Source organism: Dipteris shenzhenensis, chromosome 2 (genome assembly GCF_047967505.1).
Source record: "Dipteris shenzhenensis isolate YYH24624 ecotype China chromosome 2, Dip_SZ_1.0, whole genome shotgun sequence".
Lineage (NCBI taxonomy): Eukaryota > Viridiplantae > Streptophyta > Polypodiopsida > Gleicheniales > Dipteridaceae > Dipteris > Dipteris shenzhenensis.
Window position 1 is genome coordinate 25,190,091 of NC_141597.1, and position 72,089 is coordinate 25,262,179.

The 72,089-nt window shown below is 41.8% G+C and overlaps 1 protein-coding gene across 1 annotated transcript; it reads right to left on the reverse strand.

The window, feature by feature from the left end:
- Positions 1–3,842: 3,842 nt before the first annotated feature.
- LOC147904533 (putative serine/threonine-protein kinase At1g54610) lies at positions 3,843–55,741 on the reverse strand. The gene is made up of 7 exons (XM_087387083.1): positions 54,886–55,741; positions 44,767–45,051; positions 44,321–44,638; positions 25,930–26,157; positions 9,974–10,074; positions 9,763–9,883; positions 3,843–4,837 (listed from the first exon to the last, which is right to left on the reverse strand). The coding sequence occupies exons 1-7, from the start codon at positions 55,282–55,284 to the stop codon at positions 4,334–4,336; spliced, it is 1,956 nt and encodes a 651-aa protein (XP_087243209.1). The 5' UTR covers positions 55,285–55,741; the 3' UTR covers positions 3,843–4,333.
- Positions 55,742–72,089: the final 16,348 nt, after the last annotated feature.

A 72,089-nucleotide genomic window follows, 5' to 3' on the forward strand; every position in this document is an offset into this window, starting at 1 on the left:
AGCAAAAAGCTAGACCATACCCAACGGAATTACTCGGCATATGAGAAGGAACTCTATGCTATTAGAGTATGCTTTAAAGAAATGGAGGCACTATTTGTATGGTGCCAAATTTGAGATCATTTATCAAGAAAGCATTGAATTTGCAATCAACCAAAGTCTAAAGAAAGAAAAGCTAGATGGGCTGAAATAATGGAAGAGTTTGATATCCAATTGACATATCGGAAGGGGAAGTTTAATGTGGTAGCAGACTCCCTAAGCCTAATGCCAATTGTTAATGAATTGGGTTTTACTCAATTCCAAAATGAGTCCCTAAAAGGAAAATTGTAAGTTCGATTCTGTCTCTGAAATATAAAGAGCAATTAAGAGGAGGGATCCAACTAATCGAGGAGATTTCACTACGATTCACATGGAAATGGTAACACGACACAGATTGGTGATAAACGACTCAAATGAAAAAAATATACTATTAAAGCTGGCTACCTACTCTACAAGGGTAGAATATGCGTCGTAGATAATGACATTAGGCACCAAATTCTTTTTGGGGATCATTATAGTCTGAGTGCTAGACACACGAGAATTCAAAAGACATGCATTTCGAAAGAGGCAATTCTTTTGGCTTAAAATAAATAAGGACATCCAAGATTATGTATTGAAGTGCCAAAAATGCCAAGTCAATAAGGCTGAACGCCTTAAGGTAGGAGATCTCTTGCATCCACTTGAGATTCCATTTGGCAAATGGAAAAGCATCTCCATGGATTTTATTGTTGGATTACCTAGGACACAGATGGGACACGACTCTATTTGGGTAATTGTGAATCGATTGACCAAGATGGCTCACTTTATTTCAACAATGAAGAGATTAAAACTCCAAAAATTAGCGGAGCATATTTATATGGACTACCAACCGGTTTATTAGTAATCGGGATAGCAAATTTAACAACCATTTTTGGAGTATTGTGTGTATGAGGTTGAAAAATTCTTTGAATATGAGCATTGCAAATCGTCTATAGAGTGATGGTCAAAATAAAAGGATCAATCAAGTCATTGAGGATATGCTTCGAGCATATGTAAGTAAAGGGCAAACTAATTGAAAACAATACTTGTCCATATTAAAATTTGCATATAACAATGTCAATCACTCAACTACAAGTTTAGTCCGTTCATGATGATGTATGGATTTCAACCTAGAGCCCCAATGGCAATGAGACTCGAAAAAGAGAAGGTTAAAGCGACCAAAGACTTTCTTAAATATGTGAATCAAATACTTAAGCTAGCTAAAGCTAGCATCAAAAGAGCTCAGGATAAAGCCAACCCCCACTGTAGAAGGTTGGAGTTTGAAGTAAATGAGAAATTCTATCTGAGGGAACCTGAATCTTCAGAATCCCTAACAACATGTAAATGTCTAAAGTTGTCTCTTAGGTATTGTGGACCATTCACTATACTTCAGAGAATTGGAGAACTTGCTTACAAATTAACCTTTCCAGAGACGATGTAAAGTTCATCCAGTTTTTCATGTAAGTAGACTAAAAAGAAAGTTAGGAGATGATGATGAGATGGAGATGATGATAATCTCGTTGGGAATGAAGTCCTAGTTAAACTCATTGAACCTGCTGCTTTACCACATGAACCAAAAAGAATTGTAGAAAGACCGGAAAAAAGAACACGACATACAATATGGTAAGAATGTCTAGTTAAGTGAAAAGTTACACCTAAAGAGAGTTCAACATGAAAATGGAATCTCCAGAAGAGGTTTCCCATTTTTGTTTTCGAGGACATAAACGCTCTTAAGGGGAAGGGAATGTTACGTCAACCATAATCATAGAGCTAGAGGCTTGGTTATGGAGAGGCGGGAAACCAGAGGGCTCAACCGCACTTGCATTTTGATGTGGCTTTTAAGGGTTGGGTCTAGGTTCATACCTAGGCTTAGGAATTAAGGAGGAGTGCAAAGAGGAGTCCATGAGAGGGCTTAAAGGGTAAGGTCCCTTTATGACACATGGCATCAAATTAAGAGCCACTTGGCAAGCGTTGGTTTCACGAGAGGCTTCTAGGGGAAGAGCTCATCTTGGAAGAAAGTAGAGAGAGAAAGGAAACATGCGGGTTTTAAAGTAGATAACTAGAACAATTACACATCACAAAAGACACATAGGGACAGCCATTGACTTCATAATGGGCCTCATCATAGAGCTGCACTTTACAAGGGACGGAATATCATTTCTATGATGATTTTCAAGCGTATTAACCATACCACTTTACTCCACATTAGACCTAATTTTCACCATCTAAAGTTGCCAAGCAAGTCGTTGATAATATGCTTAAACACCTTGATTTTGCACAAGAGACTGCCTGCCAAATCATGCCAAGATTATGGGTGTGTTTTGTAGGAGAAAATTCTCTGTGCACTCCACACTTAAATTACCCAAAGTACAGCATATCACCAAAGATGGGCAGTCTGAGCTGACCATAACCCACAAGAGCTCTGGGATGAATGGCTTGGACCAAAAAAATATACCAGTAGCACCAAAAATATTTATCCATTGCGATAAGACTGTTTCACACTTCTGCACATACATAGCCATCAAAAGTCGGGGAAATCAAGAAATGACATGGTCTTTTGCAGGAGGCAGAAAAGATACGTAGAATTCCCAGCCTAGGAAAAGGAGTGAACATAGAAGGTACTTGGCATTTGAAAAGGGTAATATGAACAGATATGCCTCCTTGAAGGGAAACGCGCTATCCGAGGAGTATTACAACCTTACAAGAACATCTACACTTCACATATCAGCTAGAGCTATGCCTGACTGGCTTAATGTCTCTTTGCTCAAACCAGGAGGGAGAAAATGCATTAGATATCTAGGAGCTGCCACCTACAGAGGTTATCTCCTCTATAAACGTACACATATCATGAACTTGATGAGAAAATGCATTAGATATCTAGGAGCTGCCACCTACAGAGGTTATCTCCTCTATAAACGTACGCATATCATGAACTTAAAAGACAAACGTACGCATATCATGAACTTAAAAGACAAGTTCTACCTGTGTTCCTGCGTACTCCTTGTATCTAGATATCCTGACACAAGGGTACCCCCATCATTACCAATGACGCCCCCTTTGGTCAAATACCACTTCAAATTTTGAGAGCATGGGAAGGAATGGCTGTAATAAAGGGAAAAAATAGGTTTCGCTGGTAGACTTGGGAGCCTATTTGGTTGCTATAAAGTACAAACTTAACATCCTTCCAAGTTCACTGGCATTGCTGTCTTTGTTTCCCCCTCTTTCTTTAGTGTAGCAGTCTCTTCAAACCCATCTTCTCTTGAAGGGAATGAAGAAATCCAGAATTTGGTCCCAAAAGAAGAGGACACATCCACGTGAAATCCACTTCCATTACTCTCATAGCCTCAATGAAAGCGGGAGCTGTGCTGAATTTCATTCAATGCATCCAAAATGTATATTGGAAACAGCTTTAATTTAGGTTTCCTGGAGTCTACTGATAAGACGCATCTGCACCAAGAGCTAACTATACACTGTGCTTTATATATCTAGATGAATCAAGGAACATGCCCAAACTCATCCTCTAAAAACAGAGCATATAGTGCAGTTTCAATCTCATGATAGTCACTCACAAGGTTGAAAACCATAAACTCCATCACAATAAAACTTACATGAATGTCTCTAGTATAGCTTCTAAAACTACTTCTTGTTACTTTGGAAAGAGCCATCTGTTTTATAATGAACAGCAAAGATGAGAAGATTAAGAATGCAAATCCTTCTTTTCATGAAGCATTTATTAGCACATTATTTGGAATGTTATCTCAAGAACAGAATCAATCAAGGCTGTGCTAGTTAAAAAGGAACAGATTACTGCTCTTTCTATTTTATCTGTCCCTGCAATACATTTAAAACTCGCCTTTGTGAGTGGCAGAAACCAATACTCTGCCCTTTCCACTTCACACTTCAAAATCCAGACATTCAAATCTGCCCTTCAGAATCCCAAAAAAACAAACAATAAGCTCAACATTACAAAGGCAAGAGTAAAGATACCTTTTCTTTATAAATATCCAGCCAAGGACGTCATCAATATTATCTATCATTCCAAATACTGACAACTCATTGATGTGGCAGTTTGAAATCATGCAAATATAGGCCATTTAGCCTGCAAAACCAAATCCAAGCCTCGGAGTCATAGCACAGGCCGCTCTAAATGTCAGGATGTCAAAATATGACTTGACACTCACAGGCCATTTCAGTCATTCATCTAAGCTTAGTGTCTGCACAACAAACCTTGATTGGCAAGAATGAATCCATCTGGGGAGGCTGCCCAAAGACGTGCTAGCTAAGAGTCCCTTGCTGCAGGATCCTGGACTTGCTCTGTGGATAATTCATCTTTATTAACAGTGAAAGATTCATTATGTTTTCCATGCCCTGCCTGAGACCTTAGACCACTCACATTCTTCCGCAAAACCCTGCCAACATTGCTTCTAGAAGCTGCAAGATTAGACATGCTGGAAAAATCCCCACTCTGAGAGTAGATGTCGGAGACTGTTGTTGCCTTTAACGATCGAGCAGTGGGCCGAGGAGGAGCCATGCGAACATCTTCATTGATTCTCTTTTTCCTCCTTGTTCCTCCAACACCTGTACTACCCATAGGCCCCGATAGTGATGCTGCCATAGTAGGGATCACATGACGAAATGGAGGAAAAAGGGTACTCTGACTGTCACCGTATATCTGACCTTGCCGAGAAGGCTCTATTGGAAAGCCCACCACACCATCTTCATGAGGAGGTGGGAATTTTTCACTCTTGCTCAGCACATTTGATTGAACAAGTACACGTCGCTTCTGCTTTTGCAAACACCAACAATCACAGACAATAAGACCAGCTCAAAATAAAGTGATGAAGTAAAGCACAACATCCCCCCCCCCCCCCCCAAAAAAAAACAAGAACAAAAAACAAGCATATTTACTCTCTTCTTTGCGTGCACATACAAATGCCTTTTTCTATCTTTTTATAACTGCTTTTTATTAAAGCAATCAAGGGGTCAAATTGCATACGTCTTGATTTGCCCTGCTCACTGTGGCTCCTCACAGCTTACTCCCCTTCTCCAATCCTATTACTTATTTCACATCCCTGACATGAGTATCTATGTCCGCAAGTTTACACACAGACCTCCCTGTTAGAGTTCTGGGCTTTTCCTGTCTGTATTATAGGAAGTGAGGGCTTGCCTACTATGAGATCCGGGGACGATATCACTTACCTCTTTCAGGAGGAGCATGGCTTTGGTCCACTCCCACGAATGATCCACTCCCATGACCAGGTTTGCATTGGGCTCTATCTGATTGAGATGCGATGACACAGAGAGACGCTACTATGACAGACCAGACAGCAGCAAGCAGCGACAGAACGGGATGTGGAGGCAGACTGAGCATAGCGATATGTCACGGAACACTATGCATCCAAAAGCTCTAGTGTCTTTGTACATAAAGTCTTGAAAGTTAGGAACATCTGGTACAAATAAATCATCTATAAAACGCCTAACTTGACTAAGCTTATGTAAAATGATAGGGCAGGTATTGATAGAAATAAGACGTTGCATAAACTCAAATTCATAAGTGAAAAGATAAAAGTTTGCTAAAAAGACGGCACAATTAGTGCCCATGGGGATTCCTATAACTTGTTGAAACAAAGAATCACCTATTGTGATGTAAAGATTATCTAAAAGAAAATCTATCCAAGAGCAAACATCTTCTACACTTACTACCTTTGTGTATCTTTTCTTTTTAGAACCTATGTCATGATCTTTATTTTTTAGCCACAAAAAGTCAAAGCATAAGGCTGTTTTCTCAACTTTTAGCACTTTGCATCTATCTTTGTCAAATCTCAGCTTGAAAACTTCAGCCACTAGCTTTTTAATTCTAAACTTCAGGTCTTCCAGCTCAATCTTTGTGTAAAGCGTCATAAAATCATAGGTTTGAAGGAGAATAGGAGACTCTTTTTCCTGAATGCTTCGAGAGGAATTAAAAAATTTTACAACAAGAATCACTCCTACAGAGTCATTTAAAATCCAGCTTGAGTTCGAGGGGACATCTGCCTCTTTTAATAAGTCCCTCCAAAGTTCATGGACACTAGGCAACATGGCTTTGAAGCAGTAGCTTAGCCATTTAGAGATATTCGTCAAAGTAGTCTCACAAGCAGCTGCAATAAATCTTGGCTTTTTTGGAGTTTTGTGAAACTTCCAAGCAGCACAAAGAAAAGGTATGCTTGGATTGCAAACAAACCCAGAAGACTTGCAAAAACTCTGATGTTTTGAGATCAAATCTTTTTGAGAAACTAAGGCGGGGGCGTAAGTTTTGGCAGACGAGTTCACTTCTCTCAAAAGACATTCTAAGTAAAACTTTTTGCAAATAAAAACAAAGTTATTGGAACATTTGTCCACATAAGAAATGACAAAATTCCTATGGAATTTTCGAAGAAGAGTTTCATCTTCTTTCGGAAGATGGTTACTTTTCTTTGAGCAAATAACCGAAGGGACTTCTTCTAGTTTCAAAGCAACTTTCTTCAAAATCTTCCCTTTCCATTCTGATAAGATATTTTTAACTCCTAAACATTCTTCCAATTGCAAAACAAACTTTGAGATTCCCTTATCGATAGCTTTTAAAAGGCAAGACTCTTTAAAAGAGTACAATCGAAATTTTGTGCCTTTCATGAAAAGGTCTGTTAGGTTACTAGAAAGCAAAATTGAGGTATCAGTTGTGACTACATGTCCTAAATCAGCATCAATAAAGCTTTGGAATCTCTTACTTTTACAACAACAAGGTTCTTTAAGGATAGAAGATTTTGAATGCTCTGAAAGCCTTTTACCTATCTCTCCATAGTTGAAAGCCTTTTGTCCTAAAGTTTTTACATACTTCCAAGCTACTACTGGATGCTTCCAAATTCTTCTCACAAAATGAGGGAGAGAATCCATTACTTCAGGAGACTTCAAAATGGAGTTTAAGCCTATCTTGTCAAGGGAGGGAGAAGTAAAAATACAAATCAAGAGTTCCTTATTTAGATAGACTTCTTTGCTTTGAAATGAAGCTTTTACTTTTAAGAAGCGATCCAACGAAGTTTTAAGTTGTATATAATGGAGCTTATTTAGATTCAAATCCTCAAAAGAGAAGTTTTCCAAGGTGTATTGAAGTTTAAAAAGAACTTTGACATTATATTTTTCAAAAACTTTTATTGAAAAAAGACCCAGTGACATTAATCTATCTAGGTAGAGTAGTCTTCTTTTATAGTCTCGAGAAGCAAAATCTCTTGGAACTGAGGAAGTTAAAGGAACTAAAGGAGGAGGAAGTGGAGGAAGAGGAAGTGAGGGAGGCAACTCACGAACTACATGTGAGATTGCAGGAGAGCTAGGACAACCTCGTAACATAACTTTAGGTTTCCATACGATGTTAGGTGTATGACTATGTTGGTAATGATGAATGTTAAAGGGCTTGATATGAGTTCTCCACATCAAAGGGTTCTATTTAGAGGTTCTTTTATTTTTACGAAGAGTTGATTTTCCTTCTAAATTAAAACCTCTTGGGAAGAAAGTGTGTAAAGTTCTCATCCAAAACAATTCACGAGGACGAGCAGCCTTGTAAAAGTCCTTGGCATTATTAAAATGGCCCTCTATATGCTCAATGGGAAAGCAACGAAAAGATTCAAAACCAGACTTTGCCATTGCTGCATATAAGGGTTTTGAATTCTCAATTAAGGAATTCTTCCTATGAATTTTTCTAGCTTCCCTAACATGTTCTTGAAAACGAATAAAAGCTGTCCTATAGGTTTGTCCTACATAAAGCATATTACTACTATGTATGTTATAGACAACATAAATTACTTGCGTGGCATGAATAGGACTAATAGAAATAGAAGTCTTGAGATGCTTGTTTCTAAGACGTCTTAGTTTATTAAGAATTCTTATGTTATTATTAGTATAATGAGTGCTAACTAATAAAGCCTTAAAGTTAGACCAATTAATGTTACCTTCCCCAAAATCATGTAGATTATTCATGTTTGACCTAGCTAAAAAGTTATACCTTGCTCTATATATGTTTCTTCTAACTTTTTTGTTTTGATTTACAGTGCTAGACCCAACTAAATCACCTACCAAAGAGACAAGACCATCACTAGAATTTCCAATGTTGTTCGGTGAGGTCAAATTCCAACATTGGGGAACTTGCTTGCACTCTCCCTGCCCATCCCAAGGCAGTTTCTCCCTTGCTATATCCCCTAACTCTAGCAGGAGCGAGACTAGTATTTAGGGGGGGGCTTGCTTGCACAGTCGTTACTCGTCCCAAGATAACTCCTCCCTTACTACTACAAGGGAATGTCACAGGAGCCAGATGACATCCCAGGAGATCGCCCTGTTGGTTTTCAAAAGGTAGTCCAAAATCTCTTCATTCAAGCTACAACTGCTTGTGAAGTCTAAACATTTTCATTTTAGTCTCTCCCCAACGAGCATCTTATCCACACAAAAAAATATTTAAAAAATACTTCTGAGCTGCACCATACAAGCTTCAATTAACGGCAATGCAACTAAATAAATGGATTTGGAAGCTCTCCTACAAAACGACCTACATATAAGCAATGGAAGGGCACGCCTACCCACTCTTCTAAGCTAAAGACATTGAAAATTTAACCATTGGTGTTATCTCTATTGGGTATTGGTGATGTTCTATCTACGTATTAGGTTGGACCAAGGACCTATCCAAGAACTTTCAAAACGGACTAAAACTAGTGCACAATATTCTTAATGTTTTGTTGAGTTTTTTTCTTCATGAATGGCTATCTTATGTCTACTAAGTAGTTGCCCTGATCGACCTTGTCCACAACATGATTTATTATTTAGTGAGAGTTTTATGGTCACATTATATAACACACAAAAATTAGTGATTTATCTATTTGGAAGCGAGCTAGCACTATGCCTAGTTGCAACTCTAGCGAGCTAGTATACTGGATAGGCCACTACTGCTCAAAGCCAAGAAAGAATTCACTTTAGAAATGTCAGTCATATCTCACTGAATGTGCTTGTATATCTGTCCACATGAATCTAGGATCATGCCCAAGCTCATCCTCTAAAATAGTTAGTTACTAAACTATTGCGGTTTAAACCCTCATGGCAATCACCCACAAGGTTTAAAATCATAAATTCGTTCACATAGCAAGGACTAGCTATTGTAGCATCCACACCTACATCAAGGTGAATGTAGACCATAGTATAAATATATGCTCTCACACATACATATCCCCACACCCACAGTAGTTCAAGTAAAATTCCCTATTTTCGACTCTCAAAGCTCAAATGTCTGAAAGGGGAATCATGCTCTAGTTTTCGCCAAGGGCTCTGTTGCAAACATCGATGTGATCTCCAACAGCAAGGAGTTGAATTTATTTACTTTGCTTAATATCCAATACCATTATATCTTTCGGCACGGCCACCTCAGAAGCTTCAAAAATGTGTAAGTGACGGCAACCAATGGTGTGTGATACTGGAAAACCGCTGCCTAAGAAAGGCTATTTGTATTCTTTAAAATTTAAAAAAAAAAGGCCATTTGTGGCATGCGATACAGCTTAGTGAACATTCAATCTCTAGCCTCGACAGTCTGGTAGATTTCTAAACCTTAAATCTTAGCTAAAATGCACATACCTTCAATGCTTTGTCTGATTGCAGATTAGAAAACTTGATGGTGGAATTGTAGCTCCTAAAGTGCTTAAACAGAAATAAGAGAATTACCTGTAAATTAGCCTGCAGCTCTGCGTTTGCTTCTGGTGCAGGAACAGCTTTGCTCATGCGATCTCGGGTGCCTGCTCGCCTGGAAGTATCACCACGATTTCTTCCAGTTCCAGCCCTTTGTCTACAATATCAACAAAATTTGAGCACTCCGTTGGGAAGAACTTTACTAAGAAGCATACCCAGGTCCAAAAGTTTGAAAAAAAGGCTATACCTTCTGGCCTCTTCATCCCTCAGTTTTGCATCCATCTCTTTGCTTGGTGGATATTGGGGCAGACTTGAAGGCTCACAAGCATGCGGCTTACTGGTGAAGAACTGAACCACAAAATCCAATGGTCAAAGAAGCATATACCTAGATGAATCCAGGAACATTCCCAAACTCATCCTCTAAAAACACAACATAGTGCAGTTTCAATCTCATGATAGTCACTCACAAGGTTGAAAACCATAAACTCCATCATGCATAGCAGGGACTAGCTACTATGACATCCCCACTGACGTCATCAGCGCCCAACAGTGGGTGTAGACCATAGTATAAAAATATGCTCTCACACATACAAATCCACACACCCACACATACTTGAGCATCCATTTATACAAAGAAGCAGCATTATAATTTTGTAGTGGCTCAAAATCTTGTAAATATGCTCTCACAGAAATCAGCAACCCAACACACAATGGCCTACCACACAACATCCACACCCCCCCCCCCGCATATACACACGCGCATGCACGCACATATTCGGGACTTCAATGCTAGGACGAGGGCTATGCAAACAGAGATCCTGGATTTTCAAGAGGATGCCATCTTACTCCCACAGCTAGACTGACACTGATATAAATCAGGCAGATGCAGCTCAGAGCACGCATGCTAGGTCCACAGTCACAAAGTATGGGAAACATTGCTTGACCTGGGCACTACTCACGAGTCACAAGATCATCATATGTGACTGATTGCAGAGATGGCTAGAATTAGAGAATTACACGGGCAGCCCACAGTGAGGTGTCCACAATGTATAGGGATCCCTTGGCTTCATCTCACGAACTCCAATCACACAATCCACGCCCTTAAGCCAAGAGCCTACATTCACACGTAAACCTTTGACCTGAAGGATGACACTGCGCCAACCCATCCACACCACCTCACAGTCACTCCAACCATCTACTAACACTCAGCTTTGACTACTCACTAGATCACATCTATGGTAGCTACCTCTACATTACTGACAAACATAGACAACAAAGCCCACCTCCTCATATATCTAGATGAATCGATGAACATGCCCAAACTAATCCTCTAAAAACAAGATAGTGCAGTTTGAACCTCATGAAAGTAACCCACAAGGTTGAAAACCATAAACTCTATCATGCAAAGCGAGGACTAGCTACTATGACATCCCCATCGACGTCATGTCATCACTGCCCAACAATGGGTGGAGACCATAGTATAAACACCTCTGTTCTCACAAATACACATCCATGAACCCACAGACACTTGGCCATTCATTGAGAAAAAAATATTCATACTAAGTTTCTATCATCCCTCCAGAGGTCGAGAGAAGACTCGGCAATGACAAAGGCCAATACTAAAGGAGAAGGCTAAGTTTCTATCATCCCTCCAGAGGTTGACAGAAGACTCACCAATGACAAAGGTCAATACTAAAGGAGAAGGCTAATCAAAAGGTAGTCCACATTCTCTTGATCCAACATGGTCACGAAACCCTTGAACCTCCATGGGTTTCTTTTCGTAATGGATCTTTACTGATGATGACATAGATGTAATGAGTCCTCCAATCAGCAGGCTCATTACAACCACATGGTCCTAATTGCAAGAAGAGAGCCAATAGAGGTCCAAGGGCTTCATTGCGACCATATAGTCGTGATGCAGCCCTTGAACCTCTGTGGAAAGGATGTATTGCAAAAAAGAGGCCCATGGAGGTTCAAAAGCTTCTTGGTCTCCAAGGGCTTCACTACAACCATATAGTCGAGATCAAGCCCTTGAACCTCCAAAGGCTTGTTTGCAATAAGGATGTATCGCAAAAGAAAAGCCCATGGAGGTCCAAGGGCTTCATCAACCTCCATAGGCCTCTTTTTGTAATGGATCTTTATTCTCATGGGATTGTAATGAGTTCTCCAACTAGGCTCATTATGACCACATGGTCGTTGGTAAGGATGTATTGCAAAGGGAAAGCCGATAGAGGTCCTAGGTCTTAATTATGACCACATGGTTGTAATGAAGCTTTCGAATCTCCATAGGCTTTTTTGCAATCTACTAGCAAGGATGCATTGCAAACAAAAGCCCATGGAGGTTCAATGGCATCATTACAACCATGTGGTTGAGGTCCAAGGACTTCATTATGATCACGTGGTCATAATCATGCCCTTGACCCTCCATGGGCTTTTCTGCAATCCACTAGCAAGGATGCATTGCCAAAAAGAAGCCCCTAGAGGTTCAAGGGCTTCATTACAACCATTGGTTGTTATGAAGGCCTTGGACCTTCACGGGCTTCTTTTTGCAATGGATCTTTATTGATGACACACATTGTTGCAATGAATCCTCAAACCACATTCATTACAACCATGTGATTGTTCATAAGCATGTAATGCAAGAAAGAAGCCGGTGGAGGTCCAAGGGCATTCATTACAATCAGAAGGTCGGTCAACCGACCAACCTATATAAGGGGCTCTTTGCCCCTCATTTCAGCAGGCAGCTTCTAGTGCATTTCAGCCAACAGTTTCAACAGCATAGCTCCCTCTCCCTCAGTCGCAGTTAGGGGGAGTATTCAGCTCAGTTTTGTATGCTGATTTGGCAACCACGTACAACCGTAGTTAGGGCATTTATGCCATCAGTATGAATAAAGCAGTGTACTATAGATAGGAAGATCTCTAGTCTCTCTCATGCTTGAGTTCTCTTTCTACATTTCATCTATGTTTCCGCTCAGCTAGTCCCCGCATGGTACAATTTATTGCACAAAAAAAGGTCATAGATGTTCAAGCGCTTCATTACGAGCACGTGGTCGTAATCAAGGTCCTGTGTGATACATATATGTACATACATATACATAACACACACACACACACACACGCACGCACACCTTTTTTTTTTTTTTTGGGGGGGGGGGGGGTTGAAACTATTGATGCTTTATATTACACAAAGTACATCAGCTGCACAACACACACACACACATATCACTAGAATACCCCTTTGTACAACTACCATCCTCTCAATGAAGAAAGCATACATCATGGTCCCCACTGAAGGGCTAGGCTGACGCTACAAAGTTGACAGAGGCTAACTGTCAAGGCTATCGGGGAACTGATCCCATGACAAGATAGTGCATATTCACATTAGATCTGCTGTAACTGCCGCTGGCTGTACAGGCTGCTGCTGCTGCTGCTGTATGAGCTCCGAGGCTGCTCTGCGGATGCTGCTCTTAAAGATATGGCTGAGGGAGCTTGCTGTTGCTGCCAGCTGGAGCTGATGCTACAGTGCTACTGATGGAGATGGAGGACGAGCATTTTTCGAGCGAAATCTTCCGAGCATCCGAGCAAAGGAAAAAAAAAGCTTCCAACTATGCAAAAATATGGCAAAAGTAGATCGGAACGAAACATACTTTCACTTAGAAATATGCAAAGTATTATAGCAATGCCTATGGTGAGTAACATAATGGGATACATTGCCTATGGTGAGTAACATAATGGGATAACTTTTGAAGAAACCCAATGTAGAGTAGACTTCTCTATGAAAATTCCCTTATGATCCTTCTTACAATTTTTACTTTAATAGGGGGTGACATTGAAAACCCTCTCTCGACCTAGCCTCATGAAAGGGTTTATCCAAAGAAACCTCATTGAAGCAAGCCATCAAGGTAGTTTCACCAGAAAAACCCCTTTGAAGTAGGTCTTCCAAGGTAGTTTTGCTAGCGAAACTACCATGGACAACACTTTTAAAAGTGGCATAACTTTCACATCGAATGTCCAAGAAAACCCCATTTGAGCACATATATGGGTTTATATTTTGAAAAATATTACATGTATAGTATAAAATATTACATGTATTTTATGAGAGTGATATATAAGCCCAAGTTAATATATATTTAAACTTCTTTAGAAACATATCCATAAATATCTTGTTATTTATGCTATAAAAACACTAGAAAGCTCTTATCATATTGGTATAAATATGCTTGATAAGTAGTTATATATGTATAATATTATTACATTGAGAGTGATTATGAGGGATGTTTCTTAAAGGAATTATTTTTCAGCACTTTTTAAAGGTAATAATAGGGGTACAAAAGATGTATATGAAGAAGAAAATTTGTGTTATGTGGAATTGAATGAATGAGATTTTGTATATTTTTATGATAAAGGGATCTAGTTCTAGTGAAAATAAAACTGTAAAAACCATGTTTCATAAAGAAATACACTTTTTTACCTACTCATAGGTTTTTGCTCGTAAAATTGACACACCCCTGGAGATGTATGAGGGGAAGCCCATCCTTTTATAAGCCTGAACTTTGAAGACTCTTATAATTGCCCTGTCACAAACTGGTCTGTAATTGCCATTCACAAACTAGTCTGTAACTCCATTTTCACAAACTGGTTTGTGAGTTTATAGACTGGATCTGTCATTGTCTGAGTAGTGGTCGGTGCTTCTATAAATGTTATATATACCTTTGTAAGACTAGAATAAGTCCAATCATACAAATTTAGAAATTTTGTTGTTCTAAAGATCAAAAATCTACAAAGGAAAAAAAAAAAAAAAGAGAGAAAATGAAAGAGAAGAAAAAAGAGGTAAACAAAAACTTTTATGAAAAGCAAAAGGAAGACATACTAAGCAAGCCAAGCAACACTTATGTCGTCATCAGTGCCCAAGCATAAGCAGCTATACTAGGTTTCTAAAGACCCGCGGAGTCTCTTAGGCAAACCCAGTGCTTACTAAAATACGTCAAATAAACAATAGAGAATGAAAACAAGAAATAAAGAAGAAACGAAGCAGGTGACTTAAGCAAAAATAAACAAGCAAGTCAAGAAACAAAAACTTCCAAAAAACTAGAAACTCTCTCTCTCTCTCTCTCTCTCTCTCTTATTTAAAACATAAAAAGTTAAATGGCACTTTACACTTATGTCTCGTTTCTACAAAGAGGCAAAAGCACAAGTATACTCAAACAAACTCTCTTTAGAAACTAAAAGAAAAACGGGCTATTCAGCTCCCCGCTTTTTGCTTTCAGCTTATGTTCAATCATTCTAAACAAGCCTAAGGCCGAAACACCATAGAAAAAAGACTTCATATCTAAGAATGTGCGAACTTTTTTCATTATTTTCCTTGGATTATACCTCTTGTGTAATAGTAAAGTGATCAAATTACTACATTGAGTGATAAAAGCCTCCTTAGTTGTACAAACGCGGGAAAATCTATGGAATTGGGAAGAAATGACTCCATATTTTGCCAAATCAGAAATGTTTGAGTCAATGTGAGGCATTTTTATAATGTGTAAACCACTATATTCAGGTTGTTCACGTTTATCGTATATATCAACCTCTAATCCTATGGTAGATTGAGAAAGTCTAAGATCTAAGAAAATACAAGAATCCCCTCTTGAAGTGCAGTTCAGTTCACAAGAGTCACGAGGATAGATTCCTTCTCCAAAAGCTCTAGCGTCTTTGTACATAAAGTCTTGAAAGTTAGGAACATCTGATACAAATAAATCATCTATAAAACACCTAACTTGACTAAGCTTATGTAAAATGATAGGGCAGGTATTGATAGAAATAAGACGTTGCATAAACTCAAATTCGTAAGTGAAAAGATAAAAGTTTGCTAAAAAGACGGCACAATTAGTGCCCATGGGGATTCCTATAACTTGTTGAAACAAAGAATCACCTATTGTGATGTAAAGATTATCTAAAAGAAAATCTATCCAAGAGCAAACATCTTCTACACTTACTACCTTTGTGTATCTTTTCTTTTTAGAACCTGTGTCATGATCTTTATTTTTTAGCCACAAAAAGTCAAAGCATAAGGCTGTTTTCTCAACTTTTAGCACTTTGCATCTATCTTTGTCAAATCTCAGCTTGAAAACTTCAGCCACTAGCTTTTTAATTCTAAACTTCAGGTCTTCCAGCTCAATCTTTGTGTAAAGCGTCGTAAAATCATAGGTTTGAAGGAGAATAGGAGACTCTTTTTCCTGAATGCTTCGAGAGGAATTAAAAAATTTTACAACAGGAATCACTCCTACAGAGTCATTTAAAATCCAGCTTGAGTTCGAGGGGACATCTGCCTCTTTTAATAAGTTCCTCCAAAGTTCATGGACACTAGGCAACATGGCTTTGAAGCAGTAGCTTAGCCATTTAGAGACATTCGTCAAAGTAGTCTCACAAGCAGCTGCAATAAATCTTTGCTTTTTTGGAGTTTTGTGAAACTTCCAAGCAGCACAAAGAAAAGGTATGCTTGGATTGCAAACAAACCCAGAAGACTTGCAAAAACTCTGATGTTTTGAGATCAAATCCTTTTGAGAAACCAAGGCAGGGGCGTAAGTTTTGGCAGACGAGTTCACTTCTCTCAAAAGACATTCTAAGTAAAACTTTTTGCAAATAAAAACAAAGTTATTGGAACATTTGTCCACATAAGAAATGACAAAATTCCTATGGAATTTTCGAAGAAGAGTTTCATCTTCTTTAGAAAGATGGTTGCTTTTCTTTGAGCAAATAACCGAAGGCACTTCTTCTAGTTTCAAAGCAACTTTCTTCAAAATCTTCCCTTTCCATTCTGATAAGATATTTTTAACTCCTAAACATTCTTCTAATTGCAAAACAAACTTTGAGATTCCCTTATCGATAGCTTTTAAAAGGCAAGACTCTTTAAAAGAGTACAATCGAAATTTTGTGCCTTTCATGAAAAGATCTCTTAGGTTACTAGAAGGCCAAATTGAGGTATCAGTTGTGACTACATGTCCTAAATCAGCATCAATAAAGCTTTGGAATCTCTTACTTTTACAACAACAAGGTTCTTTAAGGATAGAAGATTTTGAATGCTCTGAAAGCCTTTTACCTATCTCTCCATAGTTGAAAGCCTTTTGTCCTAAGGTTTTTACATACTTCCAAGCTACTACTGGATGCTTCCAAATTCTTCTCACAAAATGAGGGAGAGAATCCATTACTTCAGGAGACTTCAAAATGGAGTTTAAGCCTATCTTGTCAAGTGAGGGAGAAGTAAAAATACAAATCAAGAGTTCCTTATTTAGATAGACTTCTTTGCTTTGAAATGAAGCTTTTACTTTTAAGAAGCGATCCAACGAAGTTTTAAGTTGTATATAATGGAGCTTATTTAGATTCAAATCCTCAAAAGAGAAGTTTTCCAAGGTGTATTGAAGTTTAAAAAGAACTTTGACATTATATTTTTCAAAAACTTTTATTGAAAAAAGACCCAGTGACATTAATCTATCTAGGTAGAGTAGTCTTCTTTTATAGTCTCGAGAAGCATAAACTCTTGGAACTGAGGAAGTTAAAGGAACTAAAGGAGGAGGAAGTGGAGGAAGAGGAAGTGAGGGAGGCAACTCACGAACTACATGTGAGATTGCAAGAGAGCTAGCACAACCTCGTAACATAACTTTAGGTTTCCATACAATGTTAGGTGTATGACTATGTTGGTAATGATGAATGTTAAAGGGCTTGATATGAGTTCTCTGAAGGAAATGGACAGAGTGAGAGCTAGAGAGAGTGAGAGCTAGAGAGAGTGAGAGAGTCGAAAGCTTAGAAGCTGTAGTTGCAAAATAGAGTGTAAAAGAGTACAACAGAAAGTAGAGTTGATAAGGTTTTGTCATAGTGACAAAACCTTAGTAGTCACTAACCATAGTTAGTGAACTAACTGCAGTTAGGGGGGAAAACCTCTAAATGAGGGAAAAGTGCCCCTAACTAACTTATTATATTACATTGGTCACTGCTGAATTATATCTATAATTCCAACACCCCCCTGCAGTGCCAATGTCATGTACAAGGCTGATCAATCACCAAACGGATATAAGTTCAGGGCACTGCGAAATGCCTCGAACTTCTCACGTGGTAGTGCTTTGGTGAAAATATCTGCAACGTTGTCATGTGTGGACACAAAGATCATACTGATCTCTCCTGCATGCAACTTCTCTCTGACGTAGTGATAGTGAACCTCAATGTGCTTCGTGCGAGCATGAAACACTGGATTCTTTGCCACTGCAATGGCACTCTGACTATCAGTGAGAATTGGAGAAGGACCCTCCAAAGACAGATGAAGATCAGCAAATAAACGTCTCAGCCAGACACATTCAACTGTTGAGTGAAAGCTGCCCTGTACTCAGCTTCACATGATGAGGTAGCCACTGTAGATTGTTTCTTGCTCAGCCATGAAATGCAAGATTTTCCCAAAAAGAAACAATTGCCACTAGTGGACTGCTTAGTGTCATAATCACCAGCCCAATCTGAATCACTGTAGGCATGCATCTGCAAGTCACCCCCCCTGGGAAATAGTAAGCCAAAAGACTTGGTGCCTTGCAAATAACGGAAGATGCGCTTAACTGCCTGCCAATGCATAGTTTTGGGGCTGTGCATGTACCTGCTCACCTGAGATACTGCAAACTGAATATCAGGCCTAGTATTGCAGAGATATATGAGGCATCCAACAGCTTGACTGTAAAGTGTGGCATCAACTGATTCTCCTGCATCATGCATTGTGAGTTTCAGCCCCGGTTCCATAGGAGTAGATATGGGCTTACACTCTTGCATGTTAAATCTGTCCAAAAGTTTCTGAACATACTTGGACTGAGACATAACAGTGCCACGTCTCTCATGAGAGAACTGGATCCCCAAATAAAAGTGAAGCAGCCCCAAATCTGACATATCAAAGTGGGTCTGTAAATCAGTTTTGAAATCTGCAATTTTGTCGTCATTGGACCCTGTGAGCAGTAAGTCATCAACATAAAGAAGGATGACTAATATTTCCCCCCCATCCGTCTTGATGTAGAGGGTGCTCTCAGTAGGACTATTGTGCAGCCCCTTGCTGGTCAAAAAGGCATGTATCTTGGCATACCATGCACGAGGGGCCTGTTTCAGCCCATATAAAGCTTTATTAAGCTTGCAGACTTGAAGTGTATTTGCTGTAATTCCAAAACCCGGAGGTGGTTTGACATACACCTCTTCCAGCAAGTCCCCATTTAAGAAGGCTGTTTTGATGTCCAACTGATGAACATTCCACTCAAAATGTGCAGCCATTGCAATTACTGATCGGATGGTAGTCATCCGGGATGTAGGAGCAAAAGTCTCCTCATAATCTATGCCCTTTTTCTGAGCATAGCCTTTAGCAACCAGCCTGGCTTTATATCTGTCAATGGAGCCATCTGGCTTCCGTTTGACTTTAAATACACATCGTGTGCCAATAGCATGTTTACCCTGTGGCAAGTCCACAACATCCCAAGTCTGATTTTTTGCAATGGACTGCAACTCATCGTGCATGGCATTCATCCAATGCACATTACCTTGTGCCTCTTCAAATGTGGCAGGCTCCTCTTCATCAAGGAGAGTACCTGCATATGCTGATTCCACTGAATTAGCACCTTCCATGTGCCTTGCTGCACTGCGAGTCCTGCCAGGTAACGGAGCATCAAGTTTACTCTCCCGGAGAGTCTGTAACAGCCAGTTTGGGACTGTTTTTGCTGCATGTATGTCTGCAATTTCTTGCTGTACCACTTGTTCCACTTCCTGTGGAGGAGGCATGACATCCCGTGGCGGAACTGAAGCATTTGAAGGTTGCTGTAAATTCTGATTTGGATCAGAAAAATCAGCAGGGGAACCCAAAGCAATGGGTAGCAACCCTTGAAAGACATCTTCTGAAGGTGAAGGCATTTGAAAATCAGCTTGAGTGTGAGCTGAATTTTCAGAAAATATCACATCTCTACTTACAATGATTTTGCGTGTAGCAGGATTGTAGAGACGATACCCCTTGCTTTCTGCACTGTATCCAACAAATATGCATTTGATGGCTTTATCTGACAATTTGTGCCTAAATTCAACTGGCACATGTGCATAGGCAAGGCATCCAAAGACTCGGAAGTGATCCACTGAAGGCTTCCTGTCATTCCAGACCTCAAAAGGAGTTTTTGTTTTTAAAGCCTTAGTGGGAGCCCTGTTCAAAATGTAATTGGCACACATCAAACCCTCTAACCAGAATTTATGAGGCATGTGTTTGCTTTTCAGCATACATCTGTCCATCTCCATGAGGGTTCTATTTTTCCTCTCAGCTTTGCCATTTTGCTGAGGGGTCAGCCTGACTGTGAGCTGATGCACAATACCCTTTTGTTTGAGGAAAGCATCAAATTCTGCAGATAGGTATTCCCCACCTCTATCCGTGCGTAATGTCTGTATCTTGAGCTCGGTTTCATTTTCAACCATGGCTGAAAAGTGTTTAAACACTGTGAACACTTCAGATTTCTTTTTCAGCCCATAAACCCAAGTAAAATTGGAGTAGTCATCAATAAATGTGACAAAGTAGAGATGACCACCCAATGACGGAGTCCTCATGGGACCACAGACATCACTGTGTATAAGCTGTAATTTGCGAACAGCTTTAACTGAACCATCCTTCTTGAAGGGAGATCTATGCATTTTACCTAAAATGCACCCTTCACAGGCATGTGGAGGAGGTATCTCAAGAGGTGGCAATGCATCAACCATTGAAAATTTCTGAAGTGTCATTAAGCTGTTGTAATGCATGTGGCCATATCTGGCATGCCATAATTCTGCATTTTGCATGGCAACTGTAGGGGTAGAAATTGCCAAAGCATGAGCTGCTCTTTTCTGAAAAATATCAAGCTGAAAAAGCCCACGCAGCAGAGTACCAGATAACATTAAGGCATAGTTAGCTTCCCTGTCCCGGACAGCACATTTGTCATCCTCAAAGATGACCTGAAATCCCCCTCTGTTAAGAGTGGACACTGAAAGGAGATTTTTGGTTATGCCAGGCACATATAAGACATCAGAAAGTCTGAAAATTGAGCCATCAATTGCAGTGAGCTCAACGTCTCCTGTGCCACGTACTGAATATGAGGAGTTGTTGGCACAAGTGACTTTCTTACCAACAGGAGGTGGATGCAAGGAAGTAAAGAGACACTTCCTCGAAGTGATGTGCTTGGATGCACCGCTGTCAAAATACCATGTGTTCAGTGTTTCATCAACACTGAAAGCAGATGCATCTGAAGGAGAGTCAAAACTGCAAGTCAAAAATGCATATGTATCATCACTGCAAGAAGCTGTACTATCATGAGCATCTGGAACAGCCAACCTAGAATCAGAAATGCAAGATAAAAAGGCATAATCTTGACCAACAAAGTTGGCTGCAGCATCCCCACTGTCAGATGCACAAGGGGCTGAATCTGAAACAGCCATTCCTGAGCTGTTTTTCTTTTCCTTTGCAATCCTTTTCCTGCATTCTGCTATGTGATGACCTGGCTTTTTGCAGTAGTGACAAAAACCCTTCTTTTTGGGCTTGCTTGCATCACTTTTAGCCTTTTGTGAAGGCTGTCCTGACCCACTGGAAGGCTGATTTGCTGCTGTTTTTGCCTGTCCCTTTGTTTTTTATTTGAATTTTGAGAGCATGGCTTGTTCACCTGCACGTGAAGCCAAATTTTTCCTGGTCTGCTCTTCCTGAAGCAGAAGTCCTATCAGCTCATGAAAAGAAAGAGGATTTGCACCCCCCCTCAATGATAAATTCAGCGAAGTGTGAAAGCTGAGATAAGACTCAGGAAGAGAGTTCAGAGTGGTTGTAATCATCTCTGAATCAGGAATAATTTCATCTATATTTAACAACTGCTCTCTGAGATCCTGTAGCTTAGTGAGGTGGGCTGACATGGAGTCACCCTCCTCCATATGTGTATTGCTCAACTCTCTTTTTAAAAAAGATACCCTGGCATCATTCCGTGCTGCATACATGCTTTCCAAAATATCCCACGCTGCCCTGGAGGTCTTACACGACCGGATATGCGGAATGATTGATCTTTTCACTGAAAGAGAGATGCATGACAAGGCTAAGGCATCCCGTGAATCCCATCTCTTTTGCTCAGGAGTATTGACTGTAGCTGCACCAACAACTTGTCCTGCAGCTGCAACTTGTGCACGACCTCTTCCACCTCCTTGCTGAGGAGGGGTAGCAGGTGCAATATCTGCTGGTCGGATTTCATCCCCATTGACATAATCCCATAAATTGCGAGAAATCAGAATATTACGTACCATGAAACTCCAGAGGGAGTAGTTGGTACCATCCAATTTGTCTTCCTGTGAAAGACCACCGAACTGGAACTCATTCTAATTTTGATGGGCCATATCTGAAAAAGAGATTGAAGCAGATACAAAGCTGAATTCCCTTACTGGGAATAAAATGCACAACTCCCAAAAACACAGCCAAGCACGGGCTGTATATGCAACTTAGATTTCTGCACTTGAGCTGTCAGAAATCTGTCCAAGCATAAAACACTCTCCAAAATCTGCCAAAAGTGTTCCAAACACTCCAAGAAAGGCAGTATGTACTGAATACTCCAAAAAATGCTCTCCAAACACAAAAGCCCCAATTTGTGGCTAGAAATTGCAGCCAGAAAAGGGGTAAAAATGCTAAAAGCCCCAAATCTGCAATTTTAATACAAAAGCCCCAAATTTCAGACTATATCTCCAATTTTTCTCCAGATGTAGCTCCAAAATTGCACAATGATTGCAATGTCTGCAATATGCAAAATGCCCCAAATATACTCGCAGGATACTTAGTCAAACAATGGCTGTCTGCAAAATTAGCCTGCCAAAGATCACCTGCTAGTTCTCTTGTACAAAACCAAGGAGGTACCTGCTGCTGTACTGAAGCAGATTCAGTACAGATTTACTGTACTGAATACAGTACGAAAATGCCGTACAGTTTGTACGGCACTGTACGGCTAGTACGACGACAGGTACGGAGACTGTACGGAAATGATAACCTGTACGAAAAACAGGTACAAATACGGTACGGCGTCGATGTACGGGAGTGGTACGGCGACGGTGTACGGTACTTCACGGAACTGTACGGCCCTCACGATGTACGGCGACGATGTACGGTGAACAAGTATGTACGACGGCGTACGGTGTACGGCACTTCACGGACGACGGTACGGATGTGGTACGTCGATGTACGGAAGCTCGGAGCTGTACGGCAGGCGAAATTGTACGGCGAAATTGTACGGCGTCAGAATTCCGTACAGTCGTACGGACTGTACGGACAGATTGGCGCAGGCTAAAAGTCGAGGCTGAGGTTGGAACTGAAGGGAGCAAGGAGCACCAGGCTCTTGGACCTGCTCTGATACCAAATGAAGGAAATGGACAGAGTGAGAGCTAGAGAGAGTGAGAGCTAGAGAGAGTGAGAGAGTGAAAGCTTAGAAGCTGTAGTTGCAAAATAGAGTGTACAAGAGTACAAGACAAAGTAGAGTTGATAAGGTTTTGTCATAGTGACAAAACCTTAGTAGTCACTAACCATAGTTAGTGAACTAACTGCAGTTAGGGGGAAAAACCTCTAAATGAGGGAAAAGTGCCCCTAACTAACTTATTATATTACATTGGTCACTGCTGAATTATATCTATAATTCCAACATTCTCCACATCAAAGGGTTCTTTTTGGAGGTTCTTTTATTTTTACGAAGAGTTGATTTTCCTTCCAAATTAAAACCTCTTGGGAAGAAAGTGTGTAAAGTTCTCATCCAAAACAATTCACGAGGACGAGCAGCCTCGTAAAAGTCCTTGGCATTATTAAAATGGCCCTCTATGTGCTCAATGGGAAAGCAACGAAAAGATTCAAAACCAGACTTTGCCATTGCTGCATATAAGGGTTTTGAATTCTCAATTAAGGAATTCTTCCTATAAACTTTTCTAGCTTCCCTAACATGTTCTTGAAAACGAATAAAAGCTGTCCTATAGGTTTGTCCTACATAAAGCATATTACTAGTATGTATGTTATAGACAACATAAATTACTTGCGTGGCATGAATAGGTAAATGTTGCCCAAGGTTGGCAGACAGAAAAGCCAAGATGGCTTGGTTACAGCAAAGGGTGACCCCTCCAGCAATGCCACAAAACTTTGAAGTTAAGACTGCAGGCAGGCCTACCAGCACACTAAACACACCAAAGTTGACACAATCACTCAGATCTTGTGTGGCTAACAGGTCGCGAGCAGAGCACAGAGGCCTACCTCTAGACTTCATAGAGGGAGGTGTTGGAAAGGTCACCTCCCCATCTATAAGCCCCCAAATGAAGAGAGCATGGGGGAGGGAGACCTAGAGCAAGACCTGCCACATGGGCATCTACCCAAAGAAAAGAGAAAGAAGGGGGGGCTGCCACATGGGCATCTACCCAGAGAAAAGAGAAAGGGGGGGCAGATCTGCAGGGAGCAAATGACATCAGCATCCGTACAGGTAGCCATGTCAGCAGTACGGAATGGTACGGGACTGTGGAGCAGCATGTACAGAGCTAGGGCACAGCATCCAAGGGCTGGAAAGGCCCCAAACATAGGTGGAACAACAGGAGCAGGAGGGTGCCTTCGTGGAGCTGGCAGCGGCACTAAAGGGGCCAGTGAAAGGCCCTTTATATAGGGCAGGGAGGCAGCCAACCAGGCCAACTGGAAAGTCGGCTGGTTAGGGCTGCATAGACCTGCCAAAAGTCGGCCAAACAGGCTGCCTGGGTCGGTCCAGTTGGAGGGGCATTTGCTCCTATGAAAGGGGCCCCTTAGGGCCTCATTCATCAATCCACCAGGGCAGCCTTCAGGGAGCAAGTTTGGAGCAGAGGAGCAGAGATTGGGGCCCACATTCTGGAGGTCCAAGCAGGCTGCGTACTGCAGACAAAGAGCTTTAAGAAGGGCTGCACACCTAGACTGACACTCAAGAGGTAGTAAGACAGCATCTTTTTGGTAAGGACAAAGGACCACGATTTGGTGGAACTTTGGCCCTCTGTTGTACTGTGTCCATTGGACGGAAATATTTTGTTGGTCCTATATCTCTCTTGAGCGTTGTCTATTGGCTGATCTGCACATATATGTGAAGCACATTAAGTAAGGAAGTTAGCGATTCCACCCACACCACCACTGTGCAAGTTCCTAGGCTATTCTATCAGTCTTCCGCTGTACATACCCTCTGTTTGGTTGATTTCTAATCAGGCATCCACCACAACAAAGAACAACAAGGAAGAGTGCAAGAAGGAACCCAGGAAGCACTACTGCAGCCATGAGTGTATCCTGCCAGAAAAAAACCAACACACGGAACTGAAGCAATGCTGTCCACTAACAACAGCACAAACCAAAGACCATAGCAAGTGGGCCAACTGTAACAGCTTGCAGAGAGCATCTAGAGCTCAATCATGAGTGCAGATCAAAGGAGAGGGTGCCTGATAGGGCCAAGCACTTTGCAAGGAGTTTCACCACGATGGATGGAGCGAGTAGGCCGCTGCTGTGGTGCAAGAGGTTGACGAGATATCTTTCACAGTGCTGCTGCCAGTAACAGAAGAGGGAGAAGGGGGGGATGGCTTGACTTAGCGAGAAAAGAGCTCTAGCAGGCCAAGAAGTCCTGTCTAACTTCCTTCAAATGTGTTGACTCCAAGGACAACCGAATATGTTACCCCCACAGAAGAACCACACCCAGTACAATGAAAAGGCAATACTCTAAAATGTGTTTTGAAGGCTGAAATAGCTGTAAACAAATCATTTCACAACTCAAAACAATGAGCCATTCAAATGTCTCTATATATGCATGCCTTGGATGAAATTGTCTTAAGGATCTGTTTCCTATATCAGCAAGCAGGGCCAGAAGTACATAAAGATGAACAATTTTCATCGAGATCTTTATAACTGGTGGCAGTGCATGCACCACCAGCATAGAAAATCAGATTCCATTCTACCTTGAAGCTTTGCAAAGCCATCAGGCTAAAAGTAATCTAGCCGTATCCTAGAACAAGCTCCCATAGATCAAGAGAAGAGTGACGTCAAAGCTGTCTTGCAGACTTAGCCAGATAGCACAGAGGAACAAACGAAAACTATCCCTATGATTGTTGTCCCGACTCCAGTTATTCACAATCCAACTAAAGCAATCAGAAAGAATATCGATGCTAGAGAGTGAACATGAACTCTAAATTAGGCGTTACCTCGCTCGTTAACGCTGAAGCTGCAGTTCCTCGATCAGCCGGTTCAATGGCCAAAAGTTTGTCAAGAAGAGACAAAGACGAAGCTGGAAAATCTTTGAAAGTCTCTTCAATACAACGCTTGTATGGTTGCTGAGGCTTGAATATAGTTGCATGAGGCAGCTTTGATTTCTTCCAATAGTCCTCTGAAGGTGACCCACACAATTTAAAAATCTTGTGCAACTGCTCAACCTGAGCACATGGCCAAATTAGTTTATTAGGGTTACACAAGTGTGAAAAAAGCCTTGCATCAAAGTTCAAAAACATGCATGGACTGCTTGTCTACATGGCTGTGTACTCATCTAGATGTATGTGTCTACTTCAGTAACACTGGTGTGCACAAGAGAGACAGTGTGCAAGATATATTTTGCATTGTGTGAACCCTGGGAGAAAGTCTTCCCCTGTTGCACAAGATATATTTTGCATTGTGTGAACCCTGGGAGAAAGTCTTCCCTTGTTGTCAAGCAAGCATCTATATACCTAGATGAATCCAAGAACATTCCCAAACTTATCCTCTAAAAACACAACATAGTGCAGTTTCAATCTCATGATAGTCACTCACAAGGTTGAAAACCATGAACTCCATCACACATATCAGGAACTAGCTACTATGACATCCCCACTGACGTCATCAGCGCCCAACAATTGGGGTTGACCATAGTATAAAAACATGCTCTCACACATACAAATCCACACACCCACACATACTTGAGCATCCATTCATACAAAGTCTTCGTACTGAGTTTCGGTCGGCACTCCGGAGGTGAAGGGCAGACTGAGCTATGATGAAGGCTAGCACTAAAGGAGAAGGCTAATCAAAAAGTAGTCCAAAATCTCTTCATTCAAGCTACAACTGCTTGTGAAGTCTAAATGATTTCATCTTAGTCTCTCCCAAACAAGCATCTAAATCTAGCTGATAGGGCAACGCACCATTTAAGATAGAAAGAATTATCGCAATACCAGCAGCTCCCTATTTTCTGATACTACTAACAGTCTACAAATACGCTTGGTGGGCAATGTCCTCTCACCCAAATAGGCTTTCATTTGATCCTGTTGGGTAGAAGCTTATGGCCAAAACACATCTGTACACTACGAAGCTCTACAAGATTTATGAAAATAGCTAGTGAGTCACGTCAAGTCTTTTCTTTTAACACAGTGCAAGGTTAAGGCCCAGATTAGCCACAGTCGAGCAGACGGTTTTAAAGGCTCAGCTTAGCCCCCCTTGAGTAGCACCAAGACACTTTCATAGGCATCCAGCACGGGATATATCAATTGAAGTCATATGCTTACAACCAGACTTAGAATCACAAATGACAAAATGCTTTCACTCTTGATCATGCAGCACAGACTACATGCTACAACATATATCTAGATGAATCCAGGAAGCCCAAACTCATCCTCTAAAGATACAACACATAGTGCAATTTCAATCTCATTATAGTCAATCATAAGGTGAAAACCATAAACTCCATCAAGCATAGCAAGGACTAGCTACTATGGCATCCCCACTGAACATCATCAACGCCCAACAGTGGGTGTAGACATAGTATAAACATATGCTCTTACACATACAAATCTACGCACATACATGCTACAAACATCCCTATGCACCCAAAGTACAGGTGCAGGCCACATGTATAAAGATTTGTACAATAGTCACACAACTAAACACACCAGCATGCTAAATTTCTATCACTTCTTCAGAGGTGAAGGGAAGACTCTTTAGCATGCCAATGAACAAAAACAATAGTAGACTTACTTTAAAGTAGTGGACGTTATCTTCATCCAAGAGAGGTGTCAGCGGAAAACTCAGGACGTTGACAAAGATTATTAGATTCGCTAGAATTACACTTCCATAGCCTTGTATAATGCCAAAAAAAGAGGTTCAACTTCCCCCCCTTTGAAGTATATGAAGAATCATATATATACCTTTGTAAGACTAGAATATATCCAATCATACAAATTTAGGATTAGTGTTGTTCTAAAGTCCAAAAATCTACATAGAAAATAAAAGAGAAGATGAAAGAGATAACAAAAACTTTCTTAGCAAGCAAAGCAACACTTATGTCGTCATCAGTGCCAAAGCATAAGCAACTATACTGGGTTTCTAAAGACCCTTGGAGTCACTTGGGCAAACCTAGTGCTTACTAAAATACGTCAAATAAACAAAAGAGAAAGAAAACAAGAAATAAAGAAGAAAGGAAGAAGGTGATTAAGCAAAAATAAGTAAGCAAACAAGAGACAAAATCTTCCAAAAAACAGGAATAAATCTCTCTCTCTCTCTCTCTCTCTCTCTCTCTCTCTCTCTCTCTCTCTCATTTAAAACATAAAAAACTACATGGACCCCTTACACTTATGTACCGCTTCCTACAAAGATGCAAAATTACATTCCTAACTTAGAAAGCACATGCACACTCAATCAAACTTTCTTTTGAAACTAAAAGAAAAATAGGCAGCTCCCCGCTTTTTGTTTTCAGCTTATGTTCAATCATTCTAAACATGCCTAAGGCCGATACAACATAGATAAAAGACTCCATATCTAAGATTGTGCGTACTTTTTTCATTATTTTTATTGGATTATACCTCTTGTATATTAGTAAAGTGATCAAATTACTACATTAAGTGAAAAAACACTCCTTGGTTGTACAAAGGCTGGAAAATCTATGTAATTGGGAAGAAATGACTCCATATTTTGCTAAATCAGAAATGTTTTGAGTCAATGTGAGGCATTTTTATAATGTGTAAACCACTATATTCAGGTTGTTCAACCTCTAATCCTACGGTAGATTGAGAAATTCTAAGATCTAAGAAAACACAAGAATCCCCTCTTGAAGTCCAGTTCAGTTCACAAGAGTCATGAGGATAGATTCCTTCTCCAAAAGCACAAGCGTCTTTGTACATAAAGTCTTAAAGTCAAGAACATCTTGTACAAATAAATCATCTATAAAACTTTATACCTTTGTAAGATTAGAATAAGTCCAATCATACAAATTTTGTTATTCTAAAGACCAAAAATCTACATAGAAAACAAAAGGGAAAATGAAAGAGAAGAAAAAAGAGGTAAACAAAAACGTTTATGAAAAACAAAAGGAAGGCATACTTAGCAAGCAAAGCAACACTTATGTCGTCATCTGTTACGCTCAAGTTGAGGCAACATGACCTCGGAAGGGTCAGTCGACATTTTCCTTTAAAGGATCAATGTTTGTATTATATTTGTTTGGGCTTCACGTAAATGATCAAAAAGGAATTAAGGTCAAGGTCCTTGGTGAGGGTGACATGGCACAAGACTAGGTGGATCTAAGGCTAAGGGGTCTAAATGCATTAAATGTGCCAAGGGGCAAATGATTGCAATGTTATCCCAAGAGAGGGGTAAATGATGCATTGAGGAGATGCCCTCAAATGTAGACATGTGGCATATTAGATCTATCTAGGGAATTTTGGGGCTTGGTGGAATTTGCAAGCTTGAGCCTTCACGTTGTTGACTATTCTAGAGGTTTTGCTACCACCGAGGTTAGCTGGGAGGAAATTGTGTGTGCCTGCCCCGTGATGGATTGTGAATTTGATCTGTGAACTGAGTAAAGGATTCAGAGCATAAGATTTTGGTAGTAGAGCGCAGTGGATACAATCTAGGAAAGAGAATTCAGTTGCATAGGTTCGTCCTCTTCGCCATCAAATTGACCACCTTGGTGTCGCCTTTAATTACGTTTATCACGGAGCATTTTTGGAGCGTGAAACAACTACGGCTCTGTGCTAAGGTCACAAAAGTATCCCAAAGGATCTTTAAGGAGCGGATGGTCGTCTAAGTGCGTAGAACTGGGCGTTGTGTTTGCTGCTACGACATGGTTACTTTACATGTAGCATCCAGAACAGGTTTGATATGTCCCCGACTGAGATTCAGAGGAAGAGGCCAAGCAAATGTGGTAATCAAAGAGTTGTTCCAATTTTGAATTGTTTCTTTTTCCATGCACTTGCTTACTATATGGCTCATAAGCATGCCAAAGGTTATTGCATTTAATAATACACAGCATCAAACCCGATAGCATGCCCTTTGGCCTATTTGTGTTTTGAAGCATTTTACATTTGTTTGGGATATCCAATACTACGACGATTGTTAAGCCGCAAGTCCGATACACGTCAACCCAACTTTGGAGCCGAACTGAGCTTCTTTCTTTCAACTAATATATTGGGCGAAGTTCAGCCAATACTTGTAATGCGTCGAAGTTCAGCAAATACCTGTGATGCATCGAAGTTCAGCATGATATTGCGGTAGCGCAGAGATGACGAAGTCAACGGGCGATTCTGATTTTTCAAAGGTATTCTACGTCAGCAACAGAATAGATAAATTGGTGGATTTGCTGATGCAGATACTCACAGAGATTGGGTGAAGGAGATCCCGGGAGCGAGAGGCGACCGTCTGAACTTTGTATTGACGGAGGCCACGTCATCTAAGGCCTTTGGACCTTGAGAAAAAAAAAACAATCGTTCCACTATTGCACATAACATGCACTCCACAAGATGGCGTTGTGACTGGCTGGACTAGGAACGTAACTGGGATTTGGAGAGGCACTGCGCTTGGTCGTGAGCTCGTGGGAAGGGGTAGGCAGTCCCGCATGTTCGTGGTCTAGGCATCATTGCTATTTCTAGGGTGGTTGCAGGACAGATTATAAATACAGATTGGGAGTAGCACATGGACAAATTGATCTCTTCATGCAACAGAAATATGACCAGGGAGCTTTCTATGCCTTTTAACAGCGCAACAGTTACAAGCAAATGTAGGGCAATATGAGCTCAGGAAAATGGTTCATAGTATGTCTGCTAGACCATCTTGTGAAGAGAAAGGTAAAGCTCCAATGGAGCCTGAATCCAGTGTTCATACAGTCGAGCCTAGGAGGGCTAAGGTACCTAATATTGCCAATTATAGGCTAGAAAAGTATTCTGGTCGGATGTCTAACTGTAGTTCCGATATCATAGAGACCTGATTACACAAATGGGAAGAGGCTTTCGCTATTTGTGAAATCAGGAATGATATGAAGAAAATCCGTGAAATGAGGCAACGGATCGGTGGTGGATAAAACAACAGAAAGATGGAGTGGCATCCACTACTTGGGAGGAGTTTAAAAAAGAGTTTAGAAAACACTTCTCACCTCAAGACGAAGCATCCCGAACTTGGGATCAGTATCGAAACCTTCGTCAGAGAAATTTATCAGTGGCGGAATACACTGATTAGTTCGGAGAAAGTGTAATGAAAGTTTATGAACCTCTACCTCAGTCAATCCTGGTAAAAGATTTTATCTTTGAACTGAATGATCAGATCAAGATGGAAGTTCGGGCTAAGTATGCGAACACGCTAGATGAAGCAATTGCCATAGCCCTGAACTATGAGGATGCCAAAGGGAACAAAACCAAGTGGGTTTGTGCAGGTTGGGACTCGGTATGGGTACCCGAAGAAAACTGGGTTTAAGAAGAAGTGAATTAGCAAAGGGAGTGCCTCACAGTCTAGTGGTCAAGCCAAGCGAGCGAAGCCAATTGAGACTCCTAAACCAAGTACCACCATTGGAATGAAAAGAAAAGTAACACCAATGGCAGCCCAGGCTTGGTCGAAGTCTTCTTTGAACCCAAAGCAAAGAGAAAAAGCGAGGAGAGAAGGCTTGTGTTTTGGATGCCTTCAGCCTCATCAGTGGAAAGATTGTCCACGAAACAAGGATCATCGGATGGCTGAGATGGTGATCTCAGAATGCGACGTGGAAATGGAGGGAAGTCCCAGAGCAGATCAGTTGCAGATTCAGCTAGCGGGATCTTCTCAAAGGTCAATACATGTTTTGTTATGTGTGTCTGTTGCTAAGCTAGTAACTAGTGCACCTAATAATGTCCTGTCAAAGCCCGTAGCAACGGGATATACAGCCTTTAAGATACGGAGTTAATTAAGATGAAGGGGCAATTAGCTAATCATGACGTCATTGTGTTGTTTGACTCTGCGTCAACCTCCAAGCTTGTAAAGAGGCTGAAATTAAAGACTAGCCCATCTGACTATGCGTATATAGTCAGAATGGCAGACGAAAGTTCAACTGAAGTATGGGACCAAAGGGTTCAGTTGGAACTTCGAATTCATGACTATGCTGAGAAGCTTGCTTTTGAAATGACAAAGCTTACTCACGCTGACATAGCCCTGGATAAGGCTTGGCATTCTAGGAAGAATCCAACCATAGATTGAAAAAAGCACATTTATCAATTCAAGATGAATGATGTGTTGTATGTCTTACAAGGTAAAAAAGATATACCTCAAAGACTGTTAGTTTCCATAATGGAAGTTTGAAAAGCTCAAGAAGAGTTTTTGTTTCTTTGTACAGCATTGGTAGAGCCGACTGATGGTTCTTCGGCTAGCACTTATGTTACCCAAAATGGAGAGATGGCCAAGCTGGCTGATCAAATAGCAGAGGAGTTCTTTGATTCTTTTTGGGGATGAGTTACCTTATAGGTTACCTCCAGAGCAGAATGTTCAGCATAAAATTGAACTAATCCCGGGGACAGAACCTGTAAATAGACCTCCCTATAGGTTAAGTTTTACCGAAGAAGCGGAGGTACGAAGACAACTGGAAATATACCTCAAGCTGGGACAGATTCAACCCAATTTCTCACCTTTTGCTTCGCCAATGATATTTAAAAAAAAGAAAGATGATACTTTTCGCCTCTGTATAGATTACAGAGCATTGAATAATATCACTATTAAGCACAAGTATCCGATGGCTGGGATCGATGATTTGCTAGATGCGTTACATGGGGCCGTAATTTAAGATAAATCTTAAAAGTGGCTACCATCAGATCCGTATTAGAGCTGAGGATGTGCATAAAACCGCTTCTAGAAGCAGGTTTGAACATTATGAGTTTTTGGTAATGCCGTTTGGACTTACCAATGCTCCAGCTACATTCGTCATGCTTATGAACGATTTACTACATCCGTATATCGACAAGTTTGTAGTACATTTTATTGACGATATTCATGTGTTCAATAAAAGTATTGTTGAGCATCACGAACACTTAAGAATAGTGTTCAATACTTTGAGGAAAGCCAGTCTTTATGTAAATAAAAAGAAAACTGTACTGTGTATGGTAAGACTTGAATATTTAGGATTCATTATTACTCCTGAGATGGTAGAAATGGATCCAAAGAAAGTGGCTGCGATACTAACTTGGCCTATCCCTCAGAGTTTGACTGCCTGCGATCATTCTTGGGATTTATCCAATTTTATCTAAGGCATATCAAAGGATATTCCGAAATAGTATCGTTATTGACTAATCTGACCTCAGATAAAGTACCTTTTATATGGGGATAGAATCAACATGAGAGTTTTAACACCATAAAACAAGTTGTGGTCTCAGGACCGGTATTAAAAATAGTTGATCCCCAGAAACCATTTTCCCTTAAAACCGATGCAAGTGGCATTGCGGTAGTTTTCCTGCCTTTGAAAGCAAGAAGCTTTCTCCCTCTCAACGAAATTGGCCAACTCATGAATTAGAGTTGTATGCTGTTGTCCATGCTCTAAAAACATGGAGACATTATTTGTATGGGTCGGAGTTTTATGTTGATGTTGATCATGATACTCTAAAACATTTTTGTAAATAACCTGACTTGAGAGGCCGCCAAGCTAGGTGGGCAAAACTCATGCAGGAGTTTAACTTGACGATTTGGTACCGAAGAAAGAAGGATAATAAAGTTGCTGATGCGTTGTTACGCATTATGCATAATATGAGTTTCACGGTACTAGAAAGTGCTCTAATAACCGAGATAAGAGAAACTCAAAAGATGGACGAGTTCGTCCAAAGCCTTTGGCCTAAGGCTCATGTATTCAAACCCGGGGAAAAGCATGACCTGGCATCCAGAAAAGACCAAACTTATGCAAGATATACCATAAGAGATGGTATGCTAAAAAGAAATGGCAAGGTAGTAGGACCTAATTAGAATGATCTCAGGCAGAGAGTCATTCAACAATGCCATGATAGTCCATGTGTGGGACATCCAGGAGTCCAGAAAACATATGATCTCGTGAAGCGAGATTTCTTTTAGCCAAAGATGAAAAAAACATATTCATGAATATGTGACACATTGTTTTTCGTGTCAGGTAAGTAAGGCAAAGCGAGTGAAACCACCCGAACTTTTACAACCTTTGGAAATACCACTAGGTAGGTGGGAGAGCATTTCCATCGACTTTATTGTAGCTCTGCGTACGACACAAGGTGGATATGATTCTATCCTTGTGGTAGTTGATCATCTTATAAAGACGGCTCACTTCATTCCAACTAGAGAGTCTGTTAGTGCCCCGCAAGTGGCCGATTTGTTTATTAAACATATATTTCGTTTGCATGGATTACCCAAATCCATAGTGTCAGAAAGGGATGTCAAATTTACCAGTCATTTTTAGACTGCAGTGTTTAAGACACTAAGGACTAAGTTGGGAATGAGTAGTGGGGATCATCCAGAAACGGATGGTCAAACAGAAAGAATCAACCAAATCTTAGAGGATATGCTTAGAGCATGTTTCATTGAGGCAACATATGTGGGACAAGTGGTTGCTATTGTTAGAATTTGCCTATAATGATAGAAAACATTCCTCTACAGGATCAGTCCGTTTGAGCTAAACTATGGTTATAGATCAGCAAATCCAACTACAGTTGGAGTACCTCAGAAAGTACCTAGTGCCACGAATTTTGTGGTTCAGATGCGGGAGATGCTAGCACTTACGAGAGCTAACATCCGCCAGGCTATGGATAGAGCTAAGGCGTATGTGGATGAAAACAGATCCGTTAGAGAATTTAAGAAAGGAGAAAAAGTTTTTCTCAGAGTTCCTTCGCACTCCAAGTCTTTGACTGCAGGAGAGTTTGCTAAGTTATCACCCCGATATTGTGGGCCATGGTTAATTCTAAAAAGAATAGGCAAGGTAGCCTATAAATTAGAATTACCACAGGGTTGTAAGATGCACCTAGTGTTTCATGTTTCTCGCTTAAAGAAATTTTTGCATACATGTGACTCAATAATCGAGGGTGTTATTTTGTTTTAGGAGATAGAGGATAATGCAGGACGCAAACCAACAAGAATCCTGGACCGAGGAACAATGCAAGTATGCAATCGGAAGATACCCACGGTGTTGGTTGCATGGCATGGTTTACCTCTATCAGAAGCTACCTGGAAATCCGTATACGAGTTACGGAGAGTGTTCCCAGACTTTTATCATCGAGAACGCTGATCCCAGAAGAGGGAAGGAATGTTACGCTCAAGTTGAGGCAGCATGACCTCGGAAGGTTCAGTCGACATTTTCCTTTAAAGGATCAATGTTTGTATTATATTTGTTTGGGCTTCACGTAAATGATCAATAAGAAATTAAGGTCAAGGTCCTTGGTGAGGGTGACATGGCACAAGACTAGATGGATCTAAGGCTAAGGGGTCTAAATGCATTAAATGTGCCAAGGGGCAAATGATTGCAATGTTATCCCAAGAGAGGGGTAAATGATGCATTGAGGAGATGCCCTCAAATGTAGACATGTGGCATACCAGATCCATCTAGGGAATTTTGGGGCTTGGTGGAATTTGCAAGCTTAAGCCTTCACGTTGTTGACTATTCTAGAGGTTTTGCTACCACCGAGGTTGGCTAGGAGGAAATTGTGTGTGCCTGCCCCGTGATGGATTGTGAATTTGATCTGTGAACTGAGTAAAGGATTGAGAGCGTAAGATCATCAATGCCCAAGCATAAGCAGCTATACTGGGTTTCTAAAGACCGGAGGAGTCTCTTGGGCCTATAAAACGCCTAACTTGGCTAAGCTTATTTAAAATGATAGGGCAGGTATTGATAGAAATGAGAGGTTGCATAAACTCAAATTCATAAGTGAAAAGATAAAAGTTTGCTGAAAAGACAGCACAAATAGTACCCATGGGGATTCCTATAATTTTTTGAAACAAAGAATCACCTATTGTTTGTGATGTAAAGATTATCTAAAAGAAAATCTATCCAAGAGCAAACATCGTCAACACTTACTACCTTTGTGTATCTTTCTCTTTAGAATCGATGTCATGATCGTTATTATTTAGCGAAAAAAAGTCAAAACATAAAGCTGTTTTCTGAACTTTTAACACTTTGCTATTAGAATTACTATTATAATTTAGCGGTGACCAATGTAATGTAATACGTAGGTTAGAGGCACTTTTTCCTCCTTTAGAGGTTTTTCTTCCTAACCACAATTAGTTCACTAACTACAGTTAGTGAAGGATAAGGTTTTGTCACTTAGACAAAACCCATCCCACTTCTTGTATTAGTCACTTCTTCTATTGCAAGCACTACGTTCAGCTCTCTTGCTCTCACACAACATTTGGTATCAGAGCAGCAAGACCCTGCTCCGAGTTCCCTGCCCTGCTCCCTGCTCCTTGCCCGCAAGCTCTCCTTGCTCCAAGCTCCTGCTCGTAGATCCCGTCCGTACAGCCGTACTATCCTGCACCGTATAGTCGTCGTACAACGTACAAACTTCCGTACTGCAGCTCGTCGTCTGTACGTTGCTCCTACGCTGCTGTCCGTACAAGTCGTACAAACTATTCCGTACAGCCATACCTTCACAGCTAGTCTGTACATCTGCCGTACCTGCGCCGTACTACTTGTTCCGTACAGATCTGCGCCGATTGCCCGTACAGAAAGGAGGACCATAAGTCCGTACACAAGAATCCGTACATAGGAATCCATACACAGCCGTCCGTACACTAGCATCCGTACAGCTTTTCGTGCAGTTGTCTGTATACTTTTGTTCCCGACTTCAAGGTACTTCTTTGAGGTTGCAGCTCTGTACTATAAGTACATTTTGGGGCTCTTTTGTTTGCATATGCACACAGGTGCATTTGTGCAATGAGCCATTGTTTTGGATGCAATTTCTCGCAATTCTGGCAAGAAATTGGGGCTTTCGCAATTACACTGCAATTTTGCAGTGAAATTTGGGATTTTTGCAAGCAGAGTTCAATTTGTGCAACATTTGGGGCTTTCAAATCATTTGCCCTCTTTTGTATGCAATTTCCCACAGGAAATTGGGGTTTTTGCATTTGGGTTGCAATTTTGCAGGTAAAAGGGCATTTTGGAAGTTTGCAAACAGTTTTGGACTCAGTACGAGTCAAATTGCAGACTTTTGCCACTTTTTGCAGATTCTATTTGCAGATTTTTGGGGCATTGAGCAGAGCAGTGTGGTGCAATTTCAGCCTTTCACAGGCTGTGACAGTATTTGTCACTGTGAGCATATTATTCTTTGCAGATTTTACTTGTGCATTTTATATCCTAGGAAGGGATTTCACCTGGTCCGTTTGCTGTATTTTTTCTGAAATTATCTGGTGAAAATGGCTCAGAACAACTCAAATGAGGTGTTCGGGGTTCTCACACAAGAGGATAAGTTGGATGGCACCAACTACTCCTTGTGGAGTTTCATGGTTCGCAATATCTTGGTTGGCAGAAATCTTTGGGATTATGTCAATGGAGATGAAGAAAGACCAGATGCAACACCTATACCTGTCACTCCTACAATTGGACGCAGGGGTAGAGGTACAAATACAGCACAGGTGATTGGAGCAGCCGCTCCAGGAGCTCCCATAGCAGAGCAGAAAAGATGGGACTCTAGAGATGCACAAGCTCTTTCAGTAATTTCTCTTTCTGTCAAGAGGTTCATTATACCTCATATTCGGCCATGCAAGACATCTATGGCAGCTTGGGTAATACTTGAGAGTATGTTTGCAGCAAGGAACAATGCCAGGGTTTCCTTTCTGAAGCAAGAACTTTCCCATACACATATGGAGGAGGGAGATTCCATGAATTCTCACCTCACAAAGCTTCAGGATCTCAGGGAACAATTGCTTAACATTGATGAAGTCATTCCGGATTCAGAGATGATCTCCACCACTCTGAACTCTCTTCCTGAGTCCTATCTCGGTTTCCACACCTCGCTGAATTTGTCATTTGAGAGGGGGGCAGCAATCCTCTCTCTCCTTTCACGAGTTGGTAGGACTTCTGTTGCAGAAGGAAAAAACATGCAGAAATATGGCAACCCGGGCTGGCGAGCATGCTATGCTCTCTAAGTTCAAGCCCAAGGATAAAGGGCAACAAAAGCCACATGCGCATCAGCGCACACAGCAGCATAAAGCTGATTCTGGACAGCCTTCTTATAAGGCACAGGGTGATACAAACAAGCAGAAAAAGAAGGGCATCTGTCGTTACTGCAATAAGCCAGGTCATTATATTGGAGAGTGCAAGAAGCGCATAGCCAAAGAAAAGAAAAGGGATTCCGGTATGGCTGTATCAGATGCATCAGGTCCACATTGCCATGATGGAGGAGATGTTGCAGCCAACTTGGTTGAAGAGCCAGATTTTTCAATGGGTAGTTCAGATACTACAGCCACTAATCATGATGACCCATATGCTTTTTTGACTTGCAGTAACGATCCTTCAAAGGATGAATGCTCTTTCAATGTTGATGAGACACTACATACTTGGTATTTTGATAGTGGTGCTTCAAAGCACATCACTTCCAAGAAAAATCTGTTTGTAACTCTGCATTCTTCACCCACCAAGAAGAAGGTAACTTGTGCAAATAATTCTTCTTATTCAGTGTGTGGAGTGGGAGACATTATTCTCACATCCACTGATGGCACAGATTTCAGAATTTCAGATGTACTCTATGTGCCAGGTATAAAGAAGAATTTGCTTTCAGTGTCCTCACTCAATAGAGGAGGATTTCAAGTTGTTTTTGATGATGACAAGTGTGCAGTCAGAGACAAAGAAAATGAATATGCTTTGAGGTTGTCTGACACTTTGTATCGGGGTCTTTTTCAGCTTGATCTATATGAAAAAAGATCCCATCTTGCATTATCAGTTAGCACTCTCACAGCTGCGATGCAGAATGCGGAGTTATGGCATGCCAGGATGGGAACATGAGCTATGGCAGCTTAATGACACTTCAGAGGCATGATATGGTTGATGCATTACCTCCTTTGGAGTCGCCTCCTCCTAATGCATGTGAAGGTTGCATTCTTGGCAAAATGCATTCTTCCCTTCAAGAAGGATGGTGCAGTGAAAGCTACAAGAAAATTGCAGCTTATTCACAGTAATGTTTGCGATCCCATGAGGACACCTGCTTTTGGGGGTTATCTCTATTTTGTTACATTCATAGATGACTTTACCAACTACACTTGGGTCTATGGTCTCAAGGCAAAATCAGAAGTGTTTATCCATTTCAAACACTTTGTGGCTATGGTTGAGAATGAGACAGGACTCAAGGTGCAGACACTTCGCACAGATCGAGGGGGGAAATATATGTCTCATGAATTTGAGACATTTCTGAAATAAAAAGACATTATGCATCAGCTTACAGTGAGGCTTACACCTCAACGGAATGGCAAAGCTGAGCGGAAGAATCGCACCGCCATGGAAATGGATAGATGCATGCTCACAAGTAAGAAGTTGCCTCACAGGTTTTGGCTGGAAGGCCTCCTGTGTGCCAACTATATTTTAAATCGGGTGTTAGAAATGACCCAACAGAGGGTGTTAGTAATGCCCAGGAGCTCACACCGTGCGGTGTGGGGTGTGGAATCACAAACTTCTTTACTTAATGTGCATAAAATAGATGTGCAGACTCATCAATAGACAATGAACCAACCAGATAGAGAAACCACCAAAATATATATTTCCGTCCACAACTATGAACACAATCCAAAAGACACAGATCCGAAGTCCCACCAATGATGTGGTCCTCTGATCTTACCACAAGGTCCTTCTCCTATCTGCTGGCTATCTCTAGACTTGAGCCTGCGTGCTCCACCTCGAGCGTAAGTAGACTTCCCGTCCAAAGATCTCAACACCTTGCTGCCCTAGTTGACAGCCTAGGCTCAGCCCCAAGTGAGCTCAGTCTGCAGCCACTCTGGCCCTGCTTTGCCTCCTGGATGTAGGCCCAAAGATCAGGCTTCTGCTGCTCCTGCTGCTCCTCTGTCTGCTGACTTGCTGGATGCTGAAATGAGGCAAGAGCCTCTGCATTTATAGGCCCCAAGGCATGGCAAAAATACCGACCAGTCTGTCCCAATCTGGCCGACTGGACAGACCAGGTTGGCTGGCCCAACCAACCTGGTTCGCTCAGCCCAACCAGCCCTTTAAGGGCTCCAAAACCGGGGCCTTTTGCCCCACACTTCTAGGGCCTTTGGCCCTCCAATCAAGGCAGGGGCCCAGCCTATATAAGGCATGCCTACTGCCCACTGACAGCTCCAATTTGCTGCTCCACCAGGCCTGCTGGTTCTGCCCTCTGCCAGGCTCTTCTCAGCCACGTGTCCTGTGCCGTACTTCCCTGTACATCCTGCTGTCCTGACCCGCCTGTACCACGCCATCATCAGGGTCTGTTGCAGGCCCTTCACCTGCCCACTACCATCGCCATATGGCTTGCCATGCTGACGCCATCTGCAGGTCGCAATCCTGTGAGGTGCTGCCCATGTGGCAGCCCCCTCTCTTTCTTCTCTCTTGGGCACATCCTGCCCTAGGTCCAAAGGAAGACACACGATAGAAAAGCCCTAAATTTTTGGGTTAGGGTTGCTGCAAAATTAGGGTTTGCAGACCCTCCCCCACACACTCCTCATTTGGGGGCTTACAGATGGGGAGGTGACCTTTCCAACATCGGGCTCCTACAAAGGCTTTGAAGACAATCACTCCCTATGAGGCATGGCATGGGAGAAAGCCTTCAGTGGACCATTTCAGAGTTTTTGGTTGTGTAGCATTATGCCCACGTGCCTATGGAGTTCAGACACAAGTTGTCAGATAAGGCACTAAAATGCATTTTTGTGGGATATAGTTCACAAAGCAAAGGCTATCGTCTCTACAATCCTACTACATGCAAGATTTTTGTTAGTAGAGATGTCATATTCTCTGAAAATTCTGCACATACAAATGCTGAATTTCAAATTCCGGCCTCTTCAGATGATGTGTTTGAGGGGATGCTTCCTATAGCATTTGGTTCCCCCGCTAAAACTCAGAATTTACAGCAACCTCCGCCAGCTCCACAAGTACAGCTTCAGCCCCTAGCTGGATTGGTACAACCTTAGGGTGTTGATGAAGTTGTCAGGCAAGAAATTCAAGAGATAAATGCAGCCAAAACAGTCCCGCATTGGTTGCTTCAGACTCTCAGGGAGAGTAGGCTTGAAGCTCCATTGCCTGGCAGAACTCGTAGTGCAATAAGGCACATGGGGGGAGCTCATTCAGTTGAATCAGCTTATGCAGGTACTCTTCCTGATGAGGAGCCGAAAGAGGCATGATGTCGAAGTTCAACTTGTCCGTATAATGTTGGATGCGAAAACATAAGTTTTTGATCCTGGTGTTGCACAAGAAGGTAGTTCCATTTGCGAGTTCAATCTGATAGTCCATGGGACTAGGACGGGTGGTCAACCGAAGTTTGTCGACCATAGAACTAGCTAGGAAGTTATGAGAGCAACCATTGTCGATGAGGATAGTGACCGTTGTTCCACGAATCGATCCTTGGACACAAAGTACTTGAGTGGCCAGGGAAGGTTCGGGGTTGCTGACAAGGCTCATGTGGATGGTATTTGCCATTCGAACAGCTTTTCCTTTCTTGTCTTGTGCTGGGGTAGCATATTCTGTTTGGGAAGTGCTAGGTTCCATATTGGAATTTTGCTTTGGTCGCTTGGGACAATCGAACCATCTATGGTCGCTTGTACAGATGGTACAAAGTTCTTTTGTGCTGGAGTTCTTCTTCTTGTCAGTGGCCGCACCTTTATGTTGGGGATGACAGTGATGACTTTGTGAAGAAGAAGAGGTGCAATCCTTGGAGGAGTGCTTATGTTGGAATCCAGCATACGATTTCTCTCCCATGGAGCCGGGGCTGAAGCTTACAATGCATGATACGGGTGAATCAATTGAAGTCACACTCTATAGTCAGGCTATTGGATGCCTCATTTATCTCTGCAATACACGACCTGATATTCAATTTTCAGTTTCTCACATGAGCAGGTATATGCACAGCCCAAAGATTATGCATTGGCAGGCTGTAAAACGCATCTTCCGTTACTTGCAAGGTACAAAGTCTTTTGGCTTGATGTTTCCTAGGGGGGGTGACTTGCACATGCATGCTTACCGTGACTCAAATTGGGCTGGAGACTATGGTACTAGGCAATCCACCAATGGGAATTGTTTCTTTCTAGGACATGCTTGCATTTCTTGGTTGAGCAAGAAATAGTCTACAGTGGCTACCTCCTCATGTGAAGCTGAGTACAGGGCAGCTTTCATAGCGACAGTTGAATGTGTTTGGCTGCGTCGTTTATTTGCTGATCTTCATCTTTCATTGGAGGGTCCTTCTCCGATTCTCACTGATAGAGTGCTATAGCGGTGGCAAAGAATCATGTGTTTCATGCTCGCATGAAGCACATTGAGGTTCACTATCACTATGTCAAAGAGAAGTTCCATGCAAGAGAGATCAGTATGATCTATGTGTCAACACATGACAATGTTGTAGACATCTTCACCAAAGCACTTCCACATGAAAAGTTTGAGGCATTTCGCAGTGCCCTGAACTTATCTCCTTTTAGTGATTGATCATTTCCTTGTACATGACATTGGCACTGCAGGGGCGTGTTGAAATTATTATTATAATTTAGCAGTGACCAATGTAATGTAATAAGTAGGTTAGGGGCGTTTTTCCCTCCTTTAGAGGTTTCTCCCCCTAACCACAGTTAGTTCACTAACTACGGTTAGTGAAGGATAAGGTTTTGTCACTTAGACAAAACCCATCCCACTTCTTGTATTAGTCACTTCTTCTATTGCAAGCACTACGTTCAGCTCTCTTGCTCTCACACTCTCTTTTCTAACATTTGCATCTATCTTTGTCAAATCTCAGCTTGAAAACTCCAGCCACTAGCTTTTTGATTCTAAACTTCAAATCTTCTAGCTCGATCTTTGTGTAAAGCGTAGTAAAACCATAGGTTTGAAGGAGAATAGGAGACTCTTTTTCCTGAATGCTTCGAGAGGAATTCAAAAAATTTACAACAAGAATCACTCCTACAAAACCCAGCTTGAGTGCGAGGGGACATCTGCCTCTTTTAATAAGTCCCTCCAAAGTTCATGGACACTAGGCAACATGGCTTTGAAGCAGTAGCTTAGCCATTTAGAGACATCCGTCAAAGTAGTCTCACAAGCAGCTGTAATAAATCTTAGCTTTTTGGAAGTTTTGTGAAACTTCCAAGCAACACAAAGAAAAGGGATACTGGATTGCAAAAAATCCCTGAAGACTTGCAAAAACTATGGTGTTTTGAGATCAAATCCTTTTGAGAAACTAAGGCAACAGTGTAAGTTTTGGCAGACGAGTTCAATTCTCTCAAAAGACATTCTAAGTAAAACTTTTTGCAAATAAAAACAAAGTTATTGGAACATTTGTCCATATAAGAAATGACAAATTTCCTATGGAATTTTCAAAGAAGAGTTTCATCTTCTTTAGAAAGATGGTTACTTTGTTTTGAGCAATTAACATAAGGGACTTCTTCTAGTTTCAAAGCAACTTTCTTCAACATCTTCCCTTTCCATTCTGATAAGATATTTTGAACTCCTAAACTTTCTTCTATTTGCAAAGCAAACTTTGAGATTCCCTTATCAATAGCTTTTAAAATCAATACCAACCACTGAAAGATGGAATAAATCAACAGTATTAGCTGACTGAGAATTTTTGACAGCGAGAAATCTGCATGTCAGCTGTACAGCTTTTATATAAACAGTGGAACTTTCTTCGGACAGGAAAGAAAGGCATGTCAATAAATAAATCCCCAGATAGATGTCCAACAAAATCTCATCAAGGGCACATCAGAGCATCTCTTCCGAACTTGAAGTGAGTTCTACGGTGCCCAAAGTGCAGAATGCGGAACTGATTGTGATTGAAAAACATATATTGTTGTTATAAACAGCATTCTCAGAGAAAATCAATTGGCTGCAGTACATAACCATGGTTAGCATATGTGCATCTTTGTTTTTCATCATTCTTAAAGTATAAACCACCATGACTAGCAGAAACCAGTATAACTTTTGCTCTGCATTATTTTGGGTGTCACTGAAGAGCATAAAGAGCAAACATACAACACTTTAAATGAATTAAAACAATAGAACCAGATGCACTCAGTGTTTCCAAGAACACCAGAAAGGTTTAAAACATTTACTGCAAGCAACACAGTATACCCAGATAGACAACAGAGATTGACAAAAATGCACCAACATACAGTCATAGCATGTACACAGGGAGTAAAAGAAAGCAGGGGGAGAGTCAAGGGAGATATTGGAAGGGGGAAGCAACAGCACCAAGAAACTACCTCTGTTCTCCCAGGCAATATTGGCTTTCCTGCCAATAATTCTGCTAAAATGCAACCAGTACTCCAAAGATCTACAGTGACTCCATACTCGGTTGCGCCCAATAAAAGCTCTGGAGGACGATACCAAAGCGTCACGACACGACTGGTCAAAGGCTGCTTTTGATCTGGATGAAAAATTGTGGCAAGACCAAAATCGGCAATCTTTAAAATGCCACCATTGTCAAGTAAAAGATTTGAGCCTTTTATATCCCGATGCAGGACATCTCTGCTGTGGCAATGATCAAGTCCTGAAAGAAGCTGGTGTAAATAGCATTTCACCTGCACATAAATGTGCTGAAGATTATTCCTTCGATAAGCCTCTCATAAAAAATAAGGCCAGTCAAAAATATAAAAAACTGCAGAAGCAATGAGATAAATGCATGAGCAATTAAGAAAATTTTCGGAACCTGTGGTTCAGTGAACACAATGCCAGGGCAAGCTGCAAGACCTGCAAGGTCATGCTCCATGTATTCAAATATGAGATACAGACTGCAAGACATCCGTGATGTTACAAGGCCCTCTAGCTTCACAACATTAGGATGGTCAAGCCTACGCAACACAAGTATCTCGCGCGCCATAAACCTAACGCTTTCTGGCTCAAGATTATCAAAACGGACTTTCTTGAGTGCAACGATCTTTCCTGAATCAAGATCACGAGCCTTGTAAACATTACTGTATGTACCCTGCCCAATCTGTCCAAGCAAAAAAAATTGGGAATCAGCACCTTTGTTTTCTTGTTTTGGCAAAAGCATCTTTTACTAAGAGCAAATCAAGTTAGACTAGAATCGATTTGCTTTGTCCTGCAGTGGCCCAATCGCTAGTTTTAAAGTTCCTAGCTACAACCAGACTTCCAAATATGACAAACAGCCAAAACAGAAAAACCAACATGCAGCCTCCCAAAGATCAAAGGTGGACCACAGAAAAGAGACATACAGCAGTTGCATTCTAGAATCGATCATATAAAGGGCACATTGATGCTCACTCTTCAAAAGCACTGAAAGGAAAGGCTGCATACATTGGTACATGTCACTGGGTTCACATAAACCGGCAAATCGCATCACAAGCACTGATTCTCTGCATGTTCCACAACACTTTTGGACTAGCCATACTCCTAAGAACAAAGAATACCCATGTGGAAGCTACAGTCCTCTCCAGCCATAAATGCACGAGGGAGCTCAGTTCATTGTGTATTTTTCAATAACTTGTTGAAAAATTCATAGATTGCAAAGATAGTCACATCTCAGTAAAATTAGCTGAGTATATCTCAGAGCTTGAGATTCTAGATAAATGTTCCAGCTCACAGTGAAATCTGTGGTCCCCAGTTCACAAGGTTGACCTTTTCTCCTCACAATTATGTGCCTAAAAATCAACAAGAAGTTGCTGGCTGACGGCAGTCACATGTTTCAGGAAGCACCCCTAGGAGTGGTCTCCGGGTGTGAAAATTTCCTTAATCTTGGACCAGGTATCTTCCTTAGTCTTTCTTAGTCTTTGTTACAGGAAGATGTCCTCAGAATGAAAGAAAATTCTACAGTTCTAATTCCTTTAATTACCAGCTGTTCCCCTCTTTTTTTGTTTTGTTGGAATGCACTTCTTTGTTTCTGATTGAAGGGCTTGCCCATTTCATAGATCATTCAGCCAGTCTTTTCCCTTGAATTATACAAGGTGGAACAGCATTTGACCAACAACATAGAATAAAGTTCCAGACATTCCAATATATTGTGAATTCTTAGTCATATGATATAAAGTCAATAAAAAGGTTATAATTCATATTCAAACCTTTGAAGCTCAACATTTCTTTGTATGCTATGGTATAAATTTGGAGGCACTTAGTGCACTGCAAAACTAGATTATAAAACTAATTTTCTGTGAGATGAACAAAAGAACGATGACAGAGGAGGAAGGAGAAAGAAAAGAGAAAAATGGAAGAAGAGGGTTTAAGAGAGACATGAAACTAGCAAAGAGTGAAGAAGAAAAGTAAAGATAAGTTAGTAAGCAAATCTACAAGTATGTTCTCATCAGTACCCGAGCATAAGCTATCATCTGGTTTTCAAAAGATTCCAGAATCTCCTGGGTAGACTGAGTGCTTCTTCTTTTCTTTTCTTTTTTGACTGAGTGCTTATTAAGCTAATAACTTCCAACCCAATCAAAGGTTTTCCGAACAATAATTAAATGGATTATGTGAACAAAAACTCCAACAATAAATAGGGAGGAGGACAAGAAGAAGAGTCATTAACGTCCATGGAAGACCTAAAAGATCTATGGGACCAAAAAGTACTAAAAATTTCCTAGATAGAGTTGCATGAAGCAACTGCAATATTATATCTAGTTTCTACTGCTGGCATCATGTGGCTAAAACAACATGATTTAAAACTGAATCGCATCAGTTTCAGTCTGACAGTCTTTGGGTTTAGGCTTGAAGTCCCTCATAATTGCTCTCCCTTCTTTTTAGATAGCCCATTTCCCCTCCTTTCTAGCTTCCCTGACTTTGGTTAGTTCCGTAGCTTTGCTACTTCGGAGAAGAGGTAACAATTGTCCACTAGAGATCCCGCATGATATAAGGGGTAGGAGAAGGATTCAACCTTACCACTTACAAGTTGCAGATAGCTGTCAATTCTGTAATCCAACCTGTGACCAAGGCTACATGCCATGTCGCCATGTCCATGATATCATCGACACGTACCAGAAGTTCTTTCATGTGGGATCATCACCATTCTTGTTGGTCCCTTGAAAAAACTATGCAGGCTAGCTGGTGATAGGGATCTCTCTCTCTTTCTCTCAGCCTGCTGGTGATAGGGCTCTCTCTCTCTCTCTCTCTCTCTCTCTCTCTCTCTCATAGAGCACACACGATAGAGGTCCAGCCCATCGTTGCTCTACTCAGAGAAGACTTACCAACCCAAGGTGTCACCCTGGATATCGCCCACCGTATACAGAGATCCTAGAGACCACGCCCCCTACCACAACGAGAGACAGCTCCACAGCTACAGATACGCGACATCTTTGTGTCTTATCGCAGGGATACCAGGACTCCCGGATACGTCCAATCGGAGCTTTCGCACTACCTATTGGAGTCTCTTGCAAGCCTCAAAGAGTGTTTTTCAAGATTTGAGTTTATGAGATCATTAGCTTAGCTTAGCACTCAGCCAGGGCCTCAGCGGGCCCTTTGCTTCAGCCCATGGCAGCTTGTATGAGTTATTCTGCTGATTGTACTTTGTCTCATAGGCCCGTGAGGCCTCCCGAAGATGTTAATACAACCCTCTCTCTCTCTCTCTCTCTCTCTCTCTCTCTCTCTCTCTCTCAACAGAGAGAACCGACACGATGCCATCAAGAGAAGGATGCATAGACCATATGTGACACGGAGAGTGGCTAGAGCACACTATATTGAGGTCCGTCTTTCCTCAGAGAAGACCGCCAGAGACGGAGGTCGCTCTGGAAGTAGCTTAGTGGGTTCAGAGATCAAGAAGACCGCGCCCCCCGCCACAACCCAACCGACGTAAATTCGAGATATTTTCAACAACTCACCAGAGAACCACCACGGTGCCGGGCCTCAGCTTATGAGTCCCAGTTCTCAGTTTGCTTTGATTGTGCTTGAGCTTTCCAGCTCATCAGATCAGCATAGATTAGTAATCAGCAAGGGCCATAGCACGCCCATTGCTCCAACCCATTGAGGCTTGTATGAGTTTTCCTTTTGTGTACTTTGTTCCATAGGCCTGTAAGGCCTCCCGCAGACGTTAATACATCTTTCTTTCTTTCTTTTCTTTCTTTCTCTTTGAAAGGGACCCCGGAAGGGACATGTAAGGTAATGGAAGAGCTCAAAACAAAGAATGCCAACCTCAATAATCCCAACCTCAGGAAAGATATTGCAGCTATGCAGGCCACGATGCAAGGGAAGCACACTGAACTTAAAGAGCGAATCAGCAAGGGAGAAGTCAAAATGTTGGAATGGAAGAATGTGGTTAAGAAAGTACATCAGCCCCTAATAAGAGATCATATCGGATGCCCTTGAAGAGGACAAGAGACGGGACAGCAAATCCTTGAAAGTAGGCTTAGCAAAAGGGGATACCCCATGGCAGACACCAAAATCCTGTTCACCAAGATGGGCATCAACCTCACTTGTGAGGCAGCTTGGAGGGTGGGTAAGGCAAACGCACCAGCAAGACCATTGGTGGTGAGATTCGGGACAAAAGAGGACAGATCCACTCTTATGAGTATGAGGGCAACATTGAAGGGCACCAGGACCTTTCTAGATGATGATCTCGCCCTCCTACAACAGGAACATCGAAGGGAGGCAATGGTGAAAGTGATGGCAGCAAGACAGGAAGGGAAATGGGCTGCATATAGTGTCACGGGCATCCACAGCCCGTGGCCATGCTGGACTGCCACACAGGCAGCCAGCCCAGCAGCAGTCCACCCAAGCAGCCACGTCAGCAGCTGCCACATGGGACTGCCATGCAGTCAGCCAGCAAACACACAAGTCAGCAGCAGCGCAGGCAGATGCAGACACATCAGCAACAGGCGCAGGTGCGGTCACAGGCTGCCACATGGCAGCGATGATATCAGCATTGCCACATGGCAGGGTCGGCTGCCACATCATCAGGCCAGTAGATCAGGAGGGAGCCGGTCGGTCAGCATCAGCAGGGGTCGGCCCTGCTGGTCAGTATTTTGGGGCCCAAGGAGGGGGGGCCTATAAAAGCAGCCCCCTTGGCCCTCATCCTCCATTCCACTTCAGGCCTTCCGGCCCTCAGTTCAGCAGCAGCTAGGCCTCCCCACAGCAGCCCAGCAGGGTAGCCTCAGCCTCTCAGGGATCCAGTGAGAATTCACCTCCTCCAGTTAGTTTAGTTCTTTTCCAGTTTTGCAATGAGGGTTTCAGCCCCTCCACCCACCACCTCCTCTTTGTGCAGTGCACGAATGTGCGGGCTGTGCTACACTGGCTCCACCACCGAAAATCCTTGGGTCATGAGGGGTTATGGACGGAATACTTTGCACACGGGCAGGATTTCTTGGCTCTAATCCTAGCACAGACGTTTAATCGTGGAGCATGTCATGGCTTCCCTCTTGATTGGAGCACCACTACTATTGTACCAATACAAAAAGCAAGGGACCCTATGGACACGGGGACTACCGCAGACTCATGATAGGCCACACACTAGCCAAGGTATATGGATCGGTGCTAAAACGAGATCAGCTCATAAACTGAGGCACATGGACAGCGAGCACTGGGACGGGCTGGTTTTCGACGTGGCAGCATTCCACTCGTGACCACACCTTCACCTTACGGGCAGTCATTGAAGAGGCAAGATCTAGATCCCAAAAAGCTATGCTTGCTTCGTAGACTTTCAAAAGGCTTTTGACACAGTCCCACAAGCTCGCCTGATCTGGAGGCTTCGAGAGATGCAGATACAAGGAGTCATGATTTGGGGGGTGATGAGCTTATATGAGTCAGCCAAAGGGAGGTTGCGTGCACCTAGAGGTCTATGAGATTGGATTGAGAGCATATACCTTTGTAAGACTAGAATAAGTCCAATCATACAAATTTAGATTGGATTGAGAGCATGACCAAAGTGAAGCAAGGATGCCCCCTCTCTCCGCCACTCTTTGCGCTCTACATTGATGAGATCACGACGTTCATCGACCGCCTTCCTTGCTTGCAGAATTGATGATACAGATCTTGCTATACGGGGATGACATAGTTCTCATCTCTTCTGCAGTAGGCCTACAGTGACATCTTGAGAGATGTTTTCCAAGGAGAGAGACTTGACGATCAACCTTGGCAAGACCAAGGTTATGACCTTCAACACCTCACGAGCATTACTTCAGCAGCCCAGTTTCAAATACCGAGGAGAGCCAATGGAGATAGTATAGTCATATACCTATCTTGGGGCAATCGCAGGGCCTGTCTTCCTGATAACACACGCAGCTTGGGCATGACACACCGGGGAATGGGCCTAGCCTAGCTAAAGACTACCAAGGTTGGCATTAGAGTCATCTAGGCAAATAACTGAGAGTGGAGTCAGCACAGCCTGGTATGCACACATCTCCAAATGGTTTTTTACTCAGAGCATTCAAATGGATCGCCTCGCCCCCTTCAGTATAGTCTACTCCAAAACCCATAAGATGAGATAACCATATCATACGGTTGGACCTACTCCAACTATATACATCACGGACTTGGGGGGAGGACTAGGAGTTACCCATGAAGATCCGTTCGACCGTGACAACTTCCTGAGAGTTTCAGAGGAGGGACTAATCACTAGGCCCTAATATCTGGAGGACAAATGTTACCCATGTGTTGAAAGAACAAATGTGGGTCTCATCTCACCACTTGAGGGTCGAGGCAGGGAGGGCCGCATGCACACCTAGAGAGCAGCGGGTTTATAGGCTAAGCACATTGATAGCAGTGGACACAAAGGAGCACTTCCTATGCATTTGCCCAGCTTACTATGAGATCTAAGGACGGTACCATTGCTTCTTTCAGGAGGGACACAAGTTTGGACAACTCTCTCGTTTGATCCATTTCCACAACCAGGTGTGCATTGGCCTCTTTTTGATGGAAATGCGGCGACACAGAGAAACCCTACTACACCAAATCAAACAGCACTCGTCAAGGGCCTTAGAGAGCCCTTTGCTTCAGCCCATAGCGGCTTGTACGAGCTATTCTGCTGATTGTACTTTTGTCTCACAAGCCTGCAAGGCCTCCTAAAGACATAAATACAACTCTCTCTCTCTCTCTCTCTCTCTCTCTCTCTCTTCACAATGGCCGAGCGACGGATCATGATGGTTTATGCACTGAATTCATTGCATATCCTAACCTCAAAATTACCAAGGCTCTTCAATGAGGCAGTTTGTCTTGGCTTTCCACGCACCGGGACCCTTAACACCATCTCAACCATTCATAAGACAGGGGATCCCATGAACCTGGAAAACTACATGACCATCATGATTGGACATGTCATGTCCAAGATCTATGCATCAGTACTCGATACCGGGGTCAGTCGATTCGCAGAGATGCAAGGACTCGGAGCAGAGGGGAAGGTCGGCTTCCAACATGACCACGGGACCATGGATCACTTAGAAGTGTTATTGAGGAGGCCAAGGCACGAAAACAGAAAGCCTATTGTTGCTTTGTGGATTTCCGCAAAGCTTTCGATAAATCTCTCGCCTCTTCAAGCAGTTACACGAGCTAGGCTACGGCAGGAGATCATGTGGGGGTTGTTGTGGCGCTTTATGACAGAGTTCCAGGCAACATCCAAACAGGAGCTAGTTGGGCTCATGAGGTTATAGTAACTAGTGGGATCAAACAAGGGTGTCCTCTCTCACCAATCCCATTCCGTCTCTATATAGACGAGCTTGATGTTAGAATTTACCCAACAGAGGGTACACGCAGCAGAAGACTTATAGTAATGCCCAGGAGCTCACACAGTGTGCGGTGTGGGTGTGGAATCACAAACTTCTTTACTTATGTGCATTCAATAGATGTGCAGACTCATCAATAGACAATGAACCAACCAGATAGAGAAACCACCAAAATATATATTTCCATCCACAACTATGGACACAATACAAAAGAGACAGATCCAAAGTCCCACCAATGATGTGGTCCTCTGATCTTACCACAAGGTCCTTTTTCTATCTGCTGGCTATCTCTAGACTCGAGCCCGCGTGCTCCACCTCGAGCGTTAAGTAGACTTTTCGTCCAAAGATCTTAGCATTTCTTGCAGGTTCTATTTGCTAGGTCTTTTTGGAACCTTAGAAGTGAGTAGGTGCATTTGAGATTCAGCCCGTGTTTGGCTGAGATTCAAGCAGATTTGAGGACAGATTTGTGCACATTTGGTGCAATTTTTGTGAATTGAGCATTTTGCAAATATTTGGGGCTTTTCGTGGATTTGCCCCAATTTCAGCCCAATTTCACCAAGCTTCAGGACTTGAGAGAGCAATTGTTGGTTTTGGCTTGAGGGTCTCATGTGTGCCAACTATGTTTTGAATCGGGCTCCCACTAAGGCTTTGAAGACAAAGACTCCCTATGAAGTTTGGCATGGGAGAAAGCCTTTAGTGGAACATTTTCATGTCTTTCCCCCTAGCTACAGTTAGTGGTTAGGATAAGGCTTTGTCACTTAAACAAAACCTTCCCCCTTGTGTTTTCTCTCACCATCTCTATTCGAATTTGCTTCATGTGCTTTCTTTCATTCATTTTCTTTCACCTCTCTCTCTCTCTCTCTCTCTCATGCTATGCACACTAGGAGTGATTGAGACAGAGGAGCATTTTCTCTGTGTCTGCTCAGCCTACTATGAGATCCACGGACGATACCACTGTCTATATCAAGATGGGAGCGGCTTTGGCCTCCTATCACGACTGATCCACTTCCATGACCATGTCTGCATTGGGCTTTACATACTCGAGATGTGCCGACACAAGGAGACCCTACTACGAGTCCACAAAGCAACAGGAGGCAACCAAACCACGGGACACAGCGGCATGTCACAGATTTTTATGCATTTGAGTCAGCTCCAGGACACAACAGGGTGGATGAGGAGGAACTAGTTGGTATGCGAGAGTCTGGATTACCGTCGAGAGAGGGAGACGAGGGGTCACTCTGAACATAGCTCAACGGGTTCAGAGATCGAGGAGACCACGTCTCCCTCCACTACAACAACGTGAGATAGCCCAACAGACGCAGATCCGAGACATTTTCACCGCTCATAGACAAGCTTCCACAGTGCCGCGCTTCAGATTCTAAGTTCTAGCTCAAGCTCTCAGCCTACTCCAGATGGCAAATGATATGTGTTCTGTACTTGATTTTGCTTGAGCTATTGAGCTCTTTATTTCAGCATAGTACTTAGCAAGGGTCTTGGCGCGCCCTTTGCTCCAGCCCATTGTGGCCTCCCGCGGACGTTGATGTCCCTCCCTCCCTTCCCCCCCCCCTCTCCCCCCCCTTCTCTCTCTCTCTCTCTCTCTCTCTCTCTCTCTCTCTTTCTCTCTCTGTGTGGTCGGACAGCCACATATGGACTTTAAGTGATTCTCAAGAGATGGAGTCAAAGGAGGATTTTGCATTCAGATGCCCTGTGTACTACAAGCTAAAGGTCACGTTTCACATTCAGATGCCATGTGTACTAGGAGACCAAAGGTCGCTACTAGTGCCTGGTCTTGGATCCCTATCCAATTTCCTATCCTACCCAGACCAGAGATGCCTGGCGGCCTTCATCCATGAACAGGAGCAGTTGCTCAAAGCACGTAGGGATCACAACACACAGCCAAACCCCAATCGGAGTATGATCACTGAATTTTTCCAACAAGACCCACGGAGATGGCGGCCTCGAGGACCTGAGCCCGAGCTAGAGACACCCCAGACTCGTCGGTACACTGAGGCACAAATCACATTAGGGGACCTTCCCTCCATGCTCACCAGACCCGGGGACCAACCCACAGGAGTGACTGTGGCACTTGTTCATCGCCAAGAGACCACAGCGGACCACACATGTCAATAGTCGCCAACGACCTATCAGAGGCTATATGCCACCACATCAACTTCGCACATCGACGCCCCCCTCTCGGAGTTGATGCCCCTATTGGCTCCCACTCCGAGAACCCAAAGAGTTCGCTTTCTATGTATGGATGTCATAATGTTCAGGGCTTTGGGTTTTCATTTGTATTCATCATGGGTGTTGATGCCCACTTAGTGGCTCCACGCTCAACTCATTGTACCAAATTTATTTTGGTCTCATAGACCCTTTGGTCTTCCAAAAACTTTTAATAAAATCGAGAGAGAGAGAGAGAGAGAGAGAGAGAGAGAGAGGGAAGGCGGGGGGGCATGGGCATAGCTGCATTTTGTGACTGCACCCAACGCATACTTAATACAACGTTTCCTATGTGAATTTTCTTGAAAATTTTAGAGTTCAAATGCAATTTGTCTCATGCATTTTCTATTATGAGTTATAAATTTAGACTTCTACCTCAGCATATGGTGATGATCGAGCCTGGTCCTGCAACAACATGCCATGCTTACTGGAATTGACAAGGTGAGCACGCAATAACTTGTTAGCCTTCAATCTTTGTGACTAGACTATATAGTTCTGCCTTGTGTTTAGCATATCCTTACAATAACTCAGCGAAGTAACTAAGCATGCAACTGACTGCTTCTGTGCTGAATTATACTAGTCACAATGGATGTGAAACACGCTCTTCATCAGAGATGTAGTACAGTAAAGGGAGCTCTGTGACCTGAATATATTTAACTCCTGTGTGCAGCCCTAATAACATTCACCTAACATTGAACAATTCCACACTTTGATGAGCAAACTAGCGCACTCCGGGTAAATTTCACTCAGCAAGTAGGTACCTATTTAATATCGGTTAGCTATGGAAGAGCTCAAAAAATTTTGACACAACCAAGCTCCCCGATCATATACGATTCTTAAAATGTTCACACTTCTGATACAGATCCTTATTGGAATACCCAAAAGAACCAGAAGAACTAATGTTTACAGGCTCCCGCAAATGCCCGTAGACAGGCAACAAATTCAAAGTAACGTACTTTGTCCAGCTTCTCGAACGAGTCTGCTCGGCGTGGAAGCCATCCCTTGATTGCCTCTCCTGCAACTGCCGAGAGCCAGGCAGGCCAACCTGCCGCAACTTGCTCCCCTTCTATGTGTTTTGGAAGATTACTGAGCCTCGGCCTTTCTATCCGTACATTTCCTTTTTCCCTTCTTTTTGACGCAGCGGAGTGCGATATCTGGACGACGGCCAGATTCTCATTCTGCTGCACAAGTGCCTTTCTCTCCCTTTCTTTGTCCAGAGGGCCATCGACTGCTTGTATGATATCAAACTTGCCTGACGCATTGGAAAACCTAGCTGACGATTGACGGGAAGCTTTACCTTTAGGACTGGGAGTGGATTCATGAACGGCCGCGGGTTTGACACAAGCGCAGCCCATCGCTGTGCATTCTTTGCCTGACTCTACTCCTTGTGCTTCAGGGCGCTAATCTCAACCAATCGGAGAGCGATTCAACATCACCGTGATGATTCGCAGATCCAAGTAGCTCCTGGATGTGTGCCGAGCGATCCACATTGTCGATGCTAGCCTGCTAAGGGATGGACTGAGAGCGAAGAAAGAGGTTGGGAGTGCACCAAAGAACGGGAAGGAAGTGGAAGTTCAGTGGACACTAAGGTGATGCAGTGGTGGAGGGAAGGAAGAAGATGAAGGAGCTATGGAAGAAAGAGGGCGAAAAGACCTGGGAAGGACTGTGTGAGATCGCCATAGCCAGCCAGCGTGTTGGAGGCCCGGAAGACAAAGGTTGTTTTTGTTCTTGACGATGATGATGATGATGATGATGATGATATTAATTATGATGAGGATGCGGTTCATGATGAGGAGCATGTTGGGTATGTTGATGGTGGTGGTGGTAGTTGTTGTTGTTGATTATTTGTTTGTTTGTCTCCTTCTTGTTGTTGTTTTTTGTTTTCTTGTTGCCCTTGTTTCTCTTTCAGTTGTTGTTGCTGTTGTTGTTGTTGTTGTTATGAGTGTCTCTTGCTCCTCTTCCTTGTTGACCGATCTCATTGACTCTTCTTGAAAACACACAACAAACATGCCTTTCACAACTAGCACCTTAACGTGTTACAAGGGACATGGGCCGCATGCAGCCCACGACCACTAGGATTGCTAGTCGCTCTTCCAACCACCTAGTGCCAATGGCATTCAAAGGAAGGTCGTTGCCACATGGTAGGAAGTTATTTAGCTCTCAAGGTTAGCAAGGTGGGCCCACAAAGCATGGAGGGTCAAGAGCAATGCCACATGGCGATTACAGATCTAATAAGGGGAGCACGTTAGACAAGTGTTGTGCATCTATTTATGAGTTTGCAAAAGAACGCTTGGGTGGCAGCTTGTCATCATTGTTAAGCTAGGGACTAAGCCACGTGGCTTCTTTTCAATTGATTTATTTTTCAAGTATGTGGTAGATTGGGTCTATCAAAGTGGCTTCTTGAATTCAATTATTTTTCAAGCATGTGGTAGATTAGATCTTTCACTAGAGATTAAGATTTTAATATTTTTAAAGGGGGTGCAACCTGGCTAGGAGTTAATTCAAGCTGTGACCTTTAACTTTGATATGCGTTTCTCCCTTGGCATCACCCTTATCCTGTCCAATAGTCACATTATCACCCCTTCAGGTCAAGTCATCGTCCAACTCCTTAGGTGCTCAACTCTCACTCTTGTGGACAGCTCAACATTAAATGCACTCAATTCAATATGAGTATATCTAAGAATTTATGGACATTTACCCAAAACTTATGCAATAATTAAGCTTTTGTAACATGTTAAGAGTATAAAACTAAAAGTTTAAAGCCTATTATAAATATTAGTGAAAGCTTTCTAACTATAAAGAGTAGACTTCAAAGCTATTAAAAACTTGTACTAGATATACATGTTTTGGTTCAAGATGGAGCTACAACTAGTTAGTGATACTTAGATAGTCCTTACAACATATCACCATGCACTTGTATCGAGGATAATTCTTAGCCACCATCCACTTGTAGGGAGGATTATTGATTGTGACAACAATGTCATAAATTGTTTCACTAATGTGGTTGATGTGCCCATTAAATTTTTGAGTGGGAAAGTGTAGTACATCCATGTTGTCTAGTGCATGCTAAAACTCATGAAAGGCCTAGTTTCAATTAATAGCCAAACAAGACATGCTTGAAGAGTTGTAGGCCAAAATTTATGCCCAGAGTGCCTTTTAAAACGATATGTATTGGATGTCACATGCACATCTCCTACCATAGAGACCTACAAACGAAACTTTGGCCATAGCCACTAACTTGTTAGATTATAATATCTGTGGGCCTACAAGTCCATTGATTAAAAATAGTCACACCTATTTGAGTTGCAAGCTCAAAACACCAACAAACAATAGGGGCTTTAATTAAGTAAGAAGATGAAAACTAGATAGGGTAACTTATGATGACAAACCTATTAATCAATCAAATATAGTAAATAAAATAAGACATGATTATATACATAAACCTCTTATGAGGAACATAGATTGTTTATGTATCAACCTTCACAATCTAGCGACACACCAGTCACACATAAAGTGCAATGTACAACATATTTTGTGATCCCATGTTAATGAGCTCCATAAGATAAGAGTTTTATTAGGAAAGTGATGTTGGAGTATGATTGTGAAGTTGGAGCAATGTGTTTCTTAAAGGAGCAACTTATTTGTCACTCACATTCTTAGATTTCAACTATTCTAGTAAATACCAAGCTATTATTGAAATTTTGAACACTTAGAAGTGATCAGATTTATGAAAATAATATGTAGATTTCTTAAGATGGGGATAATAGACTAAATTTACTTCCCAAAAAGGAGTTTTGTAATGAGAAAGTAATGGTGTGCTCCAAGATGTTTGGAAAATGCGTGAACTATTATGTTTTAGACCAAGTGAATACTTCTCATATTGGAATAGTTTACCAAACCAAATAGATTCACTTGCAATATTTTGGGTAGCATAATATCTACCTTACAATGAAATGATAACTGCCCAAGGGGACTACAACAAAGGTGTGAACCAAGAGAAAACAGAAGACCTAAATCTAGCTCTCTTACCAAATTCAAATTGGATGTCATACACTGAACCATAGCCTATGGCTCCTTGTATGTTTATAAGAACTTGTTGGCTAGTTATAGGTGAGGGATTTTCATAAGTTAGACACAAAGGGCAGCTAAATAATTCAAATTGTCCTTGTTATGGAAAAAGATACCAAGTTGTTTATGGAGCACTAATATTTCATGAGCCATAGATCCAACGACTTTGTATATTAATACATTTTTCTACACATTCTAGGGAGTTTCAAATGGTCAAGCATCATTTATTTGGGAGAATTTAAAATCTTATTGGCACATTCTTATTAAAAAATTGAGATCCACTTCCATCGAGAATTTAGTGAATCTTTGCCATCTCTTTCATACAAAATTATGTGCAAGATAGCTCTTGGCATCGGTGCTTCTAAATTCACTAGATTGTGTCATGAGGAGATCATCCACATTGGCAATTAAAACCACTGTGCTTTTGCAAGCTATGAGAATGTATAGATATGGGCTGGTTGAAGATTTCTCAAGACCAAGGCAATGAAAGTCTCTTCCATTCTACAAATAGCTAACATCCAAGGAAAAGTCTAAGAAACTCTATATCGGGCCCTACAATTTGGCTATTTCAACCAAGTCTATTCGCTCTCTCTCTCTCTCTCTCCCTCGCTCCCTCCCTCCCCCCTCTCTCTCTCTCTCTCTCTCTCCTCTCTCCTCTCTCCTCCTCCTCTCTCTCTCTCTCTCTCTCTCTCTCTCTCTCTCTCTCTACTGCATACCTAAAAACATTAATACATGGTATCACAAAATCTCAATTCAAGTGCCCTCTACCTTTGACAAGTCCATGTATTTTGGAAAATTTATTTCTCTACTAGACCTTTTAGGCTGTGAAGAAGAGGTTTCAACTTGATTGTAATCATTACTTTTAAATTTGACCATTTTTGTATTAAGTCTTTGACTAGTAATAACAAATTATTCATTGTTGAATGGCCTTAATATTAATACTTGCTAATGGTTCCAACGGAGTGACTAACATCAATATCATTGTAGATTAATCTTAAAATAGAATAGGTTCATTTACAATCACATTTTGGGAAATTATTAGCCCTCTTGTACTAAATCTCATTAAAATCTATGCTTTGCACTCAATAATATGGTAGGTACCACACATTTCTCATTGAAGTAAATATGCACTTCTTAACCAAAAGATGGGTTGGGAGGGACAAAAACCACAACACAACTAGAGTTAGCATGGCCTGCCAGTTGAGGGCAAAAGAGGAGAAGGAAAGGCTCAGAATCAGAGATAGGAACGCAAGAGCGGAGGTATCCAGACTTCAAAGATTGATTCAGAGTTTTTCTCATTCTCTTTTCATTAGAGGGTAGCTTTTGGAGGCTCAGGAGAGACTAGAGGAGATTCAGGGCAGGAGGGCCCAGTTCAGGTTTTACTCCCAGCAGATGTTCTGGATCCAGAAGGGGGATAGGTGCTCTAGAGAGTTCTTCAGGGCAGTGGGTCAGAGATACTCTTTGGACAGCCTTCCTAGACTTGTGGATGAGGCCGGGTCTCTTCAGACGGACCCTCACCGTCTTGTTGAGATCACTTCCGATTTCTATTCCACTCTTTACACCGCCGATCCAGTCACCGAGGAGATGATCAGAGCTAGAGAGGAGATTTGGAGCCATGTCCCCCAGATGGTCTCAGATAGGATGAGTCATGTTTTGGATAGCCCACTATCACTCCTGGAGATCACAGACGCATTACATGAGTTGCCCAGAGGCAGATGCCCGGGGGAGGATGGTTTGTCGCCACTTCTTTTCAGAGCTCTTTGGGATACGATTGGGCCCCATCTACTCTCTGCCTTTTCAGAGGCTCTCGATACAGGATCTTTGGGCGAGACATTTTGCCAAGTATGATTTGTCTCATCCCAAAAGGGGGAGACAAGATAGTCCCACGCAATTGGAGACCCATTACACTTCTAGAGACAGCCTACAAGATCCTAGCAAAGACCTTGGCTCTTCGCTTGAAGCCTATGCTACCAGATATCATCAGAGCTACTCAGACAGGATTTGTCCAAGATCGAAGTATCTTGGATAACATCTTCACCTTTTGGGAGGCCACTCACTGGGCGCAGGAGAGTCAGCAGGAGATTGCAGTTCTTCTTCTCGATTTTGAGAAGGCTTATGACAAGGTGGACTGGGGTTTCTTAGAGAGGGCACTATGAGGAGGCTAGGCTTTAGTGATAGATGGATTTCATGGGTCTCCTCACTTTACTCTCACTCTTCTAGTAGGATGGTGGTCTGTGGAGGTAGAGGACCGGCCTTTTAGCTATCCAGATCAGTACGACAGGGATGCCCGCTTGCACCTTACCTTTTCCTTTTCGTGGCGGAGGCTATGGGATACTTTATGCAGGCTACCAATCATGGCACTTTGGGCCTTCATCTGCCTATCCGGTAGGAGTAGGAGCTTTTGGACACTGAGTTTGCTGATGACACGGCACTGACAGTCAGAGGATATGCATATAGTCTTGCTACTACTGCGGACTCAATTGACAAGTTCTGCCTAGCCTTAGGGGGACTTGTCAATTGGAACAAATCAAAAAGCATCTGGACTGGAGCTCCAGCAGGATACCCCAGCATGGGGAGGAGACAGAGGCTTTGTGTGGATACCCAGAGGCACCTCCACGAGATATCTAGGCTTCGAGGTTGGCATTGAGGTGTCCCCAATGCAACAGTTTGCCCCAGTTCTTGAGAGTATCTGGAGAAAGCTAGCCTACTGGAGTACGGCTAGACTTTCATTGGCCAGAAGAGCGCTGGTACTCAACCAGGTTCTACTAGCAACCATGTGGTACGTTGCGTCATGTTGGTGCTTTCATACTGACTCGATCCGCCAGGTGAGGAGATTGCTTCAGAACTTTCTGTGGAGTGGTGGTGATGGTTCTGAGGACACTAGGGCCAGAGTTTCATGGGATACTATCACTTTACCCTCCTCGCAGGGAGGACTTGGGGTTCTTAATCCGGAGATGCAGAGCAGAGCTCTTTTAGTCAAACTTATTGTTAGAGGTTTGACTCCAGGAGATCAGCTGTGGAAGCAGTTCCTATTGCATGGGATTCACCAGTGCACCCCTAAAGCAGCAGGCCACCAGTGGTGGGCAGGTAGAGTCAGTTGGATCTTCCTGTCGGACCAGCATTCTCAGCTTTCCTCACCACTAGTGAAAAGGCTTATTCAGATCTGGGATCATTTTCGACAGCACCTCATCAGAGGAGTTCCCTCCTCCAGAGAGGAAATTGCTCGACAACCACTTTACCATAACCTCTTGGTTCGGTATCAGGGATCTTCCCCTAGTACAGAACATAGGACTCCCTTAGCCCGATGGCATGCTCAGGGGGTTGTGACAGTTGGAGATTGGTTCAGGGGAGGTGTGGAGATGTCAAAGGAGGTGATCAAAGATAGACACGGGCCACTTGGACAGATTGCTGCCACCAGATTACTGATCATGAGAGCTATTCCTCAGCAGTGGAGGGATATACTCACAGATCCAGCCTATGTTCACCCCATCTCTACTTAGTCAAGTGTTTTAGTGAGGCTGGGCTATGCATTGGAGTTCCGGCACTGTTTATTTATTTTGAGGCGGACTCCTCTCACAGATTGTATCCCACTCAGCTGTTGGATCGCGGCAGGAGCTCCTTTGCCAGAGAGTCAGGGTCATTGTTGCCTGGGTAAGGAATGGGTCACAGATCCAGGTTGACCATTACAGAGGATACTAGATGGAGACTTTGGATTTTTCAGGGTCGACCTCTTGCAGAGCTTGACTGGGGCCCAGGTGAGTGGGCATGGCCTGCTCCGGTGGTAGGCGATCGTCCTCTTTCCTTTTTCCAGTACTTGATGAGGGCAAGTTACAGGCTTCAGCAGAGAGACTCTCATCACCTACCATCTGCCTCCCAGCATTGGCATGCACAGGGACTTACTGCAGAGCTCTTACTGAGCTACTGGACTCACTTTTGGGGCATCAGTAGAGCCAGGAAAGTCTCTTACTTTCTTTGACTCACTATACATAGAGGCATACCTATGGGTACTTGGCTTCAGCAGATGGGTAGACCCTCCTTGGGTATGCGTTGTCAGCTTGCAGAGGAATCTAGCAAGCATTGTTTATGGAGCTGCCCCAGCTCTAGAGTGGTCTAGACAGGTATCTTCAGGTTGTTCTCACATGTTACATCTGAGTCCTTTCTGATGACATGGGGCGCTGCCCTTTAGGGGAGAGGATCTGGAGCCTTTACTCTCTTTGAGTCAGAGCCAGGAGACCACGGTTTCTTCATGCAGCGTCGCCAGAGACGGGGTCCCATAGAGGCCAACATCATGGAGCCACAGGATTTGCTTTTGGTACCTGTACCACAGCTCAGGATTCCCTGCCTACTTCAGTTGTAGGGTCAGCCTGGGAGGTGATTTCCAGCATTACCCTATGGCGGATATGGTGTTCGCAATGTTCTTTTGTCCTTGGGGGCCATTTATGCACGGAGGCTGACACTCTCGCTTCCATTTGGGTGGAGATTATCTTCACTCTCAGGAGTCAGTGGGAGCGGTGTACAGACACTGCTTCGGCAGCTCGTGGGAGACATATCCTTCATGAGGACATGGGACTACTACTTGTTTTTTCATTTGACCCCTTTTGGGATGTCGTGGCATTTTAGACCACCACCATGGCTTTTTTGCCACATTGTTGAGGCTAGGGATAGAGTACTTTCTCTCCCACCTGTTGTATGATTTGTTTTGAATGGAATATATCACTATTTATTTTACAAAAGAGGAGGGAGATGAGGCGGACACAAGATTATAAGGTGTATTCTCAATATACTTAAGGTGGAGGACAAAGAAGACAAGGTGCATGCTCAATATGTTTAATAAGTGCATGCTCAATATGCACTTCTTAAATAAAAGATAAGGTGTGGGAGGGGCGGAAAGCCAAAACACACATACTCACAAAATAGGAGGGAGATGAGGTGGATGATAAGAGGATAAGGTGCATGCTCAATATGACTAACTATATAATAATAGTTATTCCATTGTCATTTTTGACTTCTAAACACAATCCTATTAGGGTAAGGGCCTCATTTTGCTTTAGCCTTTTAATTATTTGATGTCGAGAATACCATGCACAAATATAAAATTGATGTTGGCATCCTTGATACTACTACTATGGTGGGCAACCTTTTTTGGTTGGGTATCCTTTGCTCCTTTGCACCCTTTATCAATAGTGAACCTTAACACCTCATGATGAATGGGTTAATTCCTAGCTAGTGTTAGAAAACCTTAGCACCTTTATCAATAGTGAACCTTAACACCTCATGATGAATGGGTTGATTCCTAGCTAGTGTTAGATGTGAACAGTTGCTTTAGGATAGAAAACAGGATTAAATTCGCATTGATGGGGATACATCAAAATTCTTTCCAAGAAAGAAAATGAGAGTGGTAACAAAGTTAATAAAAGAGTTGAGAGATGGAGGTTTTTAGGAAAACATAAATGGAAGGGAAAATGGTACTTAACCATTTCACCTATCTTATTTTTAACTTCTACCTCTCGTGCTCTTGCATACTTAACTTCACAAAATAGTTTGAACTAGTCCATCAAGCTATGGAAATACTATTGTACTAGACCCAAGGAGGAGGCTAGATTAGGAGTTTTTGACATTTAAAAGGCACTCGTGGGTTGGCTAATGGGATTTTCAAAACGTTAAAAGAACTTGAGGAGATGTGAGCATCCTTCTACTCAAGAACAATTATCTACAATCTAGAGCCTAAATGGGAAGGCCACCCATAATTATCTACAATCCAATGCCTTGTGTTACAAAAGGAAGCTCCTTTTGGAAGTCTATTTGGACCTTCTTTTAGGCTATCAAAGCTCAATTTATATTGTCAACAAAGGATTCTTTCGTGGGATTTAACTCCATATTGATTTCTATTATTCACACTACTAAAGCTTATCTTAGTGAATGATGAGGATTTCCTCAATGCCCATGCCTCGTTTAAAAATGATATGCAATGCTAGACTTAGCTTTGGGTAAGAAATGAACTTGAAGGGAAATCAGAGAGAGAAGTCGGGAGAGAATTTAGACTAACCAATGGAGATAGACACCTCAATTTTTGAATTTTAGACTTGTGTTTGGAGGCAATATGTTGAAAAGGGGGCACTCAGTTTTGTGGGGAGGCAATTTTTATAGAAAGAGGGATCTCTAGGGAGGCAATATTTGTGGAAAGGGGGCACTGAGCTTATTTTCTATAAGGAGTTTAGTTGGGTTAGTGGTTAGAATTTAGTTAGCTTATTTTTTATAAAGAGTTTAGTTGGGTTGGTGATCAAAATTTCTACCTGACCCATAACCTTGATTACGATAGTTGGCTCGAAATGATATGCTCACTAAAAAATAGACAAAGATAGAAGCACCAGCACAAATATCATTAGCAACATTAATTATAGATCAATTAAAATGTTAAATATGTAACCATATCGATTATCAAATATAGATTTGGATGCATAGAAGTCACTTCAAACAATTTTAATGCCAAAAACATATGGGTAGTCACTAGAAAATTATCTCAATGGTTCCCACAAATTGCAAACTCAAATACATTGAGATTAATATAGGATTCAAAGACATTTCATATCGATTCACATCAATTAGTCGAGAAAGTACAAAGTGAAAGGTTGGTCTAGATTGCACTCATTGCACTTGGAAAAGTTTATGATCAATATGTTATAGTGAGGGTTGACATAGATCAACCCCTTATTTTTAGAATCATGTTGAACATGCTCATGCAAGAGCCATTTATCCATTAAAAGAGGCAGTAATATTGACTCTAAATGTCATGAATAAGCTTTGTCCACTAGAGGAAGGGGTTCTCCAACAAGGCAAAGGCATATATCAAGACAATTCATGCATGCAATTATGATCAATATGTCATAGATAATTATTCTCATAATTATGGCAAACAATTTCATGCTTATCAATATTTGGTCATCAAGATCAACATCAAGGTCCTACCAATCAAAGGGGGACACAGAACCGTGTAACTTTAGTGAGTTATCAACAAAATACCCCACAAAGAACAAGTAATTATAATTGTTATGAAATTTTAATGCCCAGAAAAAGTTAGACCTCATATTTATGTAAGAGACCTAATAATGAAGCAAGGAAATCATTGCTTGTCATATTCAAGTTTCGACGACTGCATAATCTATTGATGCATACACATGCTTTATTCCATAGCGTTTGTACTCTGGCTTGTTCTTCTATATTTTCTCTATTAGAATATTCTCTTCCTATAGAACAAAGACAACTAAATTGATTTATCTATCCAAATAGACCATAAAGTATAAGCCTTGACTAAGGCCATTGCTTATTTTAACTATTAGTGGATATTCTAGAAGAATAGCCTTCCAATTTAGAGTTTTTACAAAGAAACGGTAGAATATTCCATTCAAAATAACATAGTACCAAAGTACGCATTACAACAAAGGTGGGAGAGTAATCTCCATCCTAGACCTCCACAAGAAAACCCAAAAAAATGGAGGTGTATAGAAACTCACAGTTTGTCATCTCCCAACCAATGAAAAACCCACAAAAGCCTCCTTTTGATAGAAAGAAGAATAGGATGACGCCTTGCCCCAAAACTTGCAAGTTTACTTGAAACTTGGGACGTGTGTGTAATCATCTCCCTCTATTTAATGGAGTTGGAGGCCATGGGACCTTATCTTGGGTGCAATCTAGATTTCCATAAAACCCCACACCACAAAGGTGAGAGTGAAAACCTCAACTCCATAAAAGATAAATGAGAGCCTCTTTAAAGATTATCTTGAGTAGAAAAAACATTACAATGGTGGGAGTGACCTTCCTTAACTGTTAACATCTCCTTCCACTCAAAATTCTCTCTCTCTCTCTCTCTCTCTCTCTCTCTCTCTCTCTCTCTCTCTCTCTCTCTCTCGCTCTCGCTCTCACTCTCACTCTCTCTCCCTCTTTCTCTCCACCCCCCCCCTCTCTCTCTCTCTCTCTCTCTCTCTCTCTCTCTCTCTCTCTCTTTTTCTCTCCCCTTGTGTGTGTGTGTGTATTGACAAAGGGAGCTAGTCTAGCCAGGGTATTGATATTGATCTTGTTATATGCAAATGATATAGTACTTATCTCATATTCACTGGAGGGATTACAACAGCATCTAGATGCATTGCAAGCTTTTTGTACAAACATAGGCCTCACAATTAGCCTTGAGAAAACCAAGGTTATGGTATTCAACACCTTGGTAGCATGGATCACCAAATTTGATTGCAGTTTTAGCCTTGGAGGAGAGGCGATTGAGGTGGTCTGGGAGTATGTTTATCGTGGGGTTACATTCATAGGGCCACGGTTCTCAATGAGGGGATTGTGAGTAATACTACGTCCATTTTCATGCTTAGTGAGCAATGCAAAACTCATAGTTTTCATATTTTATTTCACATTCAAGAGAAGTTGTAACATAAGTTTTGGTGCAAGAATTGGACACTTTGGCTTATGTAAGAGAACTTGTTGTGAGCTATGAGAGTGGTTTTGTGAAAATAAATGAAGAAGGATTAGTGGGGAGATAAAAGAAAAGAGTCTCTTTAACATGAAGAGAGAGAGAGAGAGAGAGAGAGAGAGAGAGAGAGAGAGGGTGAGGGGGAGTACCTTGATTCTTTTACCAATGGTATTTGTAGATTACCATGCGATATGTGCACAAGTCCATATATCAAGGTGAATCAAGTCAATAACACATTTTCTTGTAGTTTTGATTCTACCAATCACTGAATTTTTATCCAACAATCTTCCATAATCTATATATAATACTCTAGAGTTTTATAATAGAAGATTTGCATTCCTTATTTGTTTTCTTAACTTCTAGTGAGCATTTTTTACTACTATGAATCCCTATTTTGCTAGTGATATGTCTCTTTAGCTATAAAGTATGGCTCTAAACGCATTAGAGATTCTCCTTGTGTTGCAAAACGGCACTAATAGACTATTGGAGATCATGCATTACTACAAAATTTTACTAGCACAACTCACAATTGTTAAAATGCACCCATGAAAAATGTTGAAGGTTTGAGAGAAATGTACTTTTAATAGACCTCTAAATATCAAGTTCTCCTATGATTAGTATGAGGATGTTGTCAATTTTTCTTTTTCCAATATACACTAAGGTTTTATCACCTAGGATTTTGACAATTTGTGAGTGAATTTAGTGTGAGTATGCAAAAGAATCACTATGAGTTTGCATTATTTTGTATTCATGAAAAATGAAGGGGTTGTGGCAAGGTATCCTTTTATGTAATAGCCATAGTATAAAGATACTACTTCATAGATTTTTTTTTGTTTCCAAGAATTCACATATGACCATGTTTTTGAATTATCGTACATAGTGACCTTCAAGAGTACTAACTTTGTAGAAAAGGTGTCTATTGGTCTCTAAATCAATAATATGTTGGTATTGGAAATTAATACATGTAGAATTATGATCAATGTCTCATTTAACATTGCACTATCTTTCAAGGTTGGATCTGGACTGACCCATGCATTGCTTGCATGTATCCTAAGTGCTCTAATTAGAGGATTTATAGCCATGCAACTTTCTTTAATTTTTGGACAATAGACTTTTGCCCCTAGATTAAAAGATTAACCACTACTGGATGAGTAGCAACTGCCAAGGCTACCTTGAGAGTGGCCATCCTAGTAGTGTGGGCAAAAGTGTCCCCATCATCAATCCTCAATTGGTATGAGTATCCTTTGGCCACATAACAGGCCTTATGTTTGTCCACAGCACCACCCGATGTGTACTTGGTCTTGTAGAGCCACTTGACAACAATTATTGATCATTGCTTTGGTCTTGGAACCAACTCTTAGGTCCCATTCTTCTCAATGGCTTCTAACTCTAGCTCCATGGCTTTCACCAATGCTTCTGAGAAATCCCTTCCTTCACTGAAGAGGGCTCTTGGTTTTTAAGGATACAAGACATGAAAGAGTAATGTACCTAAAGAGGGGTTGCCACTACAACCTTCTCCTTTCCACACTAGGACATGCATGGACGTTCCTCTTCCCTAAGCCATGAATATAAAATATATGTAACTCCAGAATCATAGAGAGTTTCAATCATCCACTTGGGCACTCTCTGAGAACCTGAACCTGAACTCTCCCTTGCGTCTTGAGGAGGTGCATCACCATCTAGTTCATTGTTTGGTTCACTATCTGGAACACTATCTTGAACATGTATTGGTACTTGTGGGGGTTCAGGCATGCGAACAACAACACTATCATCTCATCATCAACTAACTCACCAAGGATAGGTGGCTGCTCAATCACTATAGATGTATTTTGTTATTAAAATGACATCCCTATTCAATCTCTTAAGTTGAGGAATCATACAGCCAATATCCAGACGATTGAGAGCTAAGTTGCATTAATTCGCTCGATTTTTTTTTTCGATTCGAAAAAATGCGAGATCGCGATTTTCCTGAATTAAAATGAATCCAACGATTTTTCCTAATTTATTCATACGAATAAGCTATTCGTATGAACAAACCTTTATTTGTACGAATAAATGTAGTATAAATACGAAACAATTGTTATTTTTGGTATTCGTACGAATACATCCAACTGTATTCTTGAGCCACCTGCTTGCCTGCCTATCACCTCTTGGTTGCCTACCTGCTACCTCTTGCTTACTTCCATACCTACCATCTCTCATCATAGGTACCTTACTGCACCTTACTTTTATTATAGTCTTTCATAAGTAATCAATGTTTCTCTCTGTCTTGTTTTGTTTAAGATTGGTACTCATCTCTCTTAGGAGAGTTGTGTGTTGCAGTCTTTTTAAATTGTTTAATATTTATTTTGTATTGTATTTAAGTGTGTGTCTAGACAGGCTAACACTCATCTCTCTTGCGAGAGTTGTGTGTTGCAGTTTGTTTTTGTTGTGTGTTGCAATTTTAATTATAATATAAATAATTATCTTTTACCTGAGACTGGCACTCATCTCTCTTAAGAGAGTTGTGTGTTGCAGTCTCAGTTTGTATAAAAATGTTTGTTTGTAGGAACTCTTGGGCTGGCACTCATATCTCTTAAGAGAGTTGTGTGTTACAGTCCAAGCTTAGTGATGTTTTCATAGATGCTTATTCTGGCACTCATCTCTCCCTTGAGAGTTGTGTTACAGTCTAAGTTTAGAGATGTTTTCAAGTACTTAGTCTGGCACTCAACTGTCCCTTGATAGTTGTGTGTTGCAGTCTAAGTCAGATATCATGCGACGTTGTCTTAGACACTTAGTCTGGCACTCAACTATCCTTGGATAATTGTGTGTTGCAGCCTAAGTTAGAAATCATGTGATGTGCTTTTAGACACTCAGTCTGGCACTCAACTGTCACTTGATAGTTGTGTGTTGCAGTTGAATCCTAGTGTTAGATGGTGAAGTCCACGATTAGGTTATATCTAGGTCATTTTTTTGTGTTTTGATTTTCTATAGTATGTTACATGATTTGAGGCTTGAGCTTGAGTTGAGAGGTTATGCCTAAGTGATTTCATAGACTGCTTGCATTTCTTAGACTACTTGCATTGATTTTCTTATTGCACCTGGCACTAAATTCTTTTTTGAATTCTGTGTTGCAGCTTACTGCATATGAGATGGCTCACACAGGTAAGAAGAGGAAGTGTCAACAACCTGATCTCACAAAGTCTTAGAGGAAGGTGCTGAAAAACAAGAACATACACTTCTTAATGAATGTCAATCAGGACATCATTGAGACAGCTTTCCAAAATGGTGAAAGTGGTGTACACAATTTGGTGAGGACAATGGCAGAGCATGGAGGGAGGACCTTGCATGATCGATTTCCAAATAATTTCACAGTAGAGTCTATAGACTAGTATTTGTACCACTTAGCGATGGAGGGCCGACGATGCCTCGGTCAAATAGATTGAGACACAACGCAGCTACAAGCACCACTGTAGCCATGCCATGCATATGCACCAGTGCATCCATCACAACATGTCGAACCCCATATCCCTTTTTTCCAAGATCTTTCATACCTAGAAGTTCCTCCTCCTTTTTCACATCTCCCACCACATACACGATCACATTTCACCACATCTTTTGTGCCTCCATTTGTGCCTCCTATTGCACGCGCAGACCAGTTTTCATCTCTTGTATTTTCGCCTACACCACAAATGCACAATCTATTTGCACAAGCAGATACATTCCCATCTCCTTCATTCTCGCCTGCACAAGCACCACGCATATCACATGGCTTGCGTGATCATGTAGAAGTGCCAAGACCCATGTGGCCCATATTGCTTCAGCGACAAGACATCCAATTCACACCTAGTGTAGCTGTGGGCACATGCACGAAAGGAACAATCAACATGTGCAATATTCTTTTTGCTTCCTTTGAAAGGGACAAGATTTATGCATGTAAGGTGCTGAGGGTTTCTGTGTTCATTGATGCATTGAAGGCCAATGCATTGGAAGAAGCCACATGCTTGGGCGATGTCGTACATCCAGGCAATAGGTCTAGTCCATGATGATAACCCAATGATACTATTTTCGTTCTAGAATGGAAATCATTTGGAAAGATGGCTAACCTACCTCGGACATGACAGAAAGCGACCATCTTTGGTGTTTCACAGAGATGATGCGAAAATGCCTGCTAGAGCTCCACGGGTCCATCAGCATGTATTTGATATTTTAAGTGCACTAGTTTGCACTATTCATTACATGCACCAACACAATGTCCTGCATATAATGATTTGCAAAAGATTATGCTACACTTCTCGGAGTCATCCGAGGAGGTGTATATGGGCATTTGTGATTGGGGAATGATGACCCCATGCAACACTAGAAAGCACTATCCCGCATTACTCAGTGACAGCCCCAACACTGTGCGAAGCTCCATTGCTAGGTTTCATCACGTTGCTCCAAAGTGCCTTTGCACCAATCCCCCACCTTTCGATGTTGCACAGGATGTGTATGCCATGTCTCATCACATCCTAAAAATCTTGGGCATTTGTGCACCATCGCCAAGTACGGGGCCTGCAGAAGCTCTAATCGGGCGTTACGATGATTTGCGGTTAAGGGAAAGTCAACCGAACCGAATAGACATCCAAGTACTGTACATTTTTGTGGGATTTTTGAAATTGCTCCAAGATGTGGTATACAACTCAGTTCAAAACAAGGACTTAGAGCAGCCAATGACTGAGTCTTTCTTAGACGCCAAGATGTAACATGAGTGATCGATCATGGAACTTGTAACATTTTTAGTTTTATATATCATTCAAGTTTGGATCCACTCCATTGTTCAAGCAGTTTGTATATTTACAGTGACATGATAAATGATGCGATAAGTAATGTTTAAATATTGTTTGTATAAGTGAATGATGCGATAAAAATGACGATCCAATTGTCAAATATGATAAATGATGCAATAATTAATGTTTAAATATTATTTGTATAACTAAATGTTGTGATAAAAATGATGGTCCAATTTTAAAATATGATAAATGATGCGACAATAAATATTTAAATATTATTTGTATAGGTTTAATATTATTTAATTATTTAAATATTTAATATTATTTGTGGTTACAAATTAATTTTATCTTGTTATAATTTTTTAGGCTAAGTATGAGCATGGAGGGAGATAACTTAGAGAACATTCTCCCACAAGATCCTCCCCAACCAGAGCAACATCCAGCCCAAGAGGGCCCACAAGGTGCTTTTGTGCCTCAAGAGGTTAATTTATTAGACCTTGCCGACTTGCCCACATCTGCCATACCTCTCCGTCAACAAGATGTTACTGCTGAGGAGTTACAAGATCACGTTGCATCACAAGCCAAAGAGATCGAGGACCTACAAGCACGCGTACAGACATTGGAGGCTAAGCTTGCACGCTAGAAATAGTCCTTTGGAGATTTGGATGTAGCTGAGGATACATATATTTTTGATTTTGAGGACCTCACTAATATAGATTCGCAGGGTGCAGGACCAAGCACTCAGGGAACGGTAAATGTGGATCCTACTACATAATTATGTACATTGTAAACTTCATATATAACTTTATAATACCCTTGTTCTGCAATGATGGTTCAAGTGATATAAGTGAGTTAAGTGGACTAAGGGATTTAA

Coding starts and splice junctions, on each gene's coding strand:
- LOC147904533 (XM_087387083.1), bottom strand. CDS start 55,284: ATGGGCTGCGCTTGTGTCAAACCCGCGGCCGTTCATGAATCCACTCCC. Junction 10,075..25,929: donor CTTCAGCGTTAACGAGCGAG/GTAACGCCTAAT, acceptor TTTGTGGTTCAG/TTCTTCACCAGTAAGCCGCA. Junction 9,884..9,973: donor AGGGATGAAGAGGCCAGAAG/GTATAGCCTTTT, acceptor TTGATATTGTAG/ACAAAGGGCTGGAACTGGAA.